Source organism: Photinus pyralis, unplaced genomic scaffold (assembly GCF_008802855.1).
Source record: "Photinus pyralis isolate 1611_PpyrPB1 unplaced genomic scaffold, Ppyr1.3 Ppyr1.4_LG5, whole genome shotgun sequence".
NCBI classification, from domain to species: Eukaryota; Metazoa; Arthropoda; class Insecta; order Coleoptera; family Lampyridae; genus Photinus; species Photinus pyralis.
The window spans coordinates 6047559-6108506 of NW_022170596.1; the positions used below are offsets into that span (position 1 = coordinate 6047559).

The window sequence follows — 60948 nt, forward strand, 5'->3', positions numbered from 1 at the left end:
TAATAGGTTCCACTTAATTTGAAATTTTTCAATTTTTGAAAATTAGCACTTGAGAGTTTGAACTTCCCCATAACTAATAATAACACCTATAAGAATCGCTTATATACTTATAAACACAAATCAGCTGCTTTTTTAATCCAGAATGCCAGAATTCGCGGCTGAAATGACTAACCTAACTGCCAAATCTCAACCAAACAGAATTTCAAGCGAATTCGCTTTCTTATGAGGTTCAGGTAGCGCTGTCCCACCTAAAATTTAAGCTAAAATGCAGCGCACTTAAATGACTGTCACATGGCAAAATCTGTTGCTTTCTAAGCGATGTGATGACCAAATAACTGCCAAATGGAATTCCAAGCTTATTTTCCAACAGTTGGAACTTTAGTAGCGCTGCTACAGCCAAATAGTAAAGCTACATTGCAGCTTGCCAATATTCAGCGATTAAGGTACTGGGAAAACGTTTTCACAGCTATTTTTTGGCTATGGTGGCATAAAAGTATTTCTCGTGTTACTTGGGTGGTGTTTTATTGCTTTATTCCCTTTAGGAAATTTACCGTCAGGGCCGTCGGCCATATTTTGTTTTAGATAATCCGGAAGTGACCGCCGCCATTTTGTGGTGAACTCTGACCGATCCCTGGTACATTCCGTTCTCCACTAGAGGATACCCGGAGGCTTTCCACCCCGTCCGAGAAGACCGCCCCTTTTCCCAAGACTTCGGGGGTGCAGAGTTAAGTCTTGGTGACGCCCGAGAGACCGACCGACCGTCTACGGTGTGATAATTGAATTATACAATTATATAATTAGTAGTCAATTAAACGAATTTGAATTAATTGTGCTTTCATCATTTAAGCTACCGGTTGTGCACGAACAAAGGGGGAAGTTCGTCGCACCCCTTCTCGATGAAGATTGCTGATGTACGGCTTTGGTCAGAAGTAATGTCCTTCGATTTTAGCACATAATCAATATACCAGATCTCCTGTGAGTGTTGAGCTTCTTTTTTCTTTTCGATTGAAATGAAGGTCAACTAAATCACAAAGGAACTGACTGGATTCTGGATTACGATAGGAGGGTGAACAGTGTCCACGCGTACTTAGGCCTCAAATTCGGGCCCTTTGTACTACCTCCCTGACTAGGGTCGCCCGACCCCTCAGCATCACTCAAGCCATCCCACACGTGAGATGAACCTTAGGACGCTGGAAGGGGAGGCGGCTCTAATCGTAGCCATGTCCTGCCAGGATTCCCCCAACATGGATCGTCTCAGTTGGACTAGAGCGGGACATTCACAGAGTATGTGGTATGCCGTCTCGTCGTCTGTGTAACATCCTCTACAAGATGGTGATTCCACCAAACCCATGCAGTGCATGTGCTTGTTTAGTTTACAGTGCCCAGAAAGTATGCCCACGAGTAACCTCAGGTTCTTCCTTGATAGCCCTGTACAAAAACGCGCCAAGCTACGAGATGGTCCTCTGAAGGCTTCTCTCGCATGGCGACAATCTAACATCAAGTTCCACCTAGCCCTGTGCTGGGTTTGGGTGTCTTGAGTTATTAGGTTGTTTACAGTTTTAACTGTAAGTGGAAGAGCCGGCTCTGGACCATAAAACGCCTGTTTTGAGGCCAGTCGGGCTAATTTATCGGCTTTCTCATTACCTTCCGTTCCAGCATGCCCTTTGACCCATACGAGCTCAAGGGTGTTGCTGCTTGCTAGGTACTTGCTCTAGTACGTGGTGACATTCGGAAACCATCCTAGAGGTAATTTTACAGTGACCAAGTGACTGCACGGCAGCCCTGCTGTCACTTGAGATTCTGATAGTTTTGTTCTTTATGTTATGCATAAGAACTGTTCTTGCACTAAGCGTTAATCCTACCAACTCTGACTGGAATACAGTAGGAAGTTTACCTAGTGGTTGGGTGATATGGAAGTTCAGTTCTTTGGAGTAAATACCAGTGCCTGTACCTTCCATTGTCTTAGATCCATCCGTGAAGATGAATATATCTGGTTGGGATGCCATATTCTCATCAAAGAAGATGTGATAGTTTTTCCCTAATATGAATTGAGGAGTGAGTGAGTCCGATCTCCCCTCTAGGATAGGCAGTCGCTTGATCGCCTCGCCCAGAATTCGGGAGTGGCCCCCCTCAATGCCTCTGCTATTCAACAACCCCTTATTTTTCAGACGCAGGAATGCCAGAATGGCCTGCTCTCTCACGTGGAGATCTAGTGGAGGCAGATCCAAGAGGGCCTCCATGACGGCTGTGGGGGTCGTTCACATCGCGCCTGTGCAGGCAAGGCACGCTAGTCTTTGCACATGATTAAGGAGTGCTACAGTTGTGGAGAGTCTGGTTCTAGGCCACCAGACAATTGCTCCATAACAGAACATAGGTCTAATCACGGCAGTGTACAGCCACAGGACAGCCTTCGGGGATGGTCCCCAAAGTTTGCCAATAGCGCGGCGACTTTGCCAGAAAGCCCTATTTGCTTTTTCGGCTTTAAGATATTTCACTGACTCTGAAAATTGGAGGTGTTTTTGGAATAGCAGGGGAGCTCGAATACCCTCTACCTTTCTTTTTCTTGTGAAGAGAACTAGCTCCGTTTTTGTCGGGTTGAATGGACAAGGAGTGTTCCCTACACCATTCTTCGGTTACTGTAAGAGCTGATTGCATCAGTCTGCATAAAGTAGCCTCAAATTTGCCGGTTATAAGTATGGATATATCATCCGCATACCCCAGCGTATAGTACCCACTGTCATTAAGGCGACAGAGGAGCCTGTTTACAGTCAAGTTCCACAGAAGTGGTGATAACACCCCACCTTGGGGGCATCCTCTCACTACTGTGCACCTTAGTGTTTCGTCGCCAACGCTGATGTGCACTGCTCTGAGATTCAGCAGCTGCGCAATCCAGCCTCGTATGACGTTCGGTACGCCGTGGTGACATAGAGCCATTTCTATTGAATCGAAGGTTGTTTTGTCGAAAGCCCCTTCTATATCTATGAATACTCCCAGTGCGGACTCTTTATAGTGCAGCGATCTCTCAATCTGCCCTACAACGCAGTGCAGGGCTGATTCCGTAGATCTTCCTGGGCAGTATGCGTGTTGGTTAGGATGCAGCGGAAACCGTGTTAGAGTTAGCGCCGTATCCCTTATGTATCTATCGCACAGTCTTTCAAGTGTCTTAAGAAGAAAAGACATCAAGCTGATTGGACGATATGCTTTAGGTGTGGAGTAATCACCTTTTCCAGGTTTGGGGATAAAAACAATTTTTATCTCCCTCCATTGTTTAGGTATGTATCTGAAAGCGATACAGCCTGTATATATTCCCACTAGGTAGGTAGCAATAACATCCAGTCCCCATTGCAGGAGAGCCGCTATTATGCCGTCCAAACCGGGTGACTTGTATGCTGAGAACGATTTCACCGCCCAGGTCACCCTCGCCACGTCCACCACCTGACAGGCAACCGCCCAGTCATTCTCCGTGGAAGTGAAAGGGATTGTCTCAGGCCAGTTGGGGTAAGGCGTGGTGGTGGCTCCAGGAAAGTGAGCGTCTCTTAGTACCTCAGCTGTCTCTGTGAGGTTGTCCGTATAGGAACCATCCTCTCTTCTGAGGCTAGCTGGGTTGTGGTATGAATCTTTGGTAAGGATTTTATTTAGGCGAGATACCGAGGAGGTGGATTCTATAGAGCTACAGAAATCCCTCCATGCCTCTCTCTGACGCCTTCTAATGTCCTTCTTGTATAGCCTTAGGTTTGCCTTGTAGGCTCTCCAGTCGGCTGCAGCTTTGCTCTTCCTTGCCTTATTAAACAGTTTGCCCAATCGAGTTTTCTGCTTTTCGAGCGCCCTGCACCACCAAGGATGGTTATAGGGAGTCTTGGCAGTTCTCAGAGGACACGCCTGTTCAAATGACTCCACAATAAAGTTGGTAAGGAGATCTACTACGTCCTGTATGTCGGCAGGATCAGAGAGACGTCCCCCGAAGGGGTGCTCTCTAAGTTTTTCTCCAAGGAGATGTTTGTAAAGGGGAATATCCGTTACTTTGGGGTTGCGATAGCCCTTTTGAACGGTTCCTTTACAGTCAATTTCAAATGAAATTAGTCTATGATCTGACATAGTCGTTTCAGAAGTGACTTGCCAGTTCTTTATATGATCCGAGATACTCGATGATGCCAGACTGAGATCGATTACAGTCTGGCTTCGGGAAGTTACGAACGTAGGTTCACTGCCCTGATTGAGAATCTCTAGATTAGTGCTTGTCAAATATTCGAGTAATGATTTACCCCTAGGGTTGACGTTAGCGCTCCCCCATATAGTATGGTGAGCGTTTGAGTCGCGCCCTATAATGAGGTGTTTTTCTCACAGTGTTCTATCAGTTCTACCATCTCGTTACTGGGAGGTAGGTTGACAGAATCTCCCGGGAGATAAACTGACGCTATTACTACTTGAGGTTTTCCTTGCATATGTCACAGCTTAACTGTATGGTCGTGATATCACGTCCACACAGGTGTGGCAGCAGAAGAGCTTTAAAGTGGCTAGGGACATAAATACATGTTCTAGGTTTTTCTTGCCGTGTGTCAAAGAAAACGGTTCCTTTTGTACTCCCAAGGCCAGAAACCCTTGATTTAACAACCCAGGGTTCTTGAATGAGGGCAATGTCCTGCTTTACAGTGAGGCGTCTGCCTAGGCCGCTCTACAGTGTTGCAGGTTTATTTGTATAAAATTCTCTTTCATACTTATGTACCTATGTAATCAATGTGTTTATTACTTATCCGGCGTTACTGGAATCGGACTCCAGCAGCGCCTCAATATTCGCGAACTCCTCCCAGTTCGAAATCGGCCCGGGCGAGTTGCTGACACTGGAGCACGCATCGACCACAGGTTGCCTTGGCAGCCTGGGCGGTGATTTTTCCGTAGGTTTTTGCAGTTGCTCATGAGGCGCCTGTTGGTGATGTTTTGGTGGTTGTACTAACGTACTCCCCACCACTGGTTCGGCAGGGTTACTAACCCTCACTTTCAGAGAGGAAAACCCATAACTGAGTCTTCCCCCCCTTGGCGATTAGGTTAGTCTGGTCCTCTTCCTCAATGCCGAAAACTACCAGCCTCCCTTGAGGTTGATCTTTCACGGCTGTGTGGAAGAGACACCAGCTGCCTACCTTTGCCCAGGAATTCTGCACTTCCAAGCGCCGCTTAACCGTCGCCAGGTCGTCAGGTTCCCCTGGTACCCAGATGGCAGCCTTGCGGAGCCTAGGAAGGCAGTCTTCCTGCACTACCTTTAGGTGTGCAGCCTCCCACAATTGTGGGAGGTTGCCAACCACCTCCTTCAACCACTCCAGGGAATGGTTGTTCTCGCATGAAATTCTTAAAATTTCCCCCGAGTACCTCCACCCCCTGAACGTGGGTGCTAGTGTAGGGCCTTCTAGGGTGAACAAATGCTGGTCAAGGGCCTTGGCCAGGTGATTTTGGACCATATCCGCCGTTAGCCTACCCAGGTGGTTATTGGTATCAATAATTGCTACTTTAAGTTGTCTCTCGGCAGCTTGCTTGTAGCTACAAATGCGGGGTGCTTCAGCCTTTGATTGGGGCTGTGATCTGCCCTTCTTTGTCGGCGGTTGGGTTGGTGTTGAGTCATCCGACCTCTGTCTCTTTTTCTCCTCACCTACCCGTTTGCCCGCCTGGCCGGAGTTAGCTCTAGGAGCCTGCCTCTGGGTCCGAGTTGAGCCACGGGAGGTAGATGGTTTTGAGGATGGTGTTGGCGCAGGTTGACCTAATTGAGCCAGCCTGGCCTTCTTCCTCCTCTTTTGTTCAGCGCCGGAGATGCGCTTACGAGATTTGGTTTGTTGCTCGGTGACCTGCAACAGCAAATTTTGAGGGGTGTCCTGGGACGCTCCCTCTAGATTGTTTGTTTTGTCCATGTTGGGGTTGCTTGGGTGCACCCCCTTTCGGGGGGGGGGCGGTTAGGGTTGATTACACCCCTTCGAGTGGGGTGTCTATGTGACCGTTTAGCAACCCCCTATTAAACGCCGTCGGTCCGGACCGCGTTCAACGCCCGCCCGCAACTTTACGCACCTATCAGTAGTTATCGCACGCCAAACGTTAACTTATCAGTTATTATTAAAAGACAGACAAAACAAAAAAACAAAAATCACAGTTTTCACCCTAACTCCTGCCCTAATGGGCCGATTTAGGTAAGATAACGACCACACGAAAAGGCAAATTTTTCCCGATAAAGCGATACCACGCACAATATGAAATTGAAAACCACCGCCCAGCACAATAAACAGCTGGAGCTCGTACAAAACACGTTCGTTCGCGCGTGAAACCCAAGCAAATTTCTCGAGGAACTGACTGACAGTACATTTTCTGCAGTTGGAGTACCTGAGGAAGGACATTAGTTCTGACCACGACTGTACAATATTGTAATGAACGATCAAAAACGAGTTGCCTTTGGAAGTTCAAGTTAAGTAGGTACCTACGATTTTCCATGTAAACAAATGTTCCAAAGGCGACTGGACAGTAAATCATTTTTGATCGCATAGTAGATCAGCCTTCCTTTCTCCCTCATCCTTACAGCAGGTAAGCCTACTCAGATTCTGATTCCACGCGCACCCATTTTGAATTATCCGGAAAGGACGCCGAAACGTTTTTCTCAAAGGTACAATGCAGTGAGCTGAATCATAGCTAAGGGAAGACCAAAGTATAATATTTTTCACAGTAGTCCCTTGGTCTAGAGTCGGAAGCTTATGCCTGCTGACCGGTTGGGGGATTAAAGCTCGAACCTTTTCTCGTATATTTCACCACTCTTATGACGATTTTCGAAACCACGTTATTATTTTAAATGATGTGCATCTCTTCCTTTGGATAGCGCGGCATCAACAGTGGATTCAGTAGATATAACATCTTCACGACATCAAGTCGTATCGCTTCTTCATGTTTCTATACCTCTCAGGGATTTTTGGAGTCTAACGTTAACGGCGTGGATACATAAAGCCAAAATTGTCAATTTGAAATGCTGGATTTGTGTATTTCTGTTTTGTTGTGCTGTCGTAGTTGATTTATTTCTTGTATTTGTGTGGGTTAAGCCTGGTTTTATAGTCCAAAGAAGGTTGTGTCCCGGCATCTTCTTTTTGTGTGCATAATTTTATTTATTCTTGTCCTTTCTTACATACAAAACTATAAGTTCTATTCAATTCCTTTTCCGATTGTGTATCATGTCCCAACACATAAGACCGCCAGTATACACGACTAGGATCCTATTCGTACTATCCATAGTCCGTGAAACGTACCTTTTCTATTTCAAAGTCAGATGCATCTGCCGGTGGTTGCCAACTGTAAGAGTATAGGGCAAGACTGCAGTTGAGACTTGGGGGGTCCTAAGATCATTAGAGACCTGTAAAGGAAATAAAATGCTGAAAGAAATTCAAATATAAAACAATTTAATGTCTATATGTTCAATCTGCAGCAACCCGGAAAAAGCTACAAAGTTAATTATAGGCAGATTAGTTCTGTGCACGCGTGATACAAGCCTTACTTTGGATAGCCTCCATACCCAAGTCTGCAAAATGAAAGCTAGTGTGCCTATGAGGAATTTTTATTGAGGGTGGTACTATGTACTAAACAAAAAGAACCAGACAAATATCCAAAATGTAAAGCATAACTACAAGATGTCAAGCAAACTTAGGAAAATATACAATGTAATCTTGTGTATCTGTAATTAATTTTGAAAATGGCAAGCAAAATTAATTAAAATTAAAACTACAATTGGTGGCTGTAATTAGTTATAATTATAAATGACAATGCCCCCACTACCCTGGTATTACCCTAATGTATCTGTATTCTGTACTGTACAATGACATGAATTTAGCAAATATTGCAACTCAGTATTGTAATTACCTAGGTGCTCGGAATTTCACTAATAAGTTAAAGATAAATAACAAATTATAATAAAATGAAAGGGATCACGGGACAATTATTTAAATTCTAGTCCTACGAGGGAACGAGAGTTTTTCCTAGATATAGATCATCAGCCTTTAATCAAAGAAAACAATCTAAAAGATCAGAAAAATCCGGTTAAGTTGAATGCTCCGTACATTTAGAGGTAATCGAAGAGTCTGAACAAGTTGAAGAATCGGAAGAACTCTCCCTTTGAACTGAAAAATTTCAAGAATTTGTACCTACAATAAGAAGAATTTGAAGGATCAAAAATTCTAAAAAGTCTGATGAGTCTTAAGAATTGGGAGATTCTGATGAGCCTAAAAAATCAAAGAAATCGAAGCATCCGAACTTAATTGAAAGAACTTGAAGAATTCAAGAAATGGAAAAATCCCGAGTAATCCGCACCACAAAATGAATCCAAATATATCACGGAATTTAAAAAACCAGAGGAATTGGAAGAATCCGAAAAATCGTAAGAAACTAAAATATTTGAATAATATAACCGAAACATTTCTCAGAACTAAGTCTGAAAATCTTGATGTGCCTGAAGAGTCGAATTAATTCGGATTCGGAAAAATATTCATAGAACCATAAAAATTTAAAACTCAACCAAATTCGATGAATTTAGAATCTGAACGTTTCTGTAGATTGTAGAATTGGACAGAGCTGTGGCTTCAAAGAAACGTAAAAATGTACAAAATTATGTTAATCTAACAAAGATGAAAAAATCTGGAAAATTCAACCGACAAAATTCGAAGAATCGGATGAATCTTAGGAATTAGAAATCTTGAGGTTTTAATGGACGTAATGAATTTGAATAAACGGAAATTTTTTTTATTTATTCCATTAGCATACCTACTCTGTTGTAGCCCTGGTTGTAGTTGACGTAGTAGGAATTTTTCTTATCCAAGCATAAAAACTTATATCCCCGATGAGAGTGGTTGAAGCCCAAAAGTGTACAACTCAACTATAGTAGAACAAAACGATTAAACCATGAAAGTTTCCAAAAACTAATTATTCTTTATTGCATCGTTTAGTTTGGGAAAGGCACTTTACTTTTTTATCGTTAGATTAGGGTAGCGTCCTAGAAAGCAAAAATCAAAACCATTGGAAATGCATGTAGTCCTTCATGAGCTTTTCATGTCTTCAACAAAACATTTTATTTACAGCTACTCTTAATTCTAAAAAAAAGCAATAACATTAAACACCTTGATCAATTAAGGTTCACGTCTTATATTTGTTTTATCACCACCTCCATTCTCCACCGTCTCGCCATCTCGTTTGTACTCGTCTTCTTCATCTATTATACTGATATCGTATATGGAGGGCCTGTGGCTTCTTTTCCAACCCTCTGGAATGTGAGGATGGACTTTAAGTTTTGTAAGTAGTCGTGATCCCGATAGTGTGATTAAAATTGCACCAGTGGGAGCGGTTAATATAATTGAAAGAACGCAAATCATTAAGACCTTTTCGGCGTAATCTTTCTCGGGTTGTTTGTCACCTACGATTGAAAGAGCGATAGGTCCAAGCGCCGCCTAAAAGAAAAGAAAAGTAAATACGACCCATTAAAATTAGTACAAGTACCTGAACAGTCGCTTTTGACATCCACGAAAGTGCAACAAATATCTTTTCTTTCAAATTCAATTTGCTACCTATTCCCACGATGACGGTGGCACATATTCGTATTAAGACACCAGCAATCAATATTCCTATACCAATTGTGACTACACCAACATCTAGCTCCGCAAATTTAATTTGTGCCCCTGTGATTCCAAAGAGAATAGGTTCAAAAATCATCCAGAATATTTCAAAGGCTGTGGATGCGGGATTGTCTTCAACTTCCCACCCGTGCTTCGTCCAAAAACAAAGGCAGACAAAGGCCGATGCGACAACGGCCAGCGGCCCTGCGCCCTCGTAACCGATCAGTTCACTTCCGAACACAGCGACCAAACCGCCAGACAGGAGCATTACTATCCTTAGTGGGACCACGAAGGGATCGTGTCTTTCGGGGACAAAATTTGAAATTGTACCCCATAATATCCCAAACCCAATACCTCCCAGAAGGCACAAGGGACCTTGAAGGATCTGCGATGTTAGCGAATCGTGCGAAAACATAATGCTTTGAATAATTCCGTATCCAGCGACGGATGCCGCATCATCTATTCCTGCAACGGCGATGATCAACGTCGGAATGCCCTTCGCCACTCCGTATCCTTTAGTTCGAAGTCTAAATAGGCAAGGTACGACGACAGCGGGCGACACAGCCGCGATTATAGTTCCTAATAGTAGACACCAATCCCACGGTAAATTTAAAAGGTAATGCGACATAATGGTTACGACTGCCGCCTCTACAGTCCACGGTACTAGCCCCAGTTTCGGCACCGTAATTTTTAGCTTCTTTAAGGCATGGGGGTCCATATCCAGTCCAGCGCGTGTTAAAATGATAACCAAAGCAATTTTCCTAAAAGTAAATTAGGTGATGCAACCGCACTGTACATTTGGCAGCGTAGGTACAAACCTTAGGTCTCTTGTGACCTCTTTAAATGACTCATCAAAGTTGATCAAGCCCACGTTTTGGAGCAGCAGTCCAGTAAAGAGCATTCCTATGAGCGCCGGAAGCGTCGTTAGGCTTATCAACCAACCACCAAAGTGTGCGCAGAGAGTGAGCAAAATTAATTGAAACAGTTGGCCCCCTGGCGCCGCAGTTTCGCCTAACATCGCGTACGTAACGCCCCACAAAAATACTCCTATGAAAGCTATTCCTATTATCCTAGAAAACTGCCTGTACGTCGGACAAAACGGATATGGACAAATGCGTGGCCACATCGGCGGTTCCCACGAGGGGTGTGCCTCTTTCTTTCGACATTTGAAGCAAAATGTGTACCACCACGAACTAAAACAGAAGGCGGTAAACTCGATGGAAAAAAAAAACATGTAAATACCTGTGATCTTGTTCGTTTGTGTCTGAGGTGCATCTTTGTCTGGCAGAAGTTGATTCCGAAATCGATTGCTTCTGACATCTTGTATCTCCATTTGCTTGCCGTGAAACTTCTGCAAAAGTCACATAGTCCATTAGAAATAATTATCAAAGCACTAAGTTTGGTTTATAAACGTTTCACCACAAACATTGCAACGGTTTGCATTTGACTTCGCTATTGAAGATTACACTTTGAAGTATACGTATGGAGGGGTTTGATAACGCCGCTTCCAATACATACCTAAAGGTAAAAAGCCAATTCTTAAGCACAGTTCAAACGTTATCATTGTGTTTGTATTGATGTTTTCGTTTGTAGATAATCTTTAATCAAAGGTTTTTTACGACTCATAGAGCTCTTTTTGAAAAGGTAATTATGCAATTTAGAGTTTTGAATAGCACCACATGAGTAAAAAATTTCTATGATTCCTTAGCTCTACTGCATTTTTCTATACCTGGGTAAATTCTCTCCGTCTGAGGGTGTGAGACCTTTAACCAGCTTTCAGTATTGGACTCGTTCTGTTCACACAATACCAGCATAATAGCACTCTTAAGACCCTTTAAATATGAAAGCCCATACACCTGTTAATGGCTCAGCTTTTAAAGACTAGTAAAAATTTCGAATGTCTAAAAGCATATTGTAGAAGGCTATTGGAAACTCTATTTACAGGTTCAACTATTTAAGGCTCTTAACCAAAAACATTAAGAGCGTCTCAGAGACCATAAATCATTCGGAATACCCTTAAACCCTTAACGACCCAAAGCATCTCTAAGGGCTCCATTCTTAAAGGACATAAAAGGATCTCAAGAACCCTATAAGCTTTTGAGAGACTCATAGAGACTGTTTAAGATTCTTAAAGGCTCGTAAAGGAGTATAAAAGTTTTGGCTTTTAAAGGCTCATAAAGGCTCCAGAAACTTTATCCAGACAAGCCTCTTAAATACGTTTAATGTGCATTAAGGATTGTTAATCAGAACTTTTAAATCCTATTAAACGTTTCCAAAATCTCTAGAATAACCTTTTGTTTTTTTTGAAAACCCATAAAAACCGTTGAAGACTTAGAGACACAAATGGTTTGTTTAAAACTTGCAAAGACTAAACATTTTAGAAAACTTTTATAGACTCCTGGCGGCACTAAGAGACTGTAGAACAACTTAAACTAGCGATTGGCAGGTGCAGCGCCTGACCCATTACTTCCATTGGTTTTGACGAACAGATAGGATGCGCTTGTGCAAAAACGGAAACTATTTTTAATTTTTTTTTTTTCGTCCATCGAAGTGTTGAAACCTTTTAATTCAAAAATTCAGCTTTTTACGAGGTTCGCATGCTGAGATTTTATACCCTCAGACGGACGGACGGAACTCATGCAAACTGTACTTTTTTTGAAAGATACATTAAAAACTCTGAAACAACCCCTAAATGTCAATAACCCAAAATGTGTTTTTGGTGGTTCCTAAATATTTTTAACAGGTCTGGAACACTTTGAAGGCTAGATAACTTTTGAAAGTTCAGACGACTCTTAAACCCTTAAACACTGATAAATTATTACCCACCCATAAATACTCTTAAAAGACCTTAAACCTCCTTAAAGATTGCTGAAGTTTCTAAATGCACAATTGCTTGGAGTTTTGTTAACTGACATCTGTGCCAAAACGTAAATGTAAACATGATAAATACATATTTATTCAAAGTCAAAGGATATATGTATTGTTGAGTAAACAACGTCAGGTGGGCGTTATTTAGGCTGAAATAATACCGAAGATAATAACGGGCCATCCTGTATGTGCGAATGTTTTAATTTAATTTGAATCTGAAGGATTTTTTTACAAAGAGGCACAGAATTGGTTTATTTCATCGGAATTTGTTGTTCTAGTGTCTATTTTCAAAATTGTTTTTAATTGTTTAATTCCCGGATTAAATTCATTTATTCCTCTAAATTTGTAAGATGTGAAAATTGCGTTGTTCAAAATTAAGCAATATTTGGCCGAGTGCATTTAAGTGCTATCTGCGCGGTTGCGATACGGACGTTGTTATCGTGAAAGTTAATTGAGTTTCAAAACGCACGTGTTTAACACTGATAAGAAAGCGTACAGGTGCATGATTTCTTTTGCGCGTAATTTTATTATGGAAGAGGAGACACTTCAAGCGCTCTATATTAGCGTTACGTTTGAAATTGACTGGTATAGGATTACGATAATAGTGGAAGTCGTGTTCTATTTAAATAATAAAAAAGGCAGTTTTAGTGCTAAATGAAACCGTTATAGAACGTTACTTTATTTAACAAAAGTTAAACATGTTTCCCGCCTGAACAGCCATAACAAAGACATTTTGTCCTTTAATTCAACATATCATTTCGAGTGGTGGAGCGCAGTGTAATAATAAAAAAGAAATTAAATTTCTTGTTGCTGTCAACGAGTGTATTTGTATTGGTGCAACATGCACCTGAATCTCACACGACTGTTGTTTTCACCAGATTAAATCGGTTTTTAAGAAAAAACTGGTACATTTATAGTTATTAATGATACAAGTTCGTGAATTAACGTCATAATGAAACGCGTGTAACGTTAAATTCACGAGGCGTAGCCGAGTGATTTTAGTTACACAAGTTTCATTAATTAATAACGTTCATATAAAACGTGTATCATTCAAAATTTAATCTACAACGGCTCAAATAGATTTCATTCGTTTCATTCGCATTTTTATGTTATCTAAACGTTTTCGTAAATTATAATTCAAAATTATCAAGTGTCCATACTAGTAGATGTCATGGTAATACCACAGATCTACACATACACAGATTGCTAACCTTATGCATTTTTTGGGAAACAAATTTAGGTATACTTAAAAGCGCCCTCTATTGCGGAGCAGTATAAACATGTATCGTTTAAAACTGTACTATGACGCTTATGGATTTATGCGTTAGATGTCGCTGAAACAACATTAAAGTTTGCACAATTCGAATTCCTTAATATTCGTATTATTACAGTGGTATGATATGATAGGAGGTACGTTGAGCCATAATTGTTTAATTTAACACTGGAGCTACTCATTCGTCGTAAGGGAGTTATTAAAAGCGGGTCCCTGTGGTCACAGATACACACGAACATAGGGCAGGTTCTTAAAGAATCGTGAAGGTTTTTTGAAGTTGGCGGAAACTATTTGCGGCTTTAAAGGTCTTGACAGATTGCTAACCGGAAAGGCATACTTACAAACTATGTATATCTCTGCCATCATTAACGTTACACTCTTTACCACGTCGATAAGATATAAGATAGGGAGGTTATTTTCGAAAAGTTGATAGTTTTCCAGTTGTAAGCACAAAACTGCTAAAAAAATATCCTTTTCAACTTTTTTGTATTTTTTTCAATGTTGCGTCATGAAATTTTGTTAGCAAACCTCGGATTCGGATTCGGCACCCCAAAAAACATATAGAATAAAAGAAATCAAAACTACCCCACAACTTTCCTGGTAAAAATACAATTAAACTGGATTATATGCACATTTTACCGCTTTAAATTTTTTGCAGCGACATCTAATGCATAAATCCATAAGCGTCATATTACAGTTTTAAACGGTACATGTTTCTACTGCTCCGCAATAGAGGGCGCTTTTAAGTATACCTAAATTTGTTTCCCAAAAAATGCATAAGGTTAGCAATCTGTGTATGTGTAGATCTGTGGTAATACTAATCACGTTTGTCAAATTTGTAGAAAATAGTAGCAGTTATCAATTGCGTGCTTTTATGAATTCATAAGAGCACTAGTGCTTTTACGAAAGCCGTAATGACATCCAATTGGCCATGCCATGGTAAATCTGTCATAATGACACCGTCATAGATTAAAGAATTTTTTGTTTATTTATTTCGACCACCTGCGTGTGGGAGTAAATGTAACGGGCTTGCCCCTCTTTATTTCAGATTTTTCTTCGGCTTCGAACGTCCCGGTAATTCGCGATCGGGGGGATGGGAAACATTATTTAAGACGCGATAAACATATGAAGCAAATTCGTGATTATTATATTGAAACAATTCACCGGAATTAAGTTTTCTTTGTTATTTTATAGACTGAGATTTTTTCTTTCAATATATAATACAATCTGAATAGGGACTATAATACTATATTAATTAATGAGTAATTGAAATTATGCCATTTATAGGTAGGTAAAGTTTTCTGGTATTATTCTTCGTAGGTAAATGGGTAAAACGGAATTTTCTAATGGGTCTTTTGCACAGACGGAAATTGTGTAAACAACAAGACGGCTAATTTGAGCTTCCTTACATATTTCGGTTTCCTATATTTCTAAGAATTAATTACAATGCGTCAATGCACAATAATAACCTCTTTCGGTACCTAATTTGACAACCGCTTCTAAAGTACCTATACCGTTATTTATGGCAAAATAAAACAGAGAAATGGGGTTGGACCTTGGTTGGACAGACGTCGTAGGAAAGTGTGAATTACCGGGATAACCGATGCCGAGAAAGGAATAGTCGCCGAGATAGATCGTCGGAGGGTATAAATCGCCGGAATGACCGATGCCGGGATGTTAATGGTCGCCGGGATGGGTTGTCGCCGGGATGGGTTGTCTCCAGGAAAACGGTGCCGGGGTGTACGTCGCCGGGATGTACATCGCCGGGATGGGATGCACCGCCCTAAGCAGGGTTGCCACCCCTTCAAAAATTAAATTGAACGATGGGTCGAGTACATCCTTGAAAAGGGTTCTTAATTTCCTATACGTTTTTTTTCAGAACTATTTCCTTGCGAGTTATTCAAAGTCTGTTTCGTTTTTGTTGTGCCAATTTGGGGGAAGCTGAAGGTGGCCTGGAAGGAAGCTTAAGAGGAACTTGATCGAAATCTGAGAACATTTTGAGGGCGGGTTACAACGAATTTGATAGAAGTTTACGGGGAGTGCGAATAGTACATTGAAATACAAGTGCAGAAACGGTATTATTGAAAAACGAGTATAAATGTTATTATACGAGTTTTTCAATGACCGTTTCGACATGCGTGTTTCATACTATTTTTTCTACGAAAGTGAAAAGTTCTTCTCTAGAAATTATAAATTTAAACTAGTCAGATAACGGCAGAAAATCATGTAGTCTGATCGTAGTTGGATGTTTCAATTGTAAATGATCAAGTAATCCGGTTGCCATGACAAAACATAATTGTTTGAAAAATCGTAAATTTAAGTCAAACAATTTGTGGCGTAGTGAAGAAGTGTTAAGATGGATTTTGACGAAACTGAAGATGAAGAAGGTATGTGCACCCCGCCGGACGTTGCGGAAATGGCTAATGCGGTTTCGCATGAATTGCTACCCCAAAAGTCTAAGCAGCGTTTCGGAAAGGAGCGTTTTCATAAGAGAACAAATCGCTAAGTTTTTGAGAGAAGCGCCTGATGAAACATTTGTAATGATGAAGGTTTGTGAATTTCTTATTGTATTTTTAAATCATAAATAAGCATAATTTAATTACAGGTTGCTCTCGGAGTGGCTGGAGCTTGCCGTCGGAGCCTCGGAGCGAACGTTGTAAAATGACTGTAACGGATTTCACAGAACAAGATGCAATTTTATTGATACCTAACGATTCCTGACTCCAAGAATCATGTCCCAAGAACGTTTTCTGTAGCAGAAGGCAAAGAAAATTCTACCATTGTCTTATATAACGAAACTGTGAATAAAGCAAAACAATTACAAAGAGTTACTTCGCATATGTTTACTAGCGTGTAGAAAATGCGTGCAGAAAATATTTTTTATTTCATACTATCTAGTAATCGCCGCTTTCCCAGACTGATTTGAGTCTGGTAAATCGTATTTTACCAGACTGAAAATTTTTACCAGACTGGAAATTTTGCCTAGCAACCGCAACTGACATCCATCTAAACGTATGGATTGATATTTGTCAAACTACTGTCAGATCAAACAAATCAAGTGATCGGCTTTTGCTTTTATTTTAATGTGTACCTACAACATTCTAATCAAAATGGTATTTTAATAGAAATAGAGCAGTATGAAATAAAATGTTTTACATTATTTGTATGTCAAATCAGTTTACGTTACTCGTTTCGAAATTCCTGCCTCAGCTACGCTTCGGCAGTAAACATCTCACTCGTTAACGTAAACCTTGATTTACCATACTCATATGTAAATAACTATTTCTATTTCGATGTGGAAACAATACCGAAACCTTACTTGATTGGTCCAGTTTGCGTGCGTTTCTAGACAGAAATAATGCCGAAAGAAATAGAAACGCATTATTTTTTTTATTTTGTTGGATTGGTACCCCTCGCTTTTTTGCTGTCAACGGTATCCGTCAAATCAAAACTAAACATAACCTGTAAAGTGTAAATAACGTACAAGGAACTTGACCGATTGTATTAATTCCGATTAATTTTGAATATATACTCCAAAGGGTAGAACTTTTTTTATTTTTACTTAGCGTAGTAAAATATGCCAGCAGTACATTCTTGCTTACTTTTTGAACTCCCCTTCTCGGCCAGCCAGTTTTCAAAAATTTTGTACTCCTCGTACTTTACTTTCGATTTTACAGGCAGTAAATTTAACGTCGCTTCATTGGCAATCTCTTGGATCTCTGGTGGGGTACAAGAGACGTGTTTGTCATCCGTATTTATCATAACTGCCGCAAAATGGAATTATGACCAAATAATTAAAAGTTTGAAGTTTGAAAATACAGAAATCAGGTTAGCCAACGTGAAAATAAATGAATTGTGTCTATTACCAACATACACTGAATGATAGTTTAAAATTACCTAACAACGCCTAAAGGCAATATTTATAATTTGTATAATTTATTATTTAAAATAAAAGTCGAAATAGAAAAAATAGCATAAAGCACACGTGTCATTTGTCTACTTGTCGCACTCGGCTTTTGCCGCATTCGCCGCTACGCGGCGGCAAACTACCTCGTGCGACAATCTTCGTCAAATGACACTTGTACTTTAATATACTATTGCCGCACTAGTGTTTCAAAGACCTGTTTTCACAATCAATTTACCTACAAAAACAATCGTGTTTCCACACTTTCGTAGAAAAAGGAATTTTAAGAAGAAATTGTAGTGCAACTTTAAGGGGAGCTTGAGAGGAACAATGAATCTTAGGGAAACTATAATTACTTACTTATTCAATCGCTAACATTAGAGTATTACCTACGCATAGATCATATATTAAATAAAAATAACCAAATTTTGACAATACCCAATTAGATGGGTAACCTCAACTAATGGTGGATGGTCCTTGAAGCCGCATAATTTTTGTGTATAATTGGTAATCCAGGTACGAATTTTCTCTTGTAGGAGAGGTAATGATTCGAATGGAAATACCTGCTATTACAATAACTAAGGTAAAATTATAGCCCACAATAATGCAAATTATTTTCGTATCGTTATAGAAAAGGAAAATGAATCTGCATACAATTAGCTAATTAATTTAATTAGCTTCAGTCTCGGAAATAATTCATTGAATAGGTAGATATAATATTGACAACAAATTACTGATTACAACTGGAATTATTTTAAAAAAAAAACTTGTCGTTTATTAGAGAAGGGGTATTTGATTACTAAAGTAACTAGGCGCACAAAATCGTGCAATAAAATAGAATTCTTACCCATACTGCCCGCATTTCGACGGAATATGTTTGAGATTAATGGGCACCTTACTCGCATCCCTACGTAAAAGTTAGTTACAAATGACGTGTCGCTAAGGGTATAAATGCGTAACATGTTTACCTGATAGTGCTCTAAAACTTCTAAATAGAAAATTGGCGACCAACACTCAACAAAAGGCTACATACGACTTGAAGGTTCATATTATGGTACATTTTTGAGGTAAACGGAGGAGTGTGGTTATTTAATAAACGCCCAATTAGTCGGTATTTCGTGGGAAAAAAGTTTCAATACAGCATAATCTGTCGCGCATACTGCACGTGTTTTCTAATTAGCTTCGAGAGACAGTGACCACGAAGCAATTAACCGGCATATTACCGAAACTAATTTAAAAGAAGGGAAGTGCCAACGTGTTAGTGACAATAAATAAATGACAAAATGGGTACTACCTGGCGCAACTTGATTAACATTTTCTACGGTACTATTCTGTGCAAGATGAAGTATGCTCTTTTTTCTGACCGGACCTATTTCCGCGTGCTCCGAGTTTGTAGATACTTTTCTACTTCTTGCGGGCGATTCAAACGTGGGATTGTCATGCCCATAGTCGCTAAAATTGCTCGCTTTTCGCGTGACGTCAAACTGTGGAGGAGTCGTCGGTCTGCTGCCATCCACCGACATTGCTGAAAAAGACAACACCAGTAATAAATTGTCCGGTCTTTAATCTACAACTACAAGAGATTATACATTGTGCCATTAAACAAACTAGTGTAAGAGCCCGTGACTGCTAGACTTTCATTATTTTATAAAAAATGAAATTTTCTCAGTGCATGCTTCCAACACAGGTAGGTACGATGGGTTATTAATTACACCAAATTATATAAAGCGTAATTTTCGTACTTATATCTTTCTTCGGAAGAATATAAAAAATCACAGAGACACTATATCGAAGCATCCCCTTGCCGTGCATCCTTAAACTTCAAGAAACTATTTACATGGCTAGAATGGGGAAAATACTGCACTTTTTGATTGGAATATGCCACTTTCTGTGGTAATAGTTAATACCAAAAGGCAACTTTTGAGATAGGGAGCCACTCGAAAATCCGTGCAGGAAACCAAAATGGTGGCCGTCAAAATGGTGCCATTAGACGCAATATATTTTTTTGTATCTCTGCTCCTAATAGTTCGATTTTAATTTTCTTTTTTTTGATTGAAAGCTCTTGTGACGAGGAAACTTTTTGCTATATAACATTTTTCTCTAAAACTTAAGGATTTAGCACAATTTTAAAAAAGTGTTTTGTTTACGAATTTGAAGTAAGTAATTGTGCAATATCCCGGTCTTTTCGACAAAAAAGGCCATCGTTTAGAAATTAAATCGATACAACCCCAAAACTCCTTGTATCTACCCTGCAAGTTCGGAAAATTTCAATCCGCCATGTTTTTTTTTTGAAAAAATGCGCAATATTTGTTTCATCTGGCACGAGATCAAAAGCATTATGAAAATTGAAAGGAAAAGCCTCGTCAATTTTTTTCTCTGAAAAACAGAAAATACACTCTGCTTTTAAAGTAATTAAAGAAACACTCAGTATATCAGCTTTAACTCTTACTCTCGCTCTTACTTATCCTATTTTATTTAACTATTTGGTTTAAGCTGCGACGAATGTGAAATTTGGAGTGCTTATTTATCAGATCATGGGTTTTTTCGAGGGTTTTCTCTCGGGCTTTCTTTAAGAATATTAACGGAATATTATGATTTCCAAGTTTTAGATACCTATTCATATAAGTTGAATCATTTTTATTATACAGAGAATCCACCTTCTGTAAGCGGACGATAGAGCCTCAATGGTTGAGATTAGTGGTAACAGTTTGTTGGTACGAGAAGCCTGAGGGGAAGCCTAAAACGTATTTTTAGGTATATAGGGTGTTCTCGAGGGCAGCCTATACATTTTGATATTTTTTATAGGTATCCCCGGGTATCCCTTAACAAAAGAATTATTTTTGTAGGTCTTATTGGTTTTTTTTTCGTAATGCTAACCGCGAGGCTAACCGTTTTCCGGATATGCTTTTTATACAGGGTGAAAATTTTATCTTCAAAACATTTTTTAAAAAAGCTTTTTATGACATCCATAATTATAAAAAGGTTGCTACCAATCCACGTACATTCAATTTGGGGCCAGTAGCATACTTCTGCACGGTCAAAGGGGGCGTACTGTTTTTAAATAGCAACCACTATTTTCTTGACGTAGTGAATTTGTCGATACAAATTGATACAATAAAACTCGTTTTTCAAATAATTGAATTTTAATATTTCTTTAGCTAATCGACTTCGAATCGTATAGACCGATTCATCATCAGACCTTAAGAGTCAGAAAATTGTGCTGAATAATACAAAATATTAACATTTCACATGGACAAGTTACACATAAAAATCGGGTTGAGCTTACTTGTGATTCAAATTCGTGAAAAAAAAACACTTTTTTAAAATTGTGCTAAATCCTTAAGTTTTAGAGATAAATGTTATATAGCAAAAAAGTTTCCTCGTCACAAGAGCTTTCAATAAAAAAAAAAGAAAATTAAAATCGGACTATTAGGAGCAGAGATACAAAAAAATATATTGCGGCTAATGGCGCCATTTTGATAGCCACCATTTTGGTTTCCTGCACGGATTTTCGAGTGGCTCCCTATCTCAAAAGTTGCCTTTTGGTATTAACTATTACCACAGAAAGTGGCATATTCCAATCAAAAAGTGCAGTTTTTGTTGGCGTACCCAACGTACTATTACTGTACTTGGGTTATAAGTATTATAGCTGAATTTTATACATGTTACTTGGGTAAATATTAAATACGGTCTGACAACTGAGGAAACGGGTTTTACGTCGAACGCATAAAAATCAGTAATGTTATTTGTTTATTTATTTGTTATTTATCATTTAACATTTAACATTAATCATTACTGATTTTATCATTTATCGTTTATCGTTTATCATTTATCATTTATTTTTTATTATTTATTTATTTATTTATTGTTACTCTCTTGTTCTGGGCCCTCAACAGGCTTTCGCTCAAATACAGAGTGACCCACATAATGCTTGGCTGAAACCCCGCCCACTCAAAAATAAAGGCAAAATAAAATGAAATAAATAAATAAATAAAGATATGATCACATTGGAACCAATTCATTTGGAATATATTCTAAAATACACTGTTGTGTAAACTACGTCATGTAGACGTTGTTTTGGCTTCAGCACCATCAATAATGTTGGGCCACCCTGTATGTGAAATATTTCAATTTTTTAAGTACCTAAATCTGGTGGGTATATACGAGTAAACAAGAAGTGTGATCGTTTCGTTTGAGTTTGTATTTATGTATTTGTTCTTCCTTTTAGAAATTTGTGAAAAATTCGTTTTAATTTTATCGCTTTTGTAAATTATTCAATTTAGATAAGGTGATATAAGTAAGTCACATCTGGTCCAATTTGTGTAATTATAAAAGGTTGTATCTGGTCTTTTGCGATAAGACGTTTTATTGTTAGGCAAAATTTCATTAATGCACATGTGGTTCCAATAAGAAGATATGCGCGTCTCTCTACGTAATGGGTGACTCGGAGCGCGTTCTGTTGAAGCTGATTGTGACTGGCGGTTTACTGGGAGAATTCTTAAAGAAGGAGATTATTTTATGGTGAAAGTGGTGGATCCTTTAAATACCATTTTATTTAATGGGTACGCGCAGCTTCTAGGAACACAGAAACATCTGAGGGCTCACTGCGGTGCAGTCCCTTCGATGAAAGCACGCTCACCAAAAGAGCGTAGGATAAGGTTGTAACAGTTTATTCTTCCCTTACGCAAACATCTAATTTGTTTTATGGTTAACGTACGTTATTGTTTGGTATTCACTGTCACACCTAAATTACAATTGTCGTTGCATTACAAATAGTTTCTTTATTGCAGTAAAGTGAGTTCTTTGTGATTTAAAAATATTTAGAGGCGAAGTTCAGTGAGTAGATATAAAGGCGCGATCTGTTGGTGAGATTTTTCACGACACTGTCCCATTCTCCCTTTCTCATGCCCCTTCCTAGTATGATAGTACAAATTAAAAAAGGAGTGTGTAGGTAATGACGTCGGTCAACTAAGTAATTCATAAGTATCCAGTTTTAAAATTCTTACTCCGATTTAAGGCATTTTAATATAAGGTAGTTTTTCTAAGCAAACAGTATTGCCGTTACACGGTTTCTAGGCCCTAAAATTCTCATAATGTTTATAGGTTACCTAAATAAATTGGTATTTTAACTTGTAAAGAAAGCGGTGATAGAAATCTCGGTCCTAGAGCATTCGTTAAGTATATTAAGTTTAAATTCAGCATAGGAGTACTTCAAGGTAATTTCTATTCATTTAAAATTCATTAATTAAATTGAGTTCATTATGATTTTTGGAATATATTATAGTTTCTGTAATTTAGTGAAAGGTAGGATTGTCATAGACTACAACGAATTAGCAGGGTGGTTTCTAAGTTTTTAGTCGTCTCAAGTAATGCGAATCTGCCTTAGACACATACCGATCTTAAACTGGGCCCCACGCCCATTTTCCCTACGTGACTAATTCAAACACTTGTAAACTAAAAATATAATCACATTCTGTCATTTTGCGTTGATTGTATACTAATGCATAGTAATAATCCTGTCCCTGCCACGATAAGCCCAATAATAAATTTTGAATTATGGACGGACCATATTAATCGAATGGACCTCATTGTTTTTCTTACAATGGTAGCGGATACTTTTGAATGTAACCAATAGTGGCGGTTTGGTTTCAGCCTGTAGAATTTAAGTCTGATTGGATATTTTAAACTCGTCTCAAATTGGAGTGTGTGGGAAAGAAAGATCGTAGGTAGATAATTTGAAGTCGAAAAAGGAGAATATGGCGGAAGCAAAAACCTGACGGGACGCGGAATCATTTTAGCCAAAATCCTGAGTCGGGTATTATCAGTACGTAACCCTCATTTTCAACACTTTTTTTTTAGGGTAGGTCGTTGGAGGCTGCCAGAAGTCGTTTTTGTGAATAAACAAATATTGAATATTCAGTGCCAAAATTGTGAAATGGATTTCACTAAAAGACTACGACATGTATATTGTGGAAATCTATTCAAAATCTGTTTTCGCTAGTTTATGCATTGCACGAATTACATTTGTAGCTTCATTTTAAGTTTGAATATGAATAGATTTAGTTGAATAGGAGCACTCCCCTATTCCAACCATTATTTTAGTAACTGAGTTAAAGTTAGGCCATTGTCGATGTGTTGATTTATGAGATTATTGACTTCATTACATGCCAATTTTGGTTGATAATTTTTATTTTTTACACCGAGAAGATTTAACAGTTGCTATTTTGTACTTTATATTTTAATTTTATTATTTCGTGAACATAAATTAAAGTATTTCAGAGAGATTTATGCTGGTTTAGTAGGGTTGTAAAACGTTTACTGCAGCTCACAGTGAAGTCAGAATTGAACCTTAAATTTTGGTTCTGTAAACCAATACCAGTCCGGGATTCCGTAGCCAATCTGTCCTGAGTACTGCCATTCATATACCGAAAGTTCAAATTCAAGTGGGTTCGTGTAAATTTAAGCAAGTTCAGTTCCAACATGTTAATTAAGGAATAAACCTAATTATCTCCTATCTCCTGTCTTCAAATTAGCTTATCCTCGCACTACTTCTAATAAAAGAACTAGAAGACGACGATAATTAAAATACTACAAGACACAACTTAGGATTTAGGGCGGTGAGTGTGAGTGGTATATAAATCAGCGAATTATCCAAAAACTTACCACAGTACCTGTTAGTAAAATACATACACTGTTCAAACCGGACTTCTTTATGGTCTGTACATATTTCAATATGAATATAAATTAGACTTAATTAGCCTATTCCTTGTAAAAACACAGTTTTATTGTTGCAATGATACAACGTTTATTCGACTTTTCCTTGAACTATATTTTAGTATTAAAAAACTCGCTTCGGTCTTAAAGTTAAGGTAATTACATGAGCCTCAACTACATATCTTATGAATTTAGAGCAGGATTATTTAATTCAATATACTATAATAGGTGTAGGTTGAAAGTAGGCTAAATGTTAAAATTTATTAGTAATTGTTGGCACTAATGGAGATTTCGAACGCACTCAAAAGGATCTAGTAATCTTCCTCACTAGGAAGCTCATTTGTGACTTTGTAGGAGGGAGTCTGAAACAGGTACAAAAATTCTGCTTATGGTTCTGATGGTTGCAAATTTAGATTTGTACTTTCCTGGTGATCCCTAACAAAATCTACAAATTGACAGTATTTTTGCAATGTTCTATGGCTTGCCGTAAGTTCTTTTATTTTAATTAACTCACACGATAACCGGCAAGCCTCGTAGAAGACCTTTTTCCTAAGACAGGAGCGGTGAAAAGAAAAAGTCAAGATCACGGCCTATTTGTTTTTTGCTTATCAAATATGTATCAAAAATCCTCTTGTGAAAATCAAGGCAAACAAAACCTTGCTTAGGACATTAATATTAATTGTTGTTCATTCTTACATGACCTAAAATGAAGCAAATAAGAACTAGTGGAGCATTTTTGTTCTACATAAAAGTATAACGGCATTGTCACTACTTCCACACATCTATTATGACATTTCAAGTATTACTAGTAATCTTCATGTTTAATGTAATCTTGATATTAATTCAAGAAATTAACTAAGAATTTCTTAAAGGTCTTGATCTAGAACAGCACTTACCTTGAATTTTCAAGACAAAGTTTTTGTTTTGTCCTGAAATTCAAGAAAAGGCAAACAGGTGTGTTCAAAGTCTATGGTCTATCACTATCTAGCCAACAAAATACAAATAATACATAATACGTAGGTATGACAGAGTCAAACATTTCATTCCGTTTTTCAAAATGTAAGGCTCAGGGCGAGGTAAAATGGTAAAACGGACAAATTGGGTTTTTATTCGCTACAAGTTTGAATAGCTTGGAACACGAAAAGAAATGGTTCAGCTTGAACAACAATAAATATTCTCAGTCAATTATATGTAAGTTAAATTTATTATATAAACACGTACGTTGAAGACACAATAATATCTTTACGGACGCTTAATGCAATTTATAAAATTATATAATCTTCCTTAATCAAATTTTAGGTACGTGCAGAGAACGACATAAATTTTCTAATTATAAACGGATAAACAATCATACATATTTACGGCAAAAAAATCTTACATAAGTCGCTACTTAAAATTTAATTTTCACATTGCAATTATATATTATTATTAAATTTGTCATGCGGCGAGATTCTTTTATTTGAATCCTACTTGATAATTTAAAAGTCTGATTTTATAATCGCTGGTATTTTAGTTTAACTGAAAGATTACTAGGTGTAAATGAGTGAATGTAATCCTGGAGATTTGCAAAATATACACGGATGTTGTTATTTTAATATAGACGACAGAAAAACTTGCTGATTACTAATAGTGCATATAAACATTATTGTTATTTCATTTTAACATAACTCCTAAAATATCCTGTTTTCTATTAAAAAACCAACAGTTTGTATGACATAAGGCATGATTTTTTTCAGACCTTAATATTTTGGAATTCCCTTCTTAATGGGAGATTAAATGAGCAATCAAAATCAATTTTTTGAAATAGTTCACTCAAGTTTTCAACAACAATGGACATCATCGTTGCAATAACCTTTACTGAAACTAAACTGGTATAGCCATTGAAGAAAAATAGTGTTTTTATTCAAAGGAAATCTTGAACTTGTTTGACCTTGGACCTTCTGATACCTATATACCGAGAAGCTGATTAATTACCGATATAATGGCACAAATTGATGCGAAATCTCCAAAATCAATGTTGAAATCGTTCCTCAATCCAAATAACCTCTCTGCAACCGTTTCGCAATTTGCATGCCATTTATAAAAAATGTTCCAAAATTTGTACTCTAAATGGCGGTGCGAGCCAAATTTTGATTGTGAAAATTCAGGGATATTGGATGTAGTGTCCCGTGCTCAGTATGGTAGCCGCACTCAGGTTACAAATATTCAACAAAAACACACAATGACACAAATCATTGGGACAAGGGTGTGATTTGTTTTAGAAAAATAAAAATTGTGTTGAGCCTAGCCGTAAGCGAAGTCTAGTTAACCACCTGTAAATGTGTGTAATATTTGTGAAAAAGAGAAGTCGCGCCTGCAAATGAGACAGGTTTGAGGTAAAATAGTGCAACGTGGTTTTATGTATTGGTGTGACGCCGTAATAATGGACAACGTGTATCATTTATTGAGAAATTTCATGCAAATACGATAGCGTAAAACAAATACCTACCAAAAATTTAAACGCGCGAATTAAAGTTTTGGTGACCTTAAATTTCAAGGGATAACTTGCGAATTAGAAACTATTCAACCTGATTGAATTTGATGTTGTAATTCGTCGCCCATCTGTAGAGAGCGTCTATGCGCAAGTAATATTTTTATACGATATCTACATTTTCGGTCGGCTCACTTAATTTAGAGAGGTCGTCAAATTTGAACTGCCAATCAAAGGTGCCATTCATTATACGAGACCTGACGATTTGTATCGACTTTCCATTTCAACAGTTAAGTCAATCATTTGGGTCAATCAGTACTTTGAAATTGAACCAGGAAGGGATATCAACATTAGCATTGCTGTATGATTAAGATTTCGTTAATTGAGCTAGCCGTCGGCACAAATTTGCAAGATAGTAACATTTGAAAGTTAAATCATAATTGATAGTATAAGCGGGAATTTTCAGTCCTGGTTTTGTAACTACCCGTTTCAAGCTTTCTCTGCAGTTATAAAAACAAGGTTAAGGTAAATCCAGTCCAAGTCGGTGACAAATCCACCGAACACGCTTATTGAAAATGGCTCAAATCCAATGACCCCGTAGGGTCACACCGAGGTGTTCTGCCGCTTTTTTACATGCTATTTAGGGGTTTTTATATTTACAGAAAGAATGATTAACAAACAGTGATCGAGTTCATTGGGTCGGCAGAACAGATCGTGTCAAAGGGTCGTGAATCAATTAAGAAAAGGGTTGACTGTTCAATGTTAATCATGTCTATAGGTCGGAATATCGTAACCATAATAAACCAAACCAGAACACATTATACATGGTTCACACATACAATTGAACAATTAAAAATAGTTGCATTTATAAGAGAATTGGTCAACTTGATGAACCAAAAAATTCTGTGTGTTCAATAAACCAGGTGGAGAGGAGCCAGAGCCAGGGAGAAGGGTTCAAAATTTTTTACACTGGTGCCAATACAACCTGAGTACATAAATTGTATGGAAATCATACTCAGCCGCAACTGGCAGGGACGTGTGGTGAACCGTCGTAGGGACCAGGTGATTATTATTGAATTAGATGGAGGAATACGCAATATTGAAATCTTGTGCGCGTACTCCCTCTAGGTTGGTTGTCAAGATGAAGTAAAAAAAGACTTATGGGATGATTTAGACCAGGAAATTATATCGAAAGAAGAATGGTGGTCCATAGAAGACGGCTTAAGAATGGCCACACCTGTACAAATATTTGAGTCGATGAATGAGTGAGGCCCTTAGAAGGGAAGAAATCAAAGCATGTCAAAATCGTTATTTATGCACCAAGATCGGTGGGAAAAAGACCAAGAGCATTATCTAAATGATCAAAACATGAATTTGATCTATTTTTGTCGACCACGTAGATTTTGATCAAAACATGTCAAAATCGTTATTCATGCACCAAGATCATTGGAAACAAGATTAAAAGCATTATCTCAATGTGCAAAAATAGATTTTCGTTAAAAGTGACTTTAATACTGAGGATCCTTCGATTTCGTTGTATCGGTTAATTTAACTCGAAGACGTTAAAGTTCATAAAATTTTCAGCTGTTTCATTGAGTAAAATTTCTTTATCTAGAAATTATTTTTGTATAAATTAGACAGGTGTTTATTGGGTTTAGATAAGACAATAATTGATAACATTCTGTTTATGCCATCAAAGAGATTGTCACCGTTTACGCCCTTGAAGTCATTGAAATTGTTCAGTTTATTCATCGTTATTTGAAGTTCCGAATACAGAATTTTTGGAACTTACGATGTCGTAAAGTGAACAGCGGCCAAAAAAGAAGATGGATCAACGGTATAAATCAAGATGTGAGGAAGAAAAAGTTAAGACTTGATATAAACGAGGGACCGAATTGGGTGGTAGACAGACCCTAAATATAGCTGAATATAAAAAAGACTTATTATGCTATAATTTTAGAAACCTAGGTCAAAAAATTAAATTTTGAAATGCATATAATAATTTCGGCCTGCTTCCGATTATTCACTATTATTGTCATTACCTTGTGATGCTTTCTTAGTAGCGTTTTTGGCATTTTAAAGATATTGCTGTATTTATTTCGTCTGGTAGGATGAAATTTTTGAAAACCTTAATTAAGAAGGACAAGGGCGGTCTCCTTATGCAATTAATTTTCGTAATTAAATTTTAGTAATTTGGTGTTGGTCTATGTGACGGTACGGAGATTACTGTCATACGAGAAAGCGGTCAAGGTCACATTTTAATTTTATTTAATGTAGACATTTCTAGGAATTGTTGGGTCTTTATCAATTGTAAATGATTAATTTAAAAGACAGGTGGATGTGATTTATCGTTTTTCTGTGTAGTTAAGAGAAATGAAATTTTATTTTTTCTAGAATTTTTAAGTTTGGATTTGTCTCTTAATGTCTGATAACAAATTGATTTATAAAAATTATTCTACCTCTATTTTTTTTTGTCTATTAACGTACGTTGAGGGGATAGTCTATGTTGTCACCCTTGTATTGTAATAATTTTGATTTTCGGAAGAAGGGTTTTCGCCTTAAATAGGACGTGAAGAAGGAAAGCGTCGCTTTTTAGCCAGAGTTTACGCCGTACTACGTGTCGTTAAGATTTGAAATAATCAGTTTTTTTTAAGACAAAATCAATGCAGAACTATGTTTCTTTGAAAATTTAAATCAGCTTTTTTGCTACGTTCAGAGCAGAGCTACGTTTCATTGAAGAATTTATTTCGCTTTTTCCGAGTTCCATCCTGGATGATTTGTGTTGTAGCGACACCCAGCATTGAAAGTTTCACCTAATGTGAGTTTGAAGTTCGAAGAAGTTCCGTTTGCGTAGCCGGACGCCGAATTCGCGGCTAGTTTTTGTTCTACGTTTCGAAGTTTTGGCCATCAAATGTGCTGAAAGGAGAGGTGTTTATCTGCGGCCCTATAAACTTTGCGATTACCCGGTCGTTAGTGTAAAGTGCATTCATTGAAAATTGTAATTGTTTTTATGAACTGTGTAATGATACCTTTTATTTTGATATTTAAATTCCCGGAGAAGTAATGTAAGAAGTTAAGTCATAATTTTAGTCTATTTGTAACAAACAACTACATATTTGTGTTTTTGTACCATTTTCCTTTTGTGTGTTAAGATTAAATCGTTAATAGTATATAATAATATAATAAAATATAATAGTAATAGTTAATTTCCGTGCGTTTCATTCACAACGACGTCTTTTCTGATTTACCTGTTGTTTTTATTAGACGCTTGTTCAAGGTTCATTTTAATTCTAAATTTTGCAGTTCAGTTTGTAGATTAAGGTATTTGGTTTGACCCACTATCTGTTAAAAGTTAACAGGTTAACTGAGAGCAGAGTCGAATCTTTCCTCTATGCTGGGGAGAAGTTTTGTGCAGTAAAGAAGAGGTTCCATTTTGTTTGAGAGTGTTCTGTTCTACTGTATTGCGAGGTATTGAGTATATTGATAGGCCACTATGACAGATATACGTCTGTGGTCACTATGAAGTCTTTGGGAAGTGAAGAGTAATGAAATGAGTCTCATAATCCAGTATATCTAATATTATTCATGCCGCTTTAGAGGAGAACTGTATTGAAAAATGTTGTTGTTGCTCTAGTATTTGTTTTCATGGCTAGTCCGGGAATATAAAAACAAGCCCTCGTATCTCCAGGCTAAATTATGTATTAAAGGAATAAACGACAAATATTAATTTATTATGGACCACAGTATATTTTTCAACACGCTAATAATTAATGCTCTTAGACGTTCCGTCAACGTTAGCTTGGGAAAATTCGCTGATTTTTTCAATATCGATTTAATGTAATTGAAAAGATGTTTGAAGTAACAAATTTAATTCAAAGCGTTGCATAGAAAGCCAATACGGCCGCAGCAAAATCTTCCTTACCTATTTTTCTCTAATTTAATTCGGTTGGATGCAGTCAGTAATATCTTCAAAAGAAAACTTACTCAAAGCCAATAATTTATACCGGTAAATTATTTCCTTCTTCTATATTCGGACACTTCCTTTAATTTAAGTTATTCAAGGGAGTTTGCTTTAAAACGCGAATACAGCACACAGAGTACACCGTTTGAATTATAAATTACTTTCCCCGTACAATGCTCACTACCCGAAATGTAAAGCGAAAGCAATGCGTCTTAGATAGAGATTACTTACTTGTAAAATTTCAAATAAACTTGTAAATTATTAATTCCGTGTAAGTTCAATATGGGACCTACATGATGAATAATTAACAGGCACCTACATTTCCTTAGTTCACTAATATCGTAACTTTCACATTATCTGCTCTAATTTATTTAAAGTGTAAATTGTGGGGTGGAAATAAATACCTGTGTACTATATACAGTTCGCCCACTCCACTCAAAGCGCACCTATCACTACAAACACTTCCATTTAATTATGTATTGTATCGGCGTTTGTGATTATCAACTGAAACTCGAAATAATAGCAGTTCACTTATATATAGGTACCTTAAGTATAATCAACACTTAACACCTTTACTGGTTTTGTCTATATGCTTGTGTTACCTAGACTGCGCCGCCTTAATCATATTATTGTCAGTTGAACCACACAAATAAAATAAATCTGACGCATTCTTTTTTACTATTAGTAGTCTGTATGCTTTAGCGACTCGTTATTGCAATTCTATTGATTAACTCTTACAATAGCTCTACCAATTACGGTCAAATTGTTGGCTTAAACAATAAATATTTCCTTGTAACAGATTATTACCCTCGTTATTACCTAAATTAGCAGATGTGTACACGCGTAACCGAATTTTAGGTAAGCTGTTGCGTTGTCGTCAATGTCGCACTTCCGCAGTTACCTGGTACAAAAATCGCTACACTGCCTCCCATTTTTTCGGCAAGGCTAGTGAAAAACTGCACAGTTAGTTATTACTTAGTTTTCTGAATAAATTACAAAGACGGTTTTCCAGTTTCATACAAAGTCTCTTCATTGTTAATATTTTTATGTACGCGTAATTGGCCTATAATAAGTTTTCTTGTGTTTTTGCATTTAATTAGTTTTTAAATTTATATGAATGATTACAAGAGAGGTAGCGAAGTTTGAATAAACTGTGTAGACTAACGTAACAATTGGCATAATAGAAATACATAACATACAGGTTCCGCCACGTGTAGGGTGTGTCCAATTCATCATTCCAAAAAGAAAAAAAAAGTATCAATTGTACACACTCCCAAGTAATTGTTACTTCTGGTTCATCGAAACTTTACCGGCCAATATAGTGAGTGGCGTACCCATTGGCGTAACTAGGTATGTGCCGCGTACGGGGTATAGGGTTAAATTCGAATAGTCTAGTGCTAAATCGACTACAAAGTGCAAAACACTGAGATTAGGGAATGCAATCCCCCAGCAAAATTTCAATCCCGGTATTTGCGGGATCGTTATATGTCAATCCCGCGGGATCCCGGTATTTGCGGGATCCCGCAATTTTTTAAATGTATTGTGAAATAAGTAATTTTGTGCGGTTAACCGAATATTCTCGAACAAAACACATCGTATTTCTCGGAAAGGATGCGTCACATCCACTTTCATTTCTTAATTTCGGTGACCAACCTTTTATGACGGCTCGATGTTTATCTGGATTTGTACAATATTCACAAACAATCGACGAATTCGACATATTGTATATAGGAATACCGGTACATACGTTTACATAGTAGCACTCACTGGCTGTTCAAGAAAGTGAATAACACATACAAGTTAACGCGTAATTATTGCATAAAACGCAACAAGAAAAAAGTGCGAAATAATCTTAGATCCAGGCTTAGATCATTACATCATATATACATAGATATAGTCTGAAATTTGCTTTCAATAAGGAGCATCTGTGCCAACATACCTAACAAAGACAGAGATATATTTTGCACCGTATGCAGAACACCGCACATGCGCGGTAGGTAAACAGCTGAACAATCATAGGAGTACCTTTTTAGCGTATTTTTCGATTCTCAAAAAGGAGTTCGTTGATTTGCAAAAATTATCGGGGCAATTATTGGAAAAGATTGTTTTAGGGTTAAAATATGTATAAAAAAATTGGGAACGTTCTTGTAGTCTCCCAGTTTGAAAGACAAAGCATCCCTTTTTTTAATTTGTTTATTTAATTAGTCAATGAGTATGAAACGTACGGTGATCGGGTTTGTCGTATTGTTTTGTTATCAAAAGAAGTACGGATTTTCAAAAAAATCGGATGAATTTTACTATGTAAGAACAAACTGTTCATTTTAGAGATTAATTTTTTACATTTTGCCATAAAAAACAATAACAGTTGAAAATTAGCGTTCCGGACCAACTGTATCTTATAGAAAATTTTATTCTAAACAAGTTCATTTCTATCCATTCTTTCCCTCACAGCAATAGTTAACGAGATATTCGAAGTCAAATACGAAAAAACAGGACTTTTTCTCATTTTTCCTTCGTTTTTTTATTAATAACAATATGATCATCCGAAGCAAGAGACATTTTCATTACAAAATCGCATACAAAATAAATCTTCATTATAACATGCGCATCATAGTAAAACAATGGCAAAAATAAAATTAACATTTCTACAAATCAAACAAATAATCTGAAGGTTAACAGTGCCTTATTGAAACGTTTTACCCAGTTACAACCGATCGAATATAAAAAAAAATAAGTCAAAAATACTCACTGCTTTGTTGTAATAATCCAAATTTTTGTCTGAACGCGCCTGTGCAGATGTGATAAACGACGAGAACAAACACTTCTCACAGAATTATTTTAAAATAACGACACTATCCTGTATACAACTTTCTTCTTTTTTTTTTAAATCACCAACACTGGTTTCATGACGTATTGAATTGGCAGCTCGGATACAAACTTTAATTTCAACGAAGACACAATTGGAAAATCAACTCTCTTCTATAACTTGAAACTAATTGCGTAAACACTGACTTTGGGCAGCAATCGAAACTATTCCTAATCATTTTTTCTTAATTTGGCAAACTGTAGACTTCACCGGCTGACTACCGGAAGAGGCCGCTGCGTAAGGTCGGCGCGCCAAGCCTTTTAGTCCCGGCCACCTCCACCACAATTTTTCATCTTCGATAAGCGAGAACGAAATGCCAGTTATTTACATCGCACTTCCGTAGCTACAACTTTGCACATGTGCCACTGTTTATCTAAATCAATTAAACGTTACTTTGATAAAATCCCCTTATCAAACATTTGCTAAATGATTCTCAAACTGACGCAATTATTCCTTTACCCACCTGTTTCTTAACTACCAATAAAATTAAATAAAATACATTAATTAGGTGCCTATTTGTAACAAAATTCCACCATATTTCCTGATCCAACTTTGAAATTACGCTACTCACGCACATTCTTTACAAACACAGGAAGGCATACCCTTATTGTCGGTATTATTTCAACCTAAAGAGCCATGCCTTCTCCTGGTGTAGAAAGCATTTACATACACAACTATTATCACCCGCATGCATTTGAGAAAAAATCATCCACCGCTTTTTCGACGGAACGTAAATCTACCTGCTTTAGTTTTTTGCTTTAGACCATTTTAAGCAACTTTTAAAGAATACATTTTTACGTCGGTATGTATGTGTGGCTAGGCCAGGTACCACCCGAGAGTTTGACACACTTGCACACGCAATGTGATACACCTATCTTAAAAGAACTATTTGTACTTTTTTTTAAAAATTGCTCTGTCATAATAGTTTTTTTTTCAAAATATCTCATCAGCAGAGCTGCAGATATGTCGGTCACTTCGATTTCGATTGTAGAGTAAAGTTCGGATAATGTGAAAAATTGATAGGCATTTGTTAATTATTAAGTCAAATTCGTTATTGAATTAATTATAATTTGCCTTTATATTATAATTATAATATAGATATTATAATTCAAGAAACTTGAGTGTGCCTCGAAATAAATGTGCCTCTCATCAAGAGCATACAGCCACTTGGGGCGTAATGTAAGGACATGACTTAATTAAAATTTAGACTGCCGCAATTATGCGTTGCGCTCATGTTCATTACTTACTTTTACTTAAAATGTAGCCTGGAATTATGTTTGCCCGAATATGCGAGCAGCTAACATTGATTAGATTAAATTTAGCTCAAAGAATTCTGTTTTTTTATTTGCCTATTTTGTATTTTACTTTACACATTAATTTTATCATTTCATGAACATACTGCAGAGAAATTTGTGCTGGTTACGGGTATAGTTGTCAAAAGTTTACTTCATTTGTTAGGTGAGACTAGAATAGAACCTTAAATTTTGGTTTTGTAACCCGCAGATCACTTCAGTCGTTAATACCAGTTCGCGTTTCCGAAGCCAATCGGCCCTGAGTACTGCAATTTACCGTGCAAGGAATTAAGGTTCAGTCGACAAAAAAGAAGTGAGTTGAAACTCCCTCACAACATCAGACTTTGCATTTACTGTCCACGTTCGTGCAACCAAAATAAATATTCGGAACATGAAACCTTACACGGTAGAGTAACCCAGGTATAGCATCATTGTCCATTAAACTGCTTTTTCGTATTGCCGTATTGCGAGTGCGTGGTGCTTAGCTTATGCTTGGAACAAAAGCATGAAAGGCAGTTGATAACGTGGTCTTAACCCGAAGTTTAATTTATAGATCTTGATCATTCGTTCATATTTGTGGAAGGTATTGAATTGTTTGCTGTATGTAATTTTTCATGTTGATTTCAACAAAAGGATTTTATTGCACCATATGTGTTTCACATCCTGTTACACTTCACTCTTTTTTGCTACCTACTCGTCCTAAACTTGTTTTTAACCAAGACTGCAACAAACTTTGTGTATGTGAATTTATTGTTTCTTTTAATCATTGCTTTAAACTTGATAATTACATTAAACGGTAAAACAAACTTTTGGCCGTTTCAGTGTTTTATTTTGCTGTCTTTAGCTTTGTTTACAATTAATGTAAGGTAGTGATGCTTTAGATATTTGATCACGCGCAACTTTTTTATTTCAAATTTAAGCGGGATGTTTAGTTTTGGAGTGAATATCCATTCCGGTGACAATTTTTGAACGCTTTCGGGTTGATTTTTTTCCGTGTTACTGTAGTGTGAAGTTAGCGTAGAACCTGGAGGTTTAAGATATTTTTAGGTTTTTAGAGGTGTGTTGAAAAAATAACCTTTCGACGAAATTATGTAGGTAAACTTTTTATTAACATTATCGAAAATTTCGATCTTTTCCCCAAATTTTTTTTTATTGAAAACGCCTAATTAAAAGTATACCATTTAATAATGTTCATTACCGTAACTCGGGGGCTTATTAGCGTTATACCCGTGATATTTTCGTCTACGAAGCTCAGTGTATGTAAATAAGTCGACGGGCTTCTGGTAAAACTTCGTTCTTCTTCCACCGGAAATACTTCCTAATAGAAAGCAGATAGAAACGAAGTTTGGCGCCCAAAAAGTTCAAATTTGTTGATCTCATTTTATGAAATACTAAGGTAGAATTTTATTCAATTCGCAAAAAAAACGATCTGTTAAAATCTTTGGATAAACAAAATTTTTCAAATAAACATACATCCTACGTGAACAGCTATAATTAAATCATTTACGTTCGATTGTTACATTGCTATGGTGATTAATATTTTGTTTACTGTATCATTTTTCTAGCGGGAAGTTAAGCTAATATCCATCTCTTTTAGGAATTAAATAATTGATCTTGAATATTCGCGGAAAACATCGAATTTCAATCTAGTATTTTGACGTGCTAGCATAGCATTGTCGAGCCACCCGTGAAAATGCCAAATTTGTTTGGTAATTATAGCAAATTAGATGTAGGAGATTAACGTAAATTATGCATCGACCCACTCAACTAAAGGCCGATCAATGCAAATATAATTAATTGTTCGATTCAAGGTGCTTTGGGTATTTGGTTATGCAGTACAATTTCAATTAAATTTTCTGTAATACCTAATTGTTAATGGTATGCAAAATCCCAGTTGTGGAAAACGATCCAATTGAATTTCAGAGTACTATTTAATGCGTTTTGTAAGCATTACTCGCAAATGATAGTGTAGGATACGGAAATTAGTGATAGGTATTAGGTAAGTCTAGTACATATTACAAGTTTAACCCTTTTGGGTAAGTTTCACTATTTACTGCCAAAAAAGTATCCTGCAGGTGATGTTGGGGTTGCAATCATAATACGCAGAATTTGACATATGTACGGATTGACTTCTTAAAAACAGTGTGATACAGTTTAGTGAGAATTTTGCTTGGAATTTTGCTTATTGCATATTCTAAAAATAGATACGTAACAATAACTTTGTGTGAGTCAATGCTTGTTGTACATTGAAAGGAAATTAATATTATTTCATTTATTCGTAACTCAAATTGGATCTTTATTTAACCGTAACGAAGATAAAAGGGAATTAGCAATATAAACAATCGCGGTTAGAAATGCAATTGATTTCCGACGTAAATAAAGTAAATTGTTTATACCGCAGTAGGTACATGTGTATATTCGGGATGAGTAAATGCAGCGGGCCATTGTATAAGAGCGGGAAGAGCGAGTTAAATACGTCTGTAGTTACCGAATGTTGAATGAAAATAAGCTTATGATAGCGCCTAGTTAATTATTTAAACCATTCTTAGTTGTAAGCGTTTATTGGGTCAGATCTTACAAGTGTATATAGTGGAAAAGCAGGATTCGTTAATCGCCGTTACACAGTGGCAAATTTACACCGGACATTTTCGCAAAGCGTCATTAGGTGGACCTCGAAGCTAAAAATTAAGCTAAAAGCAAGCCATTATCCCCATTGAACCAGCGTCAAGCTGCGGACGAAGATTTTCGCAGCAGTTCCGAGGAAGAAAGTTGAAAATCTCCATGGCGTAACTCTGAGAGGATTCTATAGTCGGTCCGTGCAGAGCAAGGGGGCATCCTTTTTTCGTTGCATAAAGAAAATCGTTTATTTTTTGTAATTTTTTGACCCATTTTCCTGAATGATTATTAACAAAGAACCGTCACATAATCGAAAAATTAGCATCGAATTGCGAAACCCATTGTGCAGTTAATAAATTCCAACAGAATGGGTTAATCCAAGCGCAATCAAACATTTAGTGATTTCCAATTCTGACTACGAGAAATTCGAACAGTACTTTCGTACTTTCGCGTGAACCAAAGTTGGGTGGCCTTCAAGTTCACAGCGAAGGAACATTTACGATAACAACGAATAATACGAGAATTTTAAACTTGCGGAAAAAAATCATCGTAATCTTTTAAAGGGGAATGGCCAAAAAATAAAATCTATATGACTTTCGCAAGTCTGCAGTGATCCAACTGAAATTCTAAGTGAAAGCATCCATTTATTTACGGGGCTCGGGCGTTTTCCTTTTTTTAACCATTTGGATCAACAAAGTTGACCAGTCATATTTCGAGTTGAACGATCTACCACTAATTTACTGTGTAAATAAGGAAGCCATACTTTTGTATTTTTATTTTCATATTCAAAATAAACCGATTGCTTTAAGGATATTCAAGAAGAAGTTATATCACTGACTTTTGTGTTATTGTTATTAAGCGTCGTAGGCCAAGCGGACGTTTGGTTTGAACGCTCTAGGAATTGCCCCCTCCGTTGTCAGGACCAGGATCACGGATTAGGTGACCAGCTAATTTCTGGCCCAGTGGGAACAAGCAACCGGATTCAGACAGTACAGGGCCTTTTTAACAGGATCCCTTGGAAAATCTGGGTCTTCTAAGCACCGGCAGAATATCGGGTTTGGAGGAGAGCCCATGTGCTGGTTCTGTGGAGTTGCAGATGAAACTACCGAGCATATAGCTCCTTGGAAACAGTTATCTGGAATCGGGGAGGTTAAACAGGGTCCTATCCTTTATTGAGCGGAACGGGCTTTGAAAATAGTTGCAAAAGAAAGGGGATAGGCACAATGGGCCGAGACAGAGGTGTTTAATTTATTCGAAGACGCAGTTGGAGAAAGGGGAAATGTGTTTTAAATAGCAGAGAAAAAAGTTGATGAATTGTCATTTTAAATTTAGTTATTTATTCTAAAGTTAATTAGTCATTTTTTAATTAATTTATATCTATTTCTTGTCTACAACGCATAAATAAGGGAACATGTAAATATGAAACGTCTACTCTAGTCAGGTATTGAGTAAAAAGATTCTTTTTTTGCAAAAGTTAATTGGTTCCGTAGTTACAATACCATGTGCGTGATAAGCAACGCATATGTTTATTAATACAGGCGTCGGAGTAGTGTCGAGATGTGGTTTCTCTTTTAAATAGTAAAACGAAGGAACCTTATAAGTTAACTTTCAGCGGAAGCGCTAGTGTACTTTTATAAAACAGTTTTTCCAGTACCCGTCAAATGGAGTTTTTCCACCATCAAAGAGCCAATAATACTGTACCTAATTGTAATTATACGAAGTCGGTGTCTTCTCAATCCAAATTCGAGTGCAGTGCTATAATTGAAATTTTACCTGCTGTCTTATGCTTGCGCCTCATGTAATGCAAATCGCAGCTACGAGCATAGATTTTGGATTATTGACACTTTAAGGTAATTAAAATTTCTTTAATTAATTGTCCTATCCATCGCTTGTTGCGTGGTGTTATTCTGGCCCTGAGTGTCTCCTTTTCCTTCAGATTATTTGATTGATTGATTGATTGAATTTGTTCATCTGTAAATGGTTGGTTTTGTGATTATTCGAGCCCAAATTACGACCTAGATCAGAGTTTTCATGTTAAATTTTTCTATTTCGCACCCAGAATTATATCAGGTGTTAATTAAAAATTTGTTAATTCTTTCTTTGGAATTTTAGAGGTCCTCTCAACCTCAACCTCAAATAAACGATCTTCCACTAAAAATAAAAAAGGATCTTAAAAATTGCATTATTTTGGTTCAGTTCAGCTGTAGTTATTCGGTTTATGGAGACATCCATAGAAAGCTCCCTACATTTTCGTTTGGAAAAATTCGTTAAACTTTAACGCGGCTAAAATCTCCAAGTCTAGACGAGAGAACACAAACACTTAAAGAAATGTAACAAACCTTTGACTGCATGCATAATAATTAAGAGTGGGTTTAATGTCATATCAATCCCGAGAACAACTAAAGGCACAACGCTTCCGCCTGTAGGATGCGCCTATTTGCATGCAAAGCAAGTTCGCAACATCCATGCACTTAAAATTGGCATTCTGCAACAATTTTGAAACCGACTCGAGTCACGGCAAACCTATCTTTTGAGAATCCACTTTTCGGTCTACACCTATGACACAATTGGATTATTTATTGTCTGGTTTATTGCCGTTAAATTGTTGTAATGTAGTTTCTATTGTTGTAAGTATGTGGATTAAATTATTAATTGCTCACGTTTATTTTTATTGCATTTCCGCTTGAGTGCGGTTTCGAAATATGATGAAAAGATAATCATCATCGCCAGTTTTAGTTTTAGAATCCCGCTAGGATCTCTGAGATGAGTTGTCATTAATTGCATTCCTCGCGAGAATAATTTTGCACTAAAACCATAGCAAGGTTAACTGCTCCGAGTTCCGTGTTAATTGCACGTTAATTGCTCGTTTTGCCTATCCATCCATCGATCAGTCCACTAATGAACGAAAAGAAACTCCCCAACTTTCGCTAGTCGACTTCCAGGAACCACTGCTAGTGAAAATAAACCGAACCAAATGTAGAGTTTGCGAATGCGCGTTGATTGAATTAGACACGAGGTACGAGCACTGGACAGTTCACTAACAATTTAATGAGTGATGACTATCTAATTTCGGAATTAATTTTTCTGAAATTTCAGTTTTCCTGCAAGTGGAGAACCCAGAACTGTCTTATTAATTGTGAAATTACTGTGCTGGAATTATGGCAATAGTTGCTCTTTCCAATGTGCGCAAAATTTTGGTGTATGTCACCATCGTCAGCGAGTTAAAATTTCACATCGTGAATCGAGTGGCCAAAGCGATTATTCAGAAATTCTTGACCACACACCGTAAATGACAATATCTCTTGAACTGATTGCCGGAAAAGAGAAAATAATGATGGTTGACTACATATACAACAGTATTTACAGTACCTATATTTAGGAACACCCTGCATAGTAAATATAACTTTATTTCCATATCAACTACCCCTAGCTTTCTGGGTTTTCCACTCGATTACGGGATACTTGGCTATAGCGTTTTACGAAAGAAAATGACACGTATAACCCATTAAATCTACCTAATCCCTCGGACAGACTGGCACTACCAGCTTTCTCACGCAATTAATGGACTAATGACACACTTTGAAACCATTCACTTACAACATAGAACGACCAAATTATTGGGAAACCATTGACTTAAAGCAATAAAGCAGAATTTTGGAGTAACCATCCCTCTAATGAAACCAACCTGTATATATCTTACCTTAGCTTAAAATCGTTCCAACCACCAAAACCTAATGTGCGCCTACACTCAATATGTACAAAAAGCGAATAAATTTAAACGCTTTGACGAGCTCCCGTTACATCAATACCTATAATGATCGAAGATCAAATAATTTATAGGGTCTCAGAGGATTTTTTATGTGGGGTTTCTTAAAAAGGTTCCGAAAAGAATTGGAGAGGATCGACAATCGGCAGAGAGTTAAAGCAGCAATTCTTACATTTTATTTGGGTGGTTGTGGCATTTCTAAACAATTCTCGTGTTGTGCAATATTTTGTACTGTAGCTTTTTAATTTATTAGAGTAGTTGGATTGATCCCGTGTGTCATAAATCACGTTCTTTGTCAAAGTATGGAACTGTGTTGCTAAGGATCCCTGGTTCGAATCCGGGTTCGGCAATGGATATTTGTAAATGTATAGTGGGTTGTGTTGGTAGAGCAGCCTTGGCTGAAACCCCGCCCACTCAAAATAAAGGCAAAATAAAAATAAATAAAATGGTTTGTTGAGAGGAGAATTGAAAACTTTGATTTTCTTTATATTCCTATTTCAAAAAGTTGATTGGTTTTTCAAAGGCTAAATCTAGGAAATTAAAAATGGAAATGTAACTCGTCCTCCATATTAACTGGTTCTTCTAGTCTCTAGATCTTAACCACCATCCTCGAAGGGTCGAATATCGGAATTAATATGGTTGAAAGATTGTAAATGATTTTTGACATGACTTAGAAAGCGTACCACAAGTTCATTTTACTTAAAGTTGAAATATCTATGCAATACACACTCTCATTTTTTTTTCTTACATTATCATTTCCCGTCGAAACCTGGCGTCGGCAAATTTTACTACGTGATATTTGCACAACGAAAGATTCCATGACCTGGTGCATTGCAGATCAGAAGAAGACAGAAATTTCCCAAATTCAAAATAGGGGTTTTAGGGTTGCACCATGTTAGGGGTGGCGTCAGATTTCAAGTTTTTGGTGCTAGTGGAGACAGTTGGAGCTTGCTTTTGGATGAGGTATATAATGGAGGTAAAAAAACATGACAGTGGCGCTACGTTGGCGAAGCGGTCAAAATTTACTTTCAAATCGAAAATAGCGGAGCTAATGCTATTTTGACCACACAAGCACCCATCAGTGAAGAAGGTTCATTTTGCTGCAACTTGTCACGTAACTGCATTATTTAGACAAACAACCAGATGCCGTTAATTAAATTTCATCTTTCTCCAATAAATTAAACTAATCAACAACGATAAAAATACTTTGTTTGCATAACTTTACGAATTAATTGGTACCAAATTCCGTTCATAATTGAATGATCGGACTTTAGGTAGGTCGCGTGATAATGAAATTATTTATAGGAAGAACAATGTATTCTTGCAGTTTGATAGCCTTTCTAATAATCTGGCTGAACAACTCCATTTTATCAATTGCTCCCCTTATACAAGGTGCCAATTAACATTCCAATATATTTTTTTAATAAAAGGACACGATAGGCAGTATCAAAGGGATCGGGATATGTTTTGAGCTATGTTTTTCCACCGGTCATTATTTTAACCAAATGAATCTGTGTGGGAGAGCAGCTATTGTAAAGTTTACTCTAATTTTTATGACTTCCTTTATTTAAAAAGCAAGGAACTAAACGTCACTGAAATTAGATTTGTCTGAAATGAATGATAAAGTTAGAATAGCAAATTAATGAATGATTCTATTTATAAAAGAAAGTTAAGTATGGTACTGTTATATCATGGTAATTTATATTGCCTTGAGTATGTTCTTTGAGTTCAAACAATTGTGCATTTACAACCCTACTTCATTGCTTTACAACAAACGATCATCGACCAGTCAGTGGCGCAAATAGGTGCATGTTGCCAACAGTTATTTTACAAAAAATTATCATTACACTCTCTCAGCTTGAACTGAAACCGGAATGTCAAAAAGATGGTACAATTTGGACGATGCCTCACCAACAATTTTGAAATTCCAGTGATTCCACAAGAGATATATTAGCTAAGTACTGCAACCAGTTTATGAGGCAAAGCTTATCAATTCTGACTATACTGTTTGATTATATCTATCAAAACAAAATGTTTGGAGCATTTAACCTTTTCTTTATCAGTAATCGTTTCCGAGATCCCTGAACTTTTAGCAAACTGATTTCCTGGCGCCCCGAACGAACAAAATTTCCACGATGATAAAAAAGATAATGGTTTAATAAACCTGGTGGCATTATCTTTCCTAATTCGTGGGGTATGCTTTTTGCTCTTTAACATGCAGAATGACATGATTTTTTGACAGTGTTCAGTTTTCATGAGCTAATTCTTTCAGTTATTTGCATGCAGTTATACTTTGGCGACCCATAACTGACCTTAAATACAGCAGTTGTGACAACTTTACCGTTACCCTGCATACATTTGACAATAAAATAAATAAGGTTTTTTTTAATTAAGCAAGTAAATAGTAAGAATGAACAGGATTGTTATGAGTTATGACTCGGCTATATCTTTCTTCAATTTTTTATCATCTTTATCCAAGACCTTCCGTTATGGTTACTAGTTTTTTTTTTTCAAATGAAAAGTATTACCGTTCTTTACGATGTTTACTCTGAATTTCGATGCCGTTTAGAACTAGTTGCAGAACTAGTTGTACAAATAACTATTTTATACCTTCTAAGACGTCTGCCACTATTAAAGCTACACTTAATATCATCTGCCAGGATATATTTTAAAGTAGTGACAAAAAGAAGAATTTTTTATGTATAATTTTTATACGGTCCTCATGGTTTAGTTCAGGAGTATTTTTCCCTACATTGAAGGGCGTCTTTCGCTACCAACGCTGCACTCGAAATCGTCTGCCATAGCATATTTTTGAAAACTATGAAAAAAATGGGACTTCTTGATACAAATCTTTTCCGTGACCCTTATAGTTTGGTAATTTAGTTGATCATCTAAAGAAGTCACCTATTCAGCGCTGTCCCAAGTTAATGCTGCCACTTACGACTGGCAGACGAGTGATTTTATTATTAGTTTTCAACGTACTTTCAGCCTGTATTGTCGAATTTTTTGTCGCTTATGGTTTAGTTACTATGTACGCTGCCTCCCGGTCTATAAGTAACGTTACTTCAAATATTGTAACGTTCCGTTAAATATGTAACTGCACTGCGCTCTTAGTGTGTTGGGAGTAGTTGGTACCATTGGTATTAACATGACTTTCACTTTTCCTTTTGTCGTGGTAATGACAGGTGTATCTTTGCGAATAATGTCGAGTCATCACGCTAAAATTGTTTAACTAATTATCTAAGCGTCTTTACGCGAATGAGACAGAGCTGTATTCCTCTTGAGGTAAAGCGATTTTTATATAATTCCACTTTGTTTACACGTTTCTTTTTAGGTTATGCTCTATGTGTTAATTTAATTACTTATCTTTGTTTTATCCTGTAATCTAAACCCATTTATTAATGGCGTACGTAGTTCGAATTAATTGGAATTAAGGTCTGATTTTTCACATTGTAGTTTTTGGATATATTTTTCTTTGTACGTTACGAGCATTGGGTTGATTGCATTAAAGAAGTACCGTGTTCTGGATGAAATGCAAATGCTCGCATTCGAATTGAAGAATGCTAATTGTCGACTAGCTGGAACTGATCTATTACATTGTATCTAAGATGGAAGAATCGCTACGCAAATCTTTATCGCAAATACTGGAAAGTGCAAACTTGAAGGTAACCTGTCGATAATAAGGTATGGTTTAGGTTTAATTGATTTTTATATAATTACCTGGAATTCATACAATATTTCTGAAGGTATCCGCTCTTTCAGAAGAAAATGAGTTTTCAATTTTCATTTTTCATTTCTCAAATAAACGAACTGATTGCGGCCGTCGCGTCGTCCCCGGGAGAGGAGGGGTGTCGGGCGCGTAACGAAATTTCGGCATAAGATGCGCGTACGAACCTGCTTCCGGAATTTTCCTTACTTTTTCCGTTTAGAACGTGAAGGTGACGCGTAGAATACTGCCGTAAATACATTCCTCCCGAAGGGCTGCAATAGTCACGTGAGCGATTTGAAATGTTTTAATGATGACGTCACCACGAAGTTTCCCGAACGCGTTTTTAATTACATTTGGGTTTATTTTCAAAAGGAAGAGTCTCGAGGGAGGCCTCAAGAATTTTCAAAAAAATTGTCAATGGATATTTTTGGAATTAATGGAATTTTTTGCAGATTTGGAATTCTGGTGTAGGTACACATTTTTGCGCAGTGGGTTACCCTTCGAAGAAAGTACGATTCTGTAGGTAGCCAGCAACACAGATAGACAGATGTGTTTACGTTTGGGGTATTTTTTGGAAATGCAATAAAAATGAAAGTTAGAAGATTGCCCAAACTTTCTAAATACCTACGTTTTTTAGGTATGGCAAATTCAGTTGGTACCGCGCAAATTAGGCAGTTGGGTCTAATTCTATTGTACACAAGTATAAAAATAGGTAGAAATGCTCTTGAGGCGCACAGGTAAGATATTATTAGAATCGAAAAATAAAAAGTTCTCTCCTACAACGACCATGACGCACACGAAAATAAACACAATTAATTTGAGGACTTCGCTAATTATTCAAATTAACGTGTCATGCTTCAGCATCCCGTGACTGTGATTAACACCCTACCCCGTTGTTTAATTTAGCAGTAACTGCAATACAAACGTTGTGCATATACTGTTATTGTATGTAATATGATGCTAACAGAGCTTGATTGACATTAATCTCCTTGAAATTTGTTAAAGTGCATTTGCATTACAGAGAACGTTATAATATGCAGCAGACCGATCTATCTTGCTGCATTTCGACTTACGAGCGTGTTCAAAATTGTGTTGACATTTTCTCTTTTTGTGTGTTGACTGAACTATGAAATTTCACAGCTATTTTCTCCAATGGGGAACTGCAATTGCAAACACACTGCATTCATATGCACCATTACTAAAAGTATAGTTTACTTCTTTTCACTCGAGAATTTTTGAAACCGAAGCTTCCTTTTCTTTACCGATTCTGGTTTGAGTTACGTATTAATATAAATAAAAATTAATAACATCGCACTCTGTACGATAATGTCCCAGATTAGTTGGGATTGCATAGGTTATATGGATTACCTACTATAATGAGTGATCTCCAGCTGTATCACAAATTTCTTTCGAGCTGAAAGGTTTAACTACACTGAATGTTTAATCTAGAAATTTTAAATTTTTCATTTGTTTAAATAAAATTACTTTTAGTCCAGTCAAATAAGAAAAAATAAAAACATTAATCGGTAAAGATCTGAATTTTGGTACACATGTTCATTAGTGTTCCCTATTGGCCATACTAAAAGTCCCCGTCAAAATCTGTTGCGCTCGAGGCGCCATCCTGGAAAAAAGGAGCACTTGTTCAGTTTCTTGCCTATGTATCGGCAACAATTATTGATACGGAAAAATTTGAATTTTCTTTCGAAATTGGTTTCTAGTCTATAACTTTTGATAGAGAAGTCTAATCGAAAAAGTACGAATTGTTTTTGATTCTACTCCCCAAAATTAATAAGAAAAAGTATTTTCCCGAGAAATGTTGGTGTAGTCGATTTTTGGTAAAAAAAGGAAGGATATACACTGCCTTTTTTGAGCCCCGAAAAAAAATTGTCTCAGATCGCCCTGTAGAATCCATAATTTCAAACAGTTCGAAGATTAGGCCACTAGTTCAAAAGTTACAGCCCTTTGAATTTTCTTTCGAAATTGGTTTCTAGTCTATAACTTTTGATTGAGAAGTCTGATCGAAAAAGTACGAATTGTTTTGGATTCTACGCACCAAAATTAATAAGAAAAAGTGTTTTCCCGAGAAATTTTGGTGTAGTCGATTTTTGATAAAAAAGGAAGGTTATACACTGCCTTTTTTTGAGCCCCGAAAAAAAAATTGTCTCAGATCGACTCGGAAAAAAATTTTCTTATAGAATGTGGCCTGTAGAATCCATAATTTCAAACAGTTCCAAGATTGGGCTACTAGTTCAAAAGTTACAGCCCTTTGAATTTTCTTTCGAAATTGATTTCTAGTCCATAACTTTTGATTGAGAAGTCCGATCGAAAAAGTACGAATTGTTATGGATTCTACGCACCAAAATTAATAAGAAAAAGTGTTTTCCCGAGAAATTTTGGTGCAGTCGATTTTTGGTAGAAAAGGAAGGTTACACTGCCTTTTTTTGAGCCCCGAAAAAAAATTGTCTCAGATCGACCGGGAAAAAAAATTTTCTTATAGAATGTGCCCTGTAGAATCCATAATTTCAAACAGTTCGAAGATTGGGCCACTAGTTCAAAAGTTACAGCCCTTTGAATTTTCTTTCGAAATTGGTTTCTAGTCTATAAATTTTGATTGAGAAGTCTAATCGAAAAAGTACGAATTGTTTTGGATTCTACGCCCCAAAATTAATAAGAAAAGTGTTTTCCCGAGAAATTTTGGTGTAGTCGAGTTTTGGTAAAAAAAGGAAGGTTATATACTGCCTTTTTTTGAGCCCAGAAAAAAAAATTGTCTCAGATCGTATCATGAAACATTATGTCATTGCTAGAATGCTTTATCGCAAGACAATACTGTTCATTTTTGGGTGCTTTTACAGCTTTCGGTGTAGTCATAAAAAAACGGTCTCCTTTCTATAACTACGATACGGGGCCTAAACGCGTTCTGACGCATTCAACGTGAGATTACAGCTAAAGTATTGGAGATACAAAAAAATGTAAATACTCTTTTTTATAGGGAATTTAGTAAACCATATTTTTCATGTAAACTATTTCTTCGTATCAGTAATAGTTGCCGAGACATAGACAAAAAACTGGAAAAGTGTACCGTTTTTCCAAGATGGCGTCTCGAGCGCAACAGATTTTGACAGGGACTTTTAGTATGTTCAATAGAAAGTCCCAATAAATGTGTATACCAAAATTCAGATCTTTACCGATTAATGTTTTTATTTGACCAAAATTGCGCTAATTTGACTGGACTATTTAACTACACTGACTATTAGAAAATTTAAGATCGTGTTTCCAGATCTTAAATTCTGGATGCCAAAATCATCATCATGGTCTCCAGCATAGAGTATTACTCTATGTCTCCAGTGAACTTCTGAATAGTGAAAGGGTCAAGAGGAGATGTGAGTATACCATTAATTCCTTCACTGTACGGTTATAAATTCAATGACTGTACGAAACAGTAGCATCGCCTTCTAACTATCGACTTTAACGATCAAGAATTGCGGTTCAGAGTAAAGTCAAAATCTTGACAAAATCTTCTGTTAGTAGTTCTATTATCCATTCAAGGTTATGTTTAAAATATTGTAATTTTTAAATTATTACTGCATCTAAATCACAGAAACCCGCTAATATAAACTTCCTAATTACTTAAGTGATTAATAGTTATTTATTATATAAGACGATAAAGGAATATTTTAACCATTGAGTGAATTGTGTGATGGTTAGTTTCCCTTTATCGTCGTGTATAACACAAAACTTCAGTTCATAGCAGAAGCCATATAAATCATTGTAAAGCTTCTGACAATTCTATATTTAATTTGGACGTCAAAAATAGCAAGCTTAGGCTCTTCCGTTGCGATCGTTTCCATAGAAACAACATTGTCATATATTCTGAAGGTCATTTTATAGCGTGCTCCGCATCCCATTTGAAATAAGAATGACAGATGTCATTAGAATGCATGATCAACTGTTTCACTTTATCTATCCTTGCGGTTAAAGTGATCACTTTATCTACCTTCACGGTTAAAGAGTCACTTAGCCACTCATTTAAATCTATTAAAATGTCTATTTTTAAAGGAATTAATTACGTATTTACCTTTACTCTCTTCTCATTTGTAGGAATTTTTTGATTGGTATACGTAATTATAAATAGGTTATTATTTTATTGAAATTCAACGGTTTTTTTAACCTGATCACTATCTTCAATAGTAGTTATAACAATTTCTAATCACTGTAACAGCGAATTAATAGAAAAAGCATTATCTAATCTTAAGTTGCGGATTAATTACACAAACTCAGCCACTTCGAAGATATTTTTTGTTGGGTTAGTAGGTCAATTGGTCAACTAGTGCAAATCCAGACGCATTCACCGCTGTCTGTCGCCAATTCTGGCACTTTGCCCGGCCGTCAGTCTGTCACTCAATTAGGTTTGCTTTTCTTCTAAACTACTTCGGGGTAATGTCCATGCAAAATCTGCAAGAGCAGGTGTTAATAAAAACGTAATTGTTGTTTCATTTAAAGCTGAAGGAGTTTTTCCATCAGTACATGGCGTCCCAAATTCGAGGGTAACCATTGGGATTTCGGAAACAGTAAAAGATACAACTTCGGTTATATGGAGACAAATTTGCTCTTGTTGGGCCGAATCTAACGCCGCTTAGAAGGAAGTGAAGGATTTTCGAATACTTTCAGAGAAAAAAAAAAGAAAAAAAATGGAAATTCGCTATTTCTATTTTATTTTCATGTGACTTTAGTTGAACAGATTTTTGAAACAATCGACACTTTATCAACGTAACTGTTCTTCACTTACAAGCTGGCATGATTTGATATGAAATCCCACGTTTCGGTTGTTAGGAGTCTATGTCAATTTCTTTTAAATACGGACCTGCATTTTTAGCGTAACACAACAAAGTTGAGGTAAAGCTTATGTGCTCGTGTTTCCGTCCGTCCGTCCGTCCGCTCCATCGAGATCTCGGCCCCTGGGCCACCTAGAGACTTCGGGTTTTCGCTAATTGATAGCTGTTATGGTCTATATTTGCCCAATTCGATCAGTTTCATTTAACTCCATATTTTGCGCAGACTGCGCAATGCCAACTTTCATATTTATGGGGATATTTCTTTGAAATTTTAACCACAGGCGCTTCTAGTAAAGGTAAACATTTCGCGCATAGTAAAAATTATGTGGGCATGCGCAGTGACTGCGCAATGCCAACTTTCTTATTTATGGAGGTATTGCTTTGAAATTTTAGTAAAAATAATGTGTGGGCATGCGCAGTGATGTGTGGGCATACTGCGCAATGCCAAATTTCTTATTGATGGAGATATTTCTTTGAAATTTTAACCACAGGCGCTTCTAGTAAAGGCAAACATTTCGCACATAGTAAAAATAATGTGTGGGCATGCGCAGTGACGTGTGGGCAATGTTACAGTAAAATTACCAGTAATCTATGTTTTTTACGTAATTTACAAATATTTTTGTAAAATTACTTGTCATTTATGTTTTTTTAATATTCCATAAACCTTTTTGAAAACAAAATCACTTGTTAAATAATATTTTTGGTGTATTAAATAAAATACCTAAGCAGTAGGTATTTCGCCATCACGCCTCGGTTGGAAGAAGTTCCAAATCGCGAATTAGATGCTGTATCATCTTCATTAAACCAAACTAGATTCAATGGTGAATCGCTTACGTTGGTAGTACCGTTGATGGTCTGTGGTAGTACCTACCGATCAAAATTTATCAAATAGGTATTACATCTATGTAAATTTACAAAAACCGTTTTTTATGTAACTTACAAATCGTTATTTTACAATCCACATCAGAGTTAGGGACATTGTGGTGATCGATGCTTAGTAGATAGGGTGAGATTTTTCTACAGGTGTAGGTGGCTTTCATTGGAGATTAATGTACAGGGTGTTTATATAATTCAGGGTATCTTGAAAATGTTGTATGTAGTTAGGTAAACAGATTCGTCTATGCGTAGGTAGATAGTGTGAATTTTTCCACAGGTGTACGTACTATTTTACATTTTAGCAACTTGAAAGAAGTTGATTTTGAGTCTGGTTCTTGTTTCTTTTATGTGGGGGGGGGGGGGGTAAAATATTTACTGAATTTGTTCTTGTATTGCCATAATACTTTATTGATTAGTAATGGATGATTCCACTGTTAAAAAAATTAGCATAATTGGTTTTACTAGGTAATCACAATTACATTGAGTTGTACTGGGGTCAAACAGCCGGAAACTGCCGCACATAATAAACACAAGAAAACAGGGTATGATAATGAAACAACCGAAAACTAGGCGCACAGGCCCTGGAGCGGAGTGCTTTGAATAGAGGGAATCCGGAGGGGCGAGCTATGAAATTGCGAACCAGAGGCGCCTTTGCATCCTCGAAAGGAGGGTGTAGCAGAGGGAGCTGAGGAGAGGGGTGGGGGGGATCGTCCACTATCTCCCTCTCCACTATTTTAAAGCGGGGAAGTCTATAAACTTCATCTCTTAAAAAAGAGGTACTAAATTACAATTTGATTGAAGAAATGCTTAGATGCATCGACAGACAAAAAATTGGCTCTGTTGCTACTTTGGCCCATTATTTGTTATGTGAAGTTTTAAAAAAAATGGGTTGCTTAAGCGTACATCGAGCTTTCTAAATTATGAGCGGGTTTTTTTCTGAAATTTAACCCCGGAAGATTCTGAAGCAATTGTGACCATTTTAAATGTTGTTTCTTTTATATTAATTTCATGTCTGAATCTAATCATACTTTGCTACGTTGCTTAATTATGCGAAACGAAATCTACATAATTTCAAATCATTGTCCGCTTGATGCAGTAATTCAAGTGTGTAATTGCGTATACTGGGGAAACCCAAAAATTTACCGACTACGTTTTCAAAGCGTTTTAATCCTCATACTTGAAAATGCGCTCAAGTATAACATCTCAATTATAAAATACAAGCCCGACATCCTTCACCCCGGTTTATCGTCGTAAACCAAAACAACACGAAGGACGTTTAAGTATTACTGTTACCTTTAATTAAAAAAAAAACAAGAATGGGCGGCAACTTTACGCTAATGGCATTAAACTTACGTCCTAATTGAAAATTAACTCTTAGTTGAGCCATGGTCACCAACACTAAGTAGCACTGTACAGTAAATACGCGGTATAACTGAACAGTAGTGGTAATTTAGTGAGTTATCGAACAAGAGGTGATAAGCAATATAAAAATACATGGTTAAGTAATACGACCACATAACCAGCCAGATTTGCCAGCTTCTTTGGTATCCTTATACCAAGCAGTTGAGGGTGGGTCTTATATTTCACACTTAACGATAGTAACCGAACTTGGCGTTGTTCCATTGCACCACTTTAACAAAACATAGACACAATGCGTTTTTTTACTGTTATCAGACAGACTTATCATTATGTTTGTATAATTATTACTTATATTATCTACTATTTATAGTATCGAATGTCTGTGATAGTTACGCAGATTTGTCATAACATTTCACTACTAACAGTAGCGTTAGGCACAAAAAATACGAAAAATTATGTTAATCCCATTTTTGGTACCTATATTTGTTAATAGCAAGGTAAGTATATTGAAAAAGATCCCCTTCCTCCTCTGTCTTCAAAGGTCGCGGACGTCCCCAGTAATAATAATTTATAAAAACTGATTACTGAGTGGAATGCTTACAAATCGTAAAGCGAGCCCCTTTCATTAACAAAACAAGTTAAAAAGTAATCGTAAACGATTTACATAAAGCGCATTTCCACTTGCATTCATTTCCCATTTGTAAGATGCAACTTCTGTTAAAATCGTAAAAATCCGCCCACAAATATAAAAGATAGCGTTGCACATGGGCAATCCATTGTTGACGTGCTACTTCAATTTCAGTTTATGAGAAGAATTTCATTTCAATGCTTTTCTAAATAAGAAAGTTGGAACTGCGCATGCGCAAACCTAAATTTTAAAACTAATGTTAGATTTTCTTTTGTTCCAAGCGCCTAAGTATCAAATTTCACTTAAATAGTTCCATAGATAAAAAAGTTGGCACTGCGCATGCGCAAAATAAAATTTTGAAATTGGCGCTAGATTTTCGTTTATTCCAAGTGCCTATGTATCAAATTTCGTTTAAATTCTTCCATAAATAAAAAAGTTGGCACTGCGCATGCGCAAAACCAAATTTTGAAATTGGCGTTTGATTTTCCTTTATCCAAAGTGCCTATGTATCAAATTTCGTTTAAATTCTTCCATAAATAAAAAAGTTGGCACTGCGCATGCGCAAAACCAAATTTTGAAATTGGCGTTTGATTTTCCTTTATTCGAAGTGCTTATGTATCAAATTTCGTTTAAATTCATAAATAAAAAAGTTGGCACTGCGCATGCGCAAAACCAAATTTTGAAATTGGCGTTTGATTTTCCTTTATCCCAAGTGCCTATGTATCAAATTTCGTTTAATTCTTCCATAAATAAAAAAGTTGGCACTGCGCATGCGCAAAACCAAATTTTGAAATTGGCGTTTGATTTTCCTTTATTCCAAGTGCCTATGTATCATATTTCATTCAAATACTTTTATAAGTAAAAAAGTTTGCAATTCGGTTTATAAATGGTCGAGATGCGAAAAGGGCACTGTGAATTTTGAATCGATTCGATTCAAATTTTGGCATTGCGTATTATATGGCTAAAGCTATGCCCATATTGAATTTCAGGCAATTCAGTTCATAACTAACGGAGATGTAAAAGCGATCGAACATTTCTAAACAAAGTTATCGTTCACACGGACAGATAGATGGACAGACAGACAAAGGAACAGACGGACAGACCAACAGGCAGGCGACAGATAGCAATGCAAAATTATAAACGATCTCTAAGATCGTTAATAAACGGCAAAAGTGTAAAATTATGGAACATGTAAAAAACGGTTTTTTGTTTTTTTTACAATAACTTTTTTTGTAAGCGTTACAGAAAAAATTCCTTCCTTGGTACAAGACTCGACACCATAACGAACCAAATAGCGAAAAAAGTAGAACAATAGCTCTTAAGATAAAAAACTAGTAGCGTCGCAAAGTTAGCGGACGGACGGACGGACGGACAAAGTGGCCACAATAGCGCATTTTTTTTTTGTGGAAATGCACTAAAAACAATATTTAGACAACAATGAAAAGCGAGTTTCAAAGCTTACGGAATATTAACAGTTAAGTTAAGTTTGATTTCCATCACTTTGATGTATTAGAAATAGAGAATGGGGTCTAGTCTGTCTCTATTTCTACGAACTCAGTTGCTCCCCATTACTTTACGGATTCGCAAATTATGACCATTCATGTCGTGCAGAAAAAACTCTACAAGCCTGTGGTCCGGCGGGTTGCTCACTATGGATTCGAGTGTTGGCCCACTTGACTCGATGGAAACTGGTCAACGCCCACGCGGTAAACCAAGGACACGATCGATGGACTGGCTTGGTGAGGTATGAGGAAACAAATGGAGACGGCTGTGTAGAAGAGCGGATCCTGCAATTGTGCGAGAATAACGCCAAGAAGAAGAAGAAATCTTTGACTTTCACCTATTTTTTAACGCATAATCCCCGTTACGATAAATGCAATTTTGGGGTCCGAAAGCCATCACCATCGCCGCTGACGGAGTTTGCTTGAACTTTTTGAAACTTGAAGAAATTGAATACCGTCATTGTTCCTTAGTCTCTGGGGTGAAGTAGTGGAACCAAGTCTCGTCTCGAAATTTGCCGATTACGTTTTTAGCGCATTTCCACAAAAATAAAAAAAAAATGCGCTATTGTGGCCACTTATTGTGGCCACTTTGTCCGTCCGTCCGTCCGNTACCGCTTACAAAAAAAGTTATTGTAAAAAAACAAAAAAACCGTTTTTTACATGTTCCATAATTTTACACTTTTGCCGTTTATTAACGATCCTAGAGATCGTTTATAATTTTGCATTGCTATCTGTCGTCTGCATGCTGGTCTGTCCGTCTGTTCCTTTGTCTGTCTGTCCATCTATCTGTCCGTGTGAACGATAACTTTGTTTAGAAATGTTCGATCGCTTTTACATCTCCGTTAGTTATGAACTGAATTGCATGAAATTCAATATGGGCATAGCTTTAGCCATATAATACGCAATGCCAAAAGTTGAATCGAATCGATTCAAAATTCACAGTGCCCTTTTCGCATCTCGACCATTTATAAACCGAATTGCAAACTTTTTTACTTATAAAAGTATTTGAATGAAATTTGATACATAGGCACTTGGAATAAAGGAAAATCAAACGCCAATTTCAAAATTTGGTTTTGCGCATGCGCAGTGCCAACTTTTTTATTTATGGAAGAATTTAAACGAAATTTGATACATAGGCACTTGGGATAAAGGAAAATCAAACGCCAATTTCAAAATTTGGTTTTGCGCATGCGCAGTGCCAACTTTTTTATTTATGGAAGAATTTAAACGAAATTTGATACATAGGCACTTGGGATAAAGAAAATCAAACGCCAATTTCAAAATTTGGTTTTGCGCATGCGCAGTGCCAACTTTTTTATTTATGGAAGAATTTAAACGAAATTTGATACATAAAGCACTTCGAATAAAGGAAAATCAAACGCCAATTTCAAAATTTGGTTTTGCGCATGCGCAGTGCCAACTTTTTTATTTATGGAAGAATTTAAATGAAATGTGATACATAGGCACTTGGAATAAAGGAAAATCTAGCGCCAGTTTCAAAATTTTATTTTGCGCATGCGCCGTGCCAACTTTTTTATCTATGGAACTATTTAAGTGAAATTTGATACTTAGGCGCTTGGAACAAAGGAAAATCTAACATTAGTTTTAAAATTGAGGTTTGCGCATGCGCAGTTCCAACTTTCTTATTTAGAAAAGCATTGAAATGAAATTCTTCTCATAAACTGAAATTGAAGTAGCACGTCAACAATGGATTGCCCATGTGCAATGCTATCTTTCATATTTGTGGCCGGATTTCTACGATTTTAACAGAAGTTGCATCTTACAAATGGGAAATGAATGCAAGTGGAAATGCGCTTTATGTAAATCGTTTACGATTACTTTTTAACTTGTTATTTTTTTCTGATGTTATGTGAACAGATATAAAAAATAAAAGACACTTTTTCATTGCCATTTTTTGAGCTCTATAAGACACTGTTGAGATATTTTCAAATCATCGTTTCATCAAGTTTATTTTTTTAATTGATGGGAAGTAACCGGCCTTCGTTAGGGTTAAACTAACAGGTTTAACTGTAAATTGTTTTATTCTATTGCTTTATTAAGAAATCTTGGCACATGTCGCCATTTAACAATCCAAGGTTTTCTGGACTTTTTTCATCTCACATTTGGTTCCACTGACGAAGAGTCGCGATTGGCACTCGAAATATCTGGACTTCCAAATAAATAGTTGAATTTACATTCATCGATTTATTTTTTTTCTATTTCGATTTTTAAATGTTCTTATTAACGCACTGTTTTCCGCTCAAAACAGTGCGTTAATGAGACCTATTAACGCACCGTTTTTAAGTTGGTATTAAAGAGGAAAACCTAAATTCACTGCCCTATTTGACATTCGATTGTATTTATTTACAAATTATGGTTATGTTTTGATATACAGAAAGACAAGATTCCCTTTCTATTTGATTAAAAGCGAGACATGTAAGGCTGATAAAGTGTTAATCAAATTACAAGAAGAACAATATGAAAAAACCACAATTACTTTCTCCCAAAACTGAGAAGGGAATTAAATATTACGGTATGTAGCGTAAGAACCGAGATATCAACAATGTGGGGCTTTGAGGTAAATTTTTACATTAATGATTAATGCCTCTTTTTGTAGCACGTTCAACATCTACGTGCAATCTGTGACCATTGATTACTAGTACGAATAGTGTACCTATCTTCCAAAAAAGACCTACAGGTTATAAAGGAGATTTCGAATGGGGAAAGGATGACAACGAGGATACCTTCGGAACACATTAAACAATATTTTAAAGAAGCAGCTTATTGCTTTTAGCAATTGTTCTGTGTTATTAATATCGTGAGCCTGATTTGTGTAGTATTGTTATGCTCCTAAGATGAAGTGACAATCCGAAGCCGAACCCGTCCTAATGAGTGACACCTATCACGTAACAACAACCCACTAAGGACCGATCCGTTAGTGACCGTTAATGGCAAATCGCGAAAAGAAACCTTTGTTTTTCTTTTATGTCAGTCACCAAGATAAGTAGAAGCAGTGTCATATGGGCGAAATCTGTTAGCTGTTAGCTTTGTCGTTAATCGACAGTGACACGACTGAATTTCACAACTTATATAAAAGGACGAAGGACTGTATTTTGCCTTTATGAATTGTTCCACAGTTAATGTACTAATTTCTGAAGTTTATTAATTAAAACAAAACTGATGAGAGTGTATTTAAATAAGTGAAATATTTGGGACGTCGTACTGCCAACTTAATACAACCTGCACTAATACAACTTCTATATCAAAATTCCCTAGTTACAAAAAGTTACTATAACATCATTTTGATAAAAATTTCTCGAAAATATCTTCTCAATAGAAAAAATAGTATAAGAAACTTGTTTCATAAGACGCCCCATCGCACTCGTTCATTAGAAAACTCGCCGCGAGCGGCTCGTTTTCTAAACTTGAACTCGTGCGTTAAACGCGCCACTTATGAAACTTGTTTCTTAATATACTATTATATAGCCCGTAAAAAAGGTACATACTGTACCTATTGAAGTAGCATGTTTTATTATGTATACAAGGATGTACGACACGCACTAAAAACAAAAGTTGGACATTGCTGGTTTGAACAGGATGGTGCACCCGCGCACAACCAGGATACCTACATATTATCTATTTTCCAGGAAGCGTGTGCGATAGATATTCTCGCACGATTAGCGCGTTGTGCGTGGGTCTAACCATCTTGTTAAAACTAATAATTTCAAATTGATGATGATTTCTCTGAAAATCTCTCAACGGTGTCTTGTAGAGCTCAAAAAGTGGCAATGAGAAAGTGTATCATTTATTTTTTATATATTCTGTTCAAATAACCAGAAAAAAATAAAAAAACGAAACAGGAAAACTTCGGGTTTTCTGGCATATCTTCGGAAGTAATCCGAATTTCCTAGTTTTCTTTAAAAAATGATAATAATTGCGCATCTTTTCATTTATGTGACCATCGTCTTTTGCGAAAAAATACATTGCCGTTTGCCCTATGGTGCGTTCTACCTGAGACACACTGTATTTGGTGTTCTGTTCTACTATTACTCACAGAAAACTGAGCTTTGACTTGGACAAACCATACCTCAGATCCAATAAGGTGGGTAGCGAACGGTAGTACGGTATATTGGTGTTTGAGCTAAAGCGTTTAGTCATGCATTGATGTCGCCGTCGACGAGTTGCGGGTTTTGAGGCGGGAGTTGCTGGTGTAGTTCCATCTGATGTTAAAGCTTCTCTTGGTGAGCTCATAGTAGGGCACATATTTCGACATGTAGTTCCTAGGGGGCCGCCATTGTAAACCCAATGGTGGTTACACACATGAAAAATGTGCCAGACGAATTCCGAAAATCAGAAAGCAGTAACGCGTGCTGACTTCAAAATATCAACCGGATAAATTTTCATGTGGCCACACAGGGTTATATCGGGTGAACGCGCTGCTCAGGGTGTTTCCGAATACGTGTTCATTTTTTCTGCGAAATCTCAAAAATATTCACGAACTGCTCTATGTGCAGGTGCACCATCCCGCTGTATTCAACAATTGCGCTACGAGGATATCATCAAAAACATCCTCTAAATCCGTAGCGCTTTGATAAATTATGGTGGTAAATAAATGGCCCTACCATTCTTGTAGAGATCGTTCCAAAACTTGAAGTGTTTGAAGTGTTCATAACTGTTCCTCACGCCATGTTTAGAATGGACGTTTTTATTTATAATTTATTTCGTACAACAGCGAAATTTCCCGATGCGGATTTTACCATCTTTTAGTCGTGGAACGATCTCTACTGAAAATACCAGCCTATTTTATTAGTATTAAAGCCAAAACTGTGTTGATACTTTGACGTTCTATTTAAACTTGGATTGGTTCCAGACCAATAGTGGACATTTCATCCATTGACGATGCCATTATTCGTAATCATAGGATGTCATAAGGAAAATGAATATTCTCTTTGCATTCTCTTCTGTACCATGAGCGACCTGCCTAAGTTCTTCATAAATCTGGTATTTATACGCATGTAGGTAATTTTTGTTTTTGTAAAATACACTGTGTTGTTAATTTTGGTATACCGTTTTGTTCAATCTATCGGATTGATGTACCGGGATCCTCAGTAACGGTCAAAAAACATTTTGTACTGTTTGACATTGCCGGTCTTGTGTTTTTTCCTCGCGACATTGGAGCGTTATACTTTTGCCCACCAATTAACTGAGTGATATGATAATAATTAATAATTTTCTCTATCAATTATATTTTCTAAGGAAGAAAGGTTTCACATGGTAGGATGTTTCATATCACTCAAACTGAAACCCTTCTTAATACATACGGGTTTTTTTAATCGAGCCCGAAAAAAGGTAAACCGCCATCATACAATTCAGAAGAAAAAGGGCGTTAAGAATATTATATCGGAATATCAAGGCGGCATTTAAAAAAAATTAACTTGATGATTGTTCCGCGAACACGAAACGTCGTATTAAAACTCTTCCACCTTAAAGAGCATTACCAGAACAATTATTTACTGATGGCCCGTTATAATTGACAGGCGCGAAATCAGAACGAGAGCTGGACTAAGAAATTATACAACTGTGTTGTTTTGAATCATATTATTAAATAATATGTCGATATATCCTAGGGTAGGTAGTTCACATCCTTTGTTTTTGTGCCAACCACAAATTAATAAATGATGATGTTTTCTAGTGAAGCAAATAACAAGGTCGCAATCAAATAGTTTTGGATACTGACTTGAAAAGCACGTAAGTTCGAAATCTGCATGCAACTTCCTGGTTTATGAAGGTTACACTCACCCATTACAAAATTCAAATTATTCTCGGGCAGATTGTGTCCGATCATGAAACAAATTTCTATAGAAAATGACTAGACTTTATGCTAATCCCTTGTAAGTAAGTAACTAACAATGAACGCACTTTTGGAATTACACAAGACGCACTACATTTAGCTATATGATCAAATATCTTAATTAGAGCATTAAAAACTCACTAAAACAATTTAAAGATGTGACAGTATCCCAAATTCCTTTTATTTTTCTTAAACCTCCGTCGCACGAGTTTTGGTCATTGACTCTGCGTGTTTCTGTTTAATTTTCTAATTCCTCTCATTTACAAACTGCTAATTATTGTCACTGTCAGTGCCCGTAAACCATTCAGTGCAGTGCATAATTTTTGAAATGGCTTCTTCAAGCAATTTTTTTGTGCGATAAGTTAAAGAGTATAGATACCTGAAGGAACGGTCAAGAAACGTATTTTGCTGTACATAATTAGCTGTTTGTAATCCGATTATGTTAGTTAGTTAGTTCCAGAATCCTCATTTCACTCAATGTAAGTTAAAAGTATCACTCGTACACAACACACACGCATACCTACTTAGAACTCCCGACTACTTGAAAGAATTGAATCTAATGTGCAGGAACTAATCTGCACCCTACGCTCATGACCATAGACTAGATAATTAATAAAATACGGTCTCATTACTTATTACAAATTAAAGGCAGCCGTCGCCGAAAGATTTTTTATGCAATGGTTAAGAGCGTAGATGGAATAATTGGGGGATTGATATAATTGGTCGTACCAGAGACTTGCTATAACTAGACTGCGCAAGGTGTTTTCGACACAGTATGCAACACACAATGCACCGCGGGGCAAAAATCGCTGAGATGATATGCAATATAATGAAATAAGCTGTTATT

At 36.7% G+C, this 60948-nt stretch overlaps 1 protein-coding gene across 7 annotated transcripts; it reads right to left on the reverse strand.

The window, feature by feature from the left end:
* Positions 1-9019: 9019 nt before the first annotated feature.
* LOC116171101 (sodium/hydrogen exchanger 9B2-like) lies at positions 9020-60630 on the reverse strand. Of its 7 annotated transcripts, none has more exons than XM_031487776.1 (6): positions 60481-60630; positions 18954-19184; positions 10857-10965; positions 10433-10807; positions 9499-10375; positions 9020-9449 (listed from the first exon to the last, which is right to left on the reverse strand). In XM_031487776.1, the coding sequence occupies exons 1-6, from the start codon at positions 60515-60517 to the stop codon at positions 9132-9134; spliced, it is 1947 nt and encodes a 648-aa protein (XP_031343636.1). In that variant the 5' UTR covers positions 60518-60630; the 3' UTR covers positions 9020-9131. The 7 variants fall into 7 exon arrangements, with proteins under 7 accessions (XP_031343636.1, XP_031343637.1, XP_031343638.1 ...); XM_031487777.1 differs by lacking the exon at positions 60481-60630 and adding an exon at positions 52115-52287; XM_031487778.1 differs by lacking the exon at positions 60481-60630 and adding an exon at positions 31209-31324.
* Positions 60631-60948: the final 318 nt, after the last annotated feature.

Bases quoted from the DNA above. Each gene is read 5' to 3' on its own strand.
- LOC116171101 (XM_031487776.1), bottom strand. From the start codon at position 60,517: ATGTACAGCAAAATACGTTTCTTGACCGTTCCTTCAG. The intron at 10,966-18,953 runs GTAGTACCCATT...TGACTTTTGCAG, and splicing joins TGTTAATCAAGTTGCGCCAG to AAGTTTCACGGCAAGCAAAT. The intron at 9,450-9,498 runs GTACTTGTACTA...CTTTTCTTTTAG, and splicing joins TGTCAAAAGCGACTGTTCAG to GCGGCGCTTGGACCTATCGC.